The sequence below is a fragment of the Leucoraja erinacea genome, chromosome 13, assembly GCF_028641065.1.
Source record: "Leucoraja erinacea ecotype New England chromosome 13, Leri_hhj_1, whole genome shotgun sequence".
In the NCBI taxonomy this organism is placed as follows: Eukaryota; Metazoa; Chordata; class Chondrichthyes; order Rajiformes; family Rajidae; genus Leucoraja; species Leucoraja erinaceus.
Window position 1 is genome coordinate 2566633 of NC_073389.1, and position 72089 is coordinate 2638721.

A 72089-nucleotide genomic window follows, 5' to 3' on the forward strand; every position below is an offset into this window, starting at 1 on the left:
TAGCTCAGCGGGACAGGCGGCATAGCAGAGGTGAGAATGACCATTTGACAATTAATTAAACCGTTCACTTGATGCGGGCGGCGGCGCCTCGAGCGGCCCCAGGGCGCGCTCCCGCGGGCGGGAACAACTGCACGTGCGGGGACCACTGTGGGTGCGCGCGGATGCGGGAAGGTCCACTGCGCGTGCGCGCGGCGCGAGGGTGAGCGCGAGCGCGAGCAAAGATCCGCTCTGTGATCTTTGAGCGCGAGACCGCGCTGCCGCCGCCGTGGAAGCTCTCGGTGCCCGGCTCATCATCGCCATCGCCATCGGCGGCTGCCTCCTCACTGCGCTGATAACGGGCGCTCCCGACCGCCAGGACGGAGAACAGTGCCCCTCCAGACACCGCCTGCGGGTAGGTGAGACGTCGTCTGAATTTGGCGACCATCCGATGCGCTGCCCCCCCAGACCAGACACCCCCCTTCTCCAGATTAGACATCCCCCTCACCCCCATTCCAGACACCCCCCGGCTCTTCCCCATTCCAGATACACCTTCCCCAGACCAGACGCCCCCCACCCCCCATTACAGACATCCCCTTTCCAGACACTCTCCTTCCCCAGACCAGGCACCCCCCTTCCCCCCCAGACTAGACAGCCCCTCCACCCCAGACGAGACACCTTCCCAGATCAGACACCACCTTCCAGATCAGACACTGCCCCCCCCCCCCCAGACTAGACATCGCCTTCTACCCCAGACCAGACAACCCCGTCCCAGACCAGACACCTCCTTCCCCCCTATTCCAGAAATCTTAGCCAAAATAGCATTGTTTAAGAGGGAACTGCAGATGCTGGAGAATCGAAGGTTACACAAAAAAGCTGGAGAAACTCAGCGGGTGCAGCAGCATCTATGGAGCGAAGGAAATAGGCAACGTTTCGGGCCGAAACCCTTCTTCAGACTGATCAGGGGCGGGGGTGGGTGGGGACAAGAAAGGGAAAAGGAGGAGTAGCCAGAAGGCTGGGGGGTGGGAGGAGACAGCAGGGGGGCTGAGGAAGGGGAGGAGACAGCAAGGACTAACAAAATTGGGAGAATTCGATGTTCATGCCCCCGGGGTGCAGACTCCCCAAACGGAATATGAGGTGCTGTTCCTCCAATTTCCGGTGCTGCTCGCTGTGGCCATGGAGGAGACCCAGGAGACTGTCTCCGCCTGTTCGTGAATCCACAAACCTGATTGTCCCGGAAGACCCATTGTCTCCGCCTGTTCGTGCCCCACCGAACTCATTTCTAAATACCTTGACTCCATCCTATCACCCTTGGTTAAATCCCTCCCTACCTATGTTCAAGACACCTCAGACACTCTCCGTCGTCTCCGCGCATTCAATTCTCTAGGCCCTCACCCCCTCATCTTCACCATGGACGTCCAATCACTATACACCTCCATCCCCCACCACGATGGTCTCACAGCCCTCCGGTTCTTCCTCGACCAGAGAAGCAACCCATACCCAGCCACTGACACTCTCCTCCGCCTAGCGGAGCTGGTCCTTACCCTCAATAACTTCACGTTCGACTCCTCCCACTTCCTCCAAATACAAGGCGTAGCTATGGGCACACGCATGGGCCCCAGCTATGCCTGCCTATTTGTAGGTTACGTCGAGCAATCCTTGTTCAATACATACCAGGGCCCCATCCCCGACCTCTACCTCCGCTACATCGACGACTGCTTTGGTGCCACCTCCTGCACCCGCACACAACTGACTGACTTCATCCACTTCACCGCTAACTTCCATCCGGCACTCAAATACACCTGGACCATTTCCGACACTTCCCTACCATTCCTTGACCTCACTATCTCCATTGCAGGTGATAGACTTCTAACCGACATACACTATAAGCCCACTGACTCCCATGGCTATCTGGACTACACTTCTTCCCACCCTGCTTCCTGTAAGGACTCCATCCCCTACTCCCAATTCCTCCGTCTACGCCGCATCTGCTCCACGGATGAGGCGTTCCACACCAGGACATCTGAAATGTCCTCACTATTCAGGGAACGGGGGTTCCCCTCCTCCACCATAAATGAGGCTCGCACCAGGGTCTCTTCCATACCCCGCAACACTGCTCTCTCTCCCCATCCCCGCACTCGCAACAAGGGCCGAGTCCCCCTAGTCCTCACCTTTCACCCCACCAGCCGTCACATACAAAAAGTAATCCTCCGTCAGTTTCGCCACCTCCAACGTGACCCCACTACTCACCACATCTTCCCATCTCCCCCCATATCTGCCTTCCGCAAAGACCGCTCCCTCCATAACTCCCTTGTCAATTCTTCCCTCCCCTCTCGGTCCACCCCCTCCCCGGGCACTTTCCCTTGCAACCGCAAGAGATGCAACACTTGTCCCTTTACCTCCCCCCTCGACTCTGTTCAAGGACCCAAGCAATCGTTCCAGGTGCGACAGAGGTTTACCTGCATCTCTTCCAACCTCATCTATTGCGTCCGCTGCTCTAGATGCCAGCAGATCTATATCGGTGAGACCAAGCGGAGGTTGGGCAATCGTTTCGCCGAACACCTCCGCTCGGTCCGCAATAACCAAGCTGACCTCCCGGTGGCTCAGCACTTCAACTCCCCCTCCCACTCCGTCTCCGACCTCTCTGTCCTGGGTCTCCTCCATGGCCACAGCGAGCAGCACCGGAAATTGGAGGAACAGCACCTCATATTCCGTTTGGGGAGTCTGCACCCCGGGGGCATGAACATCGAATTCTCCCAATTTTGTTAGTCCTTGCTGTCTCCTCCCCTTCTTCAGCCCCCCTGCTGTCTCCTCCCACCCCCCAGCCTTCTGGCTACTCCTCCTTTTCCCTTTCTTGTCCCCACCCCCCCCCGCCCCCGATCAGTCTGAAGAAGGGTTTCGGCCCGAAACGTTGCCTATTTCCTTCGCTCCATAGATGCTGCTGCACCCGCTGAGTTTCTCCAGCTTTTTTGTGTAACCCAAAATAGCATTGTTTTTCTCTCTTCACAACATTCTTGTAGCTTACGACTGTAAGTTAATTCCAATCCTAATGGACCTCGTGAGAAGATCCTGCATACTGGGAACTAGTAGCGGCCTCATTATGGTTGCCGTGAATTTTTCACCATGTTGAAAAATTAGTGGCGACTAGAATGAAGCCGTCATAAAGATTAGCGAGAAATCTCGAGCCGAAAGTGGGTTGTCAGGAGGTCGAAGGTTCTCGTAAGTTGTAGCCAGTGCTGAATTTCATTGGCTCATTGGGAAAAAAGGTGAGCAGTAGTTTTAAGAATTAAGGATAGCCGACCGGCAATGTTAAATGTCAGCCGAGCTTCACAACCGTGTATCTCTGGCTTCTTAAAAGTTGTCTCTGCTCCTTTCCCCCCTCCCCCCCCCTTTTAAAGGACTTACTGTGCTTTAGCCGTCTTTTTACAGCACTGACATTCCTGCTCACCGCGGTGTGTGCCTATATCACCTTGGCTTTACACTGTGTGAAATATTTAGATAGGTCAAGCAGGGGGAGCGCTGTCAAAAAAATTCACACGGTCTGGTGAAGGAATCTGGTGATGTGTTTGTGTTCCACTCTGACAGTCGCCATTACAGTTCCCGATTTTTCAGGCGACTGCTGAAAAATCGCCTAAGTGGGACAGGCCCATAAAAGTAATGCTTGCTGGGCAATCTTCATAAGAAAGAAAATTCGTAAAGCGAAACGCTTTGTAGTTATAGTCGATACTGAGACATATGAGAGCAGGTAGAAAAAATGAAGGGAACGAAAACCGTGGGAGCAAGCGCATGCGTTTGCGCGTGCACAACTGATCTGGCCTGCATGAAGTTGTAGTTTGCCCAATCCAGCCAGTGACCTAAAATGAGTTTGACACCCCTGCATTAAAGGGAAGTATAATTGGGTCAATAATTTATTTTTAAAAATGGGGGCAGATTTGTAGGTTAATAGGCCCTCTGTAAATTGCCCCCAGTGTGTACAGAGTGGGTGAGAAAGTGGGATAACACTTTAACTATGCTAAACGTTAATCACATTATTCCCTTTATCATGTATCTGTACACTGCGGAAGGGTCGAATGTAATCATGTATTGTCTTTCCGCTAGCTGGTTAGCACGCAACCAAACTCAACTCAAATGAGAAGTGAGTATAGGTGGGGAGGGCCCACTATGAAGAGTCTAGCATCAGGTTGGGTCCAGAATGTTCATGCCCATAGTGTTAGTTTTATATATAGTATTATTTATCTTATTATATTACTAAAAGTCTGTTCTTGACCGGTTTTGGCGATCTGTGCTGCGATTTCCGAGAGTACGCCGCCACCTACGGCCGTCATTTTTGGCCACCCCGCTCAGAGCCCCCCTCCGCCGCATGTATGCCGAGGATTTTTCCAGTCGATGAAAAATGACAGAGATATTAATGATTTTACAAAATTCCCCATTCTCTCTGGGGGGGGGGGGGGGGGGGATGGACTATAAAAACCAGGAAGTGGTGTGCCTCAATTAGTCTGCAAGCAGGAGGAAGGCAGAGGGTCACGTTTCTCTGAGCTGTGAATAACACTGAACACATGTCCACGCAACTGTGAGTAAGTACCCTTAATGTGGTTTGAAAATGAAAATATGGTTAAAGTAAAAAAGCACTGCCTGCAAATGGTTGTTTGGGTTGAAATAAAAAAGGCACTCTCCCCCCCTTCTCCTCTCCTCCCCCCCTCCTCTCCCCCCCCCCCCTCCTCTCCCCCCCTCCTCTCTCTCCCCCAATCTCCTCTCCCCCCCTCTCCTTTTTTCCACCTCCTCTCCACTCCCCCCTCTCCCTCTCCCCCCTCTTTTTCCTCCCGCTCCTCCCCTCCATCCCCTCCCCGCCGTCCCCCCCCCCCCCCCCCCCTCCCCCTCCACACACCCCTACCCCCTTCCCTCACCTACCCTCACCCCCCCCCTTCCTCACACACACCCCCCTCACTCCCCCCTCTCCCCCCCCTCTCCCCCGCCTCTCCCCCCCCTCTCCTCCCTCCCCCCCTCTCCTCTCCCCCCCGTCCTCAACCCCCTCTCCTCCCCCCCCCCCCCCCTCCTCCCCCTGTCCTCAACCCCCCTCTCCTCTCCCCCCCTCCTCTCCCCCTCTCACCTCGCCCCCCACTCTCTCTCTCTTTCTCCCCTCTTTTTCTCCCACTCCTCCCCTCCATCCCCTCCCCCACCGTCCCTCCCCTAAACCCCCCCTAAAACCCCCTCCAAACACCCCTACCCCATTCCCTCCACCCTCCCTGCTCCCCACCTCTCCCCCCCCCTCTCTCACCCTCTCTCCCTCCTCCCCTCCACCCCACCTTTCCCCTCACCCACCCTCCCTCTTCTCCTCGCCACCCCCTCTCACTCTAGCCCCTCTCTCTGTGTCTCTGCCCCTTCTCTCTCTGCCCTCACTCTCTACACCCCCTCCCCCCCTCTCTAGATGTGACTGCGTTAGGGGCTATGCGTCAGTAGATAGGGTGGTTATGGGGTAAAAGGAGCAAATTAATAATATTAATATAGTATCAAGGGGGGTAATTAGCGTGAGTGCGGGGGGGGGGGGGGTAGTTAGTGTGTGTGACGCTGCATGCACCTCCCCCCCCCACAACCGCACGTTGGGGGAACAGACCCAACGGGTCTAGTAGTATTATAAAGACCAGGAGGTTGGACAGTTGCAGGAGTGACATAAACCATATAAACAACCTTGAAATTTTGCAGAAAAATACTCCTGCTCAAAAACTGTCCTGATTTTGATTACAAAACAGATTAACATCAGTGTTTAGGAAGGAACTGCAGATGATGGTATAAACTAAAGATAGACACAAAAAGCTGAAGTAACTCAGCTGGTCAGGCAGCCTCTCTGGAAAAAGGAATGTGACGTTTCGCGTTCTGTCTGAAGAAGGGTCTTGACCCGAAACGTCACCTACTTCTTTCCTCCAGAGATGCTGCCTGGTGCGTTGAGTTCCTCTATCTTCAAACATTGCTTTACGAGGTAGACGTCCAGCAGTGTTGCTGCTACTCGGCTGCTTTGTACAAACAGACCTTTCCTCGTGCAAACACCATCCACAGTACGGGTCCTGTGCCAACAAACAATCTTCACACGAACTGTACTGGCTACAGTTTGCCACCTTCAGCCGTCTCACCTGCAGAGCCAAGGGAAAAGAAATGTTTTAGGAATCTCCTAACACACACAAGTTCAGATGTTCATAAGTGATAGGAGCAGAATTAGGCCATTTGGCCCATCAAGTCTGCTCCGCCAGTCAATCATGGCTGCTCTATCTTTCCCTTTCGGGATGATTCCCCACGGGAGATTCCTTTTTGCACCGTGTGTGTGGTGTGTGTATGTATGTGTGTGCACATATATGAATGTATGTATATGTGTGCATGTGTATATGTGTGCATGTGTGTGTATATGCAATTTTTTGTATGTGTGTGTATGTATATTTGTGTGTGTGTATTTGTGTATGTGTGTGTGTGTGCGCGCGTGTCTGTGTTCAATGGTTCAATGGTCCTTTATTGTCACGTGTATTATTTAGGGTACAGTGACGTTTGATTTGGCATACAGTCATTATAGAAAAAAAGAAACAAGACACACAACTACATAAAAGTCAACATAAACATTCCCACACGGACATTGACTCTTATAAATCCTCTGTTTTGGACTTTATCAACTCCACCATCAACAGTGTCACCTCCCTCAAACGGATTACCACATTCTTGAATCAGAAGCCATGGATGAACAGCGAGGTCAGGCTACTGCTGAAAGCACGGGACACCGCTTTCAGGTCAGGCGATGCTCGAGCCTACAGTTCATCCAGGTCTAACCTGAAGAGGGGCATCAAGAAGGCCAAGCATAGCTACAAGCTAAGGATTGAGGAGCACTTCAATAACAACTCCGACCTCCGAAGCATGTGGCAAGGCATCCAGGCCATCACGGACTATAGATCCACCAACACCACCCCCACATCCAGCGACGCCTCCTTCCTTGAGGTGCTTAACCACTTTTATGGCTGCTTTGACAGGGACAATCAAGAGATGGCCATCAAGGCTGTGCTCCCTGCTGATCACCAGCTCCTCACACTCACCCCCTACGACGTGTTTGTGGCACTGAGCAGGATTAATGCACGTAAGGCTGCTGGCCCTGATGGCATCCCCGGGCGCGTCCTCAGGGCCTGTGCTACGCAGCTGACAGACGTCTGGACTGTCATCTTCAACCTGTCACTTGCCCAAGCAGTTGTCCCCACGTGCCTTAAAACCACCTCCATTGTGCCGGTGCCAAAACACTCCACTGCGGCGAACCTCAACGACTTCCGCCCAGTTGCACTTACTCCCATCATCACTAAGTGCTTCGAGAGGCTGGTCCTGGCACACCTCAAAGGCTGCCTACCTCCCACACTGGACCCCTATCAGTTTGCCTACCACAAGAACAGGAGTATGGAGGATACCATCTCAACGGCACTTCACTTCGCCCTCTCCCACCTCGACAACAGAGACACTTACGTAAGAATGCTGTTCATCGATTACAGCTCAGCATTCAACACCATTATCCCCTCAAAACTGATCACCAAACTCAGAGACCTGGGCATCGACCCCTCCCTCTGCAACTGGATACTGGACTTTCTAACTGACAGACCCCAGTCTGTGAGGTTAGACAACCACACCTCTTCAACCCCCACCCTGAACACCGGCGTTCCACAGGGCTGTCTGCTGAGCCTCCTCCACTACTCTTCACCTTAGACTGCACACCTGTATATGGTACTAACACCATCATCAAGTATGCAGTTGATACAAGGGTGATTGGCCTCATCAGCGACAGCGATGAGTCGGCCTATAGGGAGAAGGTCCAGCTCCTAGCAGCATGGTGCGCTGACAACAACCTGGCCCATAACTCCAAGAAGACCAAGGAGTTCATTGTGGACTTCAGAAGGTCTAGGGGCAGCACGCACACCCCCATCCATATTAACAGGACGGAGGTGGAACGTGTTTCCAGCTTCAGGTTTCTGGGGGTCAACATCTCTGATGACCTCTCTTGCACCCACAACACCTCAACATTGGTCAAGAAGGCTCACCAGCGTCTTCTTCCTGAGCGGTCCATCTGTCTCCTCAGATTCTGGTGAACTTCTACCGCTGCACTATCGAGAGCATCCTTACCAACTGTATCACAGTACGGTATGGCAACTACTCTGTCTCCGACCAGAAAGCACTGCAGAGAGTGGTGGAAATTGCACAACGCATCACCGTTCCTCACTCCCCTCCATTGAGTCTGTCCAAAGCAAGCAATGTCTGCGAAGGGCGCGCAGCATCGTCAAGGACTGCTCTCACCCCAGCCACAGACTGTTTACCCTCCTCGCATCCGGGAGGCGCTACAGGTCTCTGCGTTGCCGGACCAGCAGGTTCAGGAACAGCTTCTTCCCTGCGGCTGTTATACTACTTAACTCTGCACCTTGGAGATTGCCAGTGCCGCCCCCCCCCCCCCCCCCCCCCACACACTCCTTCCCCCAGAAAAATTGCACTACTACTACTACTGTACATATATGAGATGCTAACTGCATTTCGTTGTCTCTGTACTGTACACTGCACATTGACAATAAAGATTGAAACTGAATCTGAATTTCTCCCCCACACTGTGATGGAAGCAATAAAGTCTTATCTTCTTTCCTGCTTATTCTCCCGTAGTCCAGGGAATTGAACCATCCGCACTCGGGGGATCAAAGCTCCCGCAGCCGGCAGTCGAAGCCTTCGCATCGGGGCGATCTAAGCTCCTGCGGTCGGGGTGGTCGAAGCTCCTGCGACTTGGAGCTCCCAAAGTCAGGCCCTAACCAAGGGACGCAAGCTCTCCGATGTCCGCAGGCTCCCATAGTTGGAGTTCCCAAAGTCGATCCCCAGCAAGAGGCCGCCAGCTCCTCGATGTTAAGCCGCAGGGTAGACAGGGATACGGTACGGAAAAAGTGGCATCTCCGTCGAGCAAAGAAAATAAAAAAAGATTCCCCCAACCCCCCCCCCCCCCCCCCCCATCACCCACATAACCAAAGCTAAAGATACACTAAAAGATACATTTAACAACATACTAAAAACAACAAAGAAAGAAAAGGATGAGACACGGTTGGTGAGGCTGCCATTGTACGGCGCCATGTATATGTGTGTGTGTGCGCGTGCATGCGTAATGAATGCCCACAATTAAGAATAAAGAGACAACAGTTTTCACCCAAACCTTAAAACTAATGAGCAGGGTACATGATAACACACGCTAATAATGTTTGCAGATGTGAGCTAAAACTAAACTGCTGCCTGTACTCAGGGCCGGCCTTAGGAGGTGCGGGGCCCAATTGGGAAAATTTGTCGTTGAAATATAAATAAATAATTATCAATGAGTCACGTGTTGTCAGTAACAGGACAATTCAGTGGAGAATTCCTTTCACAGCGTGTGGGGAGTCTAGCCAGGGTTAAAGTTGCGAGGAGGGAATGAGCGTTGAGAAAAAGGGGGTCGGGTCGGGTTCATGCCAGTAACACTGACTCACCGCTGCGGACGCCACCGCATTGTGGCCGCTTCCCATCAGCTGCTAGCAATGAGGGATAGACTTGGCTATACCTCAGTACAGCAACATCGTTCTTGATGTTGCTGTACTGAGGGATAACGAAGTCTATCCTTCTTGGCTAACAATCTAACCTTCAGCCTCCAAGATGCAGGTACATTTTCCAGCAATGTTACAAAATTTTGAGATTCTAAAAATCAAGTTTGCAATTTTATCTAACTCGGAAATTGAAGATAGACAAAAGCTGGAGTAGCTCAGCAGGACAGGCAGCGCAAGGACTCTGGAGCGAAGACCCTTCATCAGACTGAACTGAACTCTCGTCGGTGAGAGTACTTGTGATTGTCTGCAGAAGGGTCTCGACCAGAAATGCAAACCTCTCCCCAGAGCCCCTGCCCACCCCGCTGAGCCACCACAGACAGGGAGTTGAAGATAGACACAGGGGGGTCCACCTTCAACTTCAGAGCCAAACAAAAAACACAGAGTGCTAGAGAAACTCAGGGAACATATCATTTATCAGGAGCCACCACAGACCAGGACTCTCTCTCTCTCCTCTCTCCCCCCCCCCCCCCCCCCCCAACAGAAAGGAACAGCAGATGCAGCCATCATCGCAAAACGTCAAAGAAAGAACTGTAGATGCTGGAAAATCGGTAGACAAAAATGCTGGAGAAACTCAGCGGGTGTAAGGCAGCGTCTATGGAGCGAAGGAAATAGCCGGGTCTGAAGAAGGGTTTCGACCCGAAACGTTACATATTTCCTTCGCTACATAGATGCTAAGTTTCTCCAGCATTTCTGTATACCGCCAAACGTCAATGATTCCGGGAATGCCGAGAGAGCAAGAGAGAGAGGTGGGGAACGGGAGAGAGAGAGAGAGAGAGCGCACGGGAGAGAGAGGGAGGGAGAGAGCGAGACAGAGAGACACAATGTGGGCCGGTAGGTAAATTGAATGACTAATCTGCTGCAGACCAAGAAGAAGTTCTCACTCATGATCAAAGATCCTATAGCGGAGCTATAAGATCTTTGCTCATGATGGTGAGTTTTAAGAAATTCAATGTGTCATTAATGCATCAATCTACATTCCTCAGTAAGATGTCCCATCAGGCAAAAGGTATAGAAGTGTGAAAACGCACACTACCAGATTCAGGGACAGTCTTTCCAGCTGTTATCAGGCATCTGAATCATCCTACCACAACCAGAGAGCAGTGAAGAAGGGTTTCGGCGCGAAACATTGCCTATTTCCTTCGCTCTGTAGATGCTGCTGCACCCGCTGAGTTTCTCAAGCACTTTTGTCTACCTTCCAGCATATGCAATTCCTTCTTAAACAGCAGTGCTGAACTACTATCTACCTCTTTGATGTCTCTTGGACTATCCTTGACCGGACTTTGCTGGCTTTATCTTGTGAAGCTGCTCTAGATGGAAGGTAGTGACGAGCCTGTGATGTACTGGGCTGTGCTCACCACACTCTGCAAGATCAGGCAGTCAAGAGCAGAGCAGTTGCCACACCAGACGGAGATGCACCCTACCAGAATACATTCTGTAGCACATCTGTTGAAGTAGACAATAGTGAATAGGTGCAGGAGTAGGCCATTTGGCCCTTCGAGCCAGCACCGCTATTCAATGTGATCAAGGCTGATCATCCACAATCAGTACCTCATTCTTGCCTTCTCCCCATGATCTTTAAGAGCTCTATCGAACTCTCTTGAAAGCATCCAGAGAACCGGCCTCCACTGCCCTCTGAGGCAGAGAATTCCACAGATTCACAACTTTGTGCGAAAAAGTATTTCCTCATCTCCGGCTTACCCCTTATTCTTAAACTGTGGCCCCTGGTTCTGGCCTCCCCCAACATCGGGAACATGTTTCATGCCTCCAGCATGTCCAAACCCTGAATAATCTTATATGTTTCAATAAGATCCCCTCTCATCCTAAATTCCAGAGTGTACAAGCCCAGCTGCTCCATTTGATCAACATATGACAGTCCCGCCATCCCAGGAATCAACCTTGTGAACCTACGCTGCACTCCCTCAATAGCAAGAATGTCCTTCCTCAATCACAAGATCATAATTGCACACAATACACGAGGTGTGGTCTCACTAGAGCCCTGTACAATACCAGTACGATCTCCAAGCTCCTAAACTGAACTCTCTGTGAAGGCCAACATTCCATTAGCTTTCTTCACTGCCTACTCTACCTGCATGCTTACTTTCAGTGACTGATGAACAAGGACCCCCGCATCCCGTTGTACTTCCCCTTTTCCCAACTTGACACCATTTAGATCAGTGGTTCCCAACGTGGGGCGTACGCCCCACAGGGGGGCAATTTGATTTTTAAGGGGGGCAATTTCCACCTAATGTTTTTTTCTTTTTTTTTTTTACAATTTTTTTTGTAATTTCTTGCTCAGAACTTTAACTGTCTTTTGTTTATTTCATTTTTCTTTTTCATGGATGCCATGTTCTTTTGAAGCTTGTTTAAACCAAGGTATTGGCATTTTAAGCTTCTTCAGCTGAAACGGAGTTCACTTTTTAAATGATAAGAATTATATATCACCACATGGGGGGGGGGGGCGGCATCAGGATTTTAGAGGTGATTAGGTGGGGCATGGCCAAAAAAAGGTTGGGAACCACTGATTTAGATAATAATCTTCCTTCCTGTTTTTGCCACCAAAGTGGATAAACTTGCATTTATCCACATTAAACTGCATCTGCCATGCATCTGCCCACTCACCAAACCTGTCCAAGTCAACCTGCATCCTCAAAGCATCCTCCTCACAGTTCACACTGCCACCCAGCTTTGTGTCATCTGCAAGTTTGCTAATGTTACTTTTAATCCCTTCATCTAAATCAGGGTTCGATCCTGACTACGGGTGCTGTCTGTATGGAGTTTGTACGTTCTCCCCGTGACCAGCGTGGGTTTTCTCGGGGATCTCCGGTTTCCTCCCACACTCCAAAGCCGTACAGGTTTATAGGTCAATTGGCTTTGGTACAATTGTAAATTGTCCCTAGTGTGCATAGGATAATGTTAGTGTGCGGGAATTACTGGTTGGTGCGGGCTCGGTGAGCCGAAGGGCTTTATTTTATCTGCGCTAATTCTCTAAACTAAACTAAACATCATTATGAAGCGATGAGGTGACAGGGTGGAGCCATCAGAGGCAGTCAAAATTAAAAACCTTTCAAAACAAATCTATCACCTGGAATAAGTATTTTGTTCACTCATTAAAATCCACATTGCACAAACCCCTGTCACACAGCATGTGCCTTGTCTTCCCTTTCTACCACCAAGTCTAGAACCACTGGTTTAGTTTGGTGTAGAGATACAGCGCTAAACAGGCCCTTCTGCCCACCAACTCCATGCCAACCAGCGATCCACGCACACTAACACACTGATCGATGGGACAATTTACAATTAAACCAAACCAATTAACCTACAAACCTGTATGTCTTTGGAGCAGTTTGTCAGTGGAAGCAAACCGGAGATCCTGGAGAAAACCCACACGGTCACGGTGAGAACGTACATATTCCATACAAACAGCACCTGTAGTCAGGATCGAACCTGGGTCTCTGGCGCTGTAAGGCAGCAACTCTACCGCTGTGCTTAGTTTAGTTATTATTTATCTGTATTGCTAGATTTTTTAGCTTCTACACTGCATTTAGTAACTTTCCTTATTCCTCAAGCCACGATTAACCACTCAGACGTTGATCCATGGGATTTACTTTGCCATCCACCCTCCTTCATGTAATCCTTTCTATTCCTCCCCTTGTTTGTGCTGTTGGCCACATACCCCACCAACTCCTCCACCCTATATTTCCTCTGGATCTCACCAAATACATTGTGGTGAGTACAACAACGGCAAATTAATCTTCGTAAATGCGCACAAAGCATATACCTGGCAATGATGTCATTGCAAGTTCCTCACGATACTTCTCAGTTTAAAAATACTCTAGACCGAAACCAGAATAAGCTTTAGAAATACAGCTACATCCTCAATATAAAGCACACTTCCCAGTGACAAGGGGAAATGCCTCTGGATTTGGTGGCTTCTAAATTTCTCATTAAAACGGCAGAGCAAAATCTTGCAGGTTTGTCAGACTGCAGCATGCACCATGGTGCAGATCTCTTCCGTGGCGTCGACGTTCACTCCAGGGGGAGGAGGGGGCGACGGATGTGGGGGGGGGGCGATGAGAATTCCCACCCGATTGCCCTCCCCACTCTCAGCCTTGTGCCCAAACATCAGGATCTTGGGACCAAAATGCAACTAGAACTTGATGAGCAGCCCCTTCAGATATTGGTAGAGGGGCAGCAACCACGTTACCATTGGCAATGTCCCATTGTAATGTCATTGTAGCAGTCGGCAACCAGCTTGAGAACCCATTGTGATTGGTGGTGCTGTCCGTGAGAAGATGGTTTTGGCTGTTTTTAAAATTTCAAAAATTAATAACTTTGGAAATATAGGTGGAAATGCGACGGGAAGATGTTTATCGCCACCGCGGGAAAAATGTGAGTAGGAAGTGTGAAAATGAGAAGGCTGTGGTCTAGCGTTTGGAAGAAGATAGGAATTAACCATTGACACAGAGGCACATCGTGGGCGCAAACCGAAGACTTTTAGTTATATAGACATTGGGGGTTGTAAATAGCTGAGCGTAATAACAACACACTCTGCTGAAAAGCAGGCTTCCTTATCTATTGAGGGGGGATAGTTGTTCGCAGTTCTGCTTATGTTCTTATCCATTGCAACCCTGAGATTACAGCTGCTCCTTGTCACTGTGTTTGGCGGGCAAGTCCCCAGAGGTTAACGAATGGTCCTTTTCAATAAGTGGACCCCATCTATTCTCCCTACAGGGATATTGACATGTATAGTATTTGTAGATATATTGGAGGAAAATGTTCAAGGTAACATGAAGTGTAGGGTTAAAGATAGTTCTGTGAAAAGACAAAGATGGAAGGTCACAGAGACATCGATCTATGATGACATATTTCAAATCTATAAGAAACCATTGTGTCATGAGAATATAAAATGCTGTATGTATTGTGAATCTTTGAAACACTTTGGGATATATGAGAGTGTTTTACAGTATGCAATGTTAAGGCCTTCAATAAATCGACTTGTTTGATACACTCACCACTGATCTACACGCTGTTTTATTTTGTGTCTGTGCCTATCTAGATACAGGGCATGGGTAGAGCACAAAATAGCACAAAAGTCCCCCTACAACCTTATACTTCAGGATCAGCAATGGTAGCCTTTCCTGGTAATTCTTGGATGTCTTGAGACTATGTTGGTAGGTCTTTCTCATGAAACTACTTCCACTGGTTTACCAATGTGCTTCAGGAAAGGAATCCCCCCATCCTTACTCAGCGTAAAAATGACTGCAGACCGACTGAAATGTTTGGTCATTTACTGCTCTTTAAAATGGACCAGAATCAGTTTGGTTCAAAGGTGTAAGTCTTGGCTGAAGCTGGTAGGGATGTGTACATGCTGTGAATGAGTGGGTAAAACCCCCCGTGGTGGAAGAATTCCCACGTTACTGCTGGTCAAGGGATCTCAGGACCTTCATCTCGCTATAAAAGTAATGACACCAGGATGGTGTGTAACATGATGGAAACACAGAGCACAGTCACTGGGCGGCACGGTGGCACAGTAGTAGAATTGTTGCCTTACAGCGTCAGAGATTCGGGTTTGATCCTGACTATGGGTGCTGTCTCTACGGAGTTTGTACATTCTCCCCATGATCATGTATGTTTTCTCCGGGTGCACCAGTTTCCTCCCACAATTCAAAGATGTACAGGTTTTGTAGGTTAATTGTCTTGGTATAATTATAAATTGTCCCTCTTGTGTGTAGGATAGTGCTAACGTGCAGGGGTCGCTGGTCGGTGCTGTCTCGGTAAATTGTCCCCAGTGTATAGGATAATGCTAGTGTATGGGTTGATCGCTGGTTGGTGCGGACTCGGTGGGCCGAATGGCCTGTTTCTGGCTGTATCTCTAAAGTCTAAAGTATCTAATAAATTTGTATTTCCCTTTGTAATTAACTCTTCTTGTAATCACTTTGACTGATTTCAGAACCATGAAGTAAAATTCCATCACCCCAGATTTATTTATTTTGGAGCCAATTGCTTTGAGAGTTTCAACATGTGAAATTGTAATCTGATGACTTTTGGACTTTAAAGTAAAGCCTGGCTGTATCTCTAAAGTCTAAAGTATTTAGAGATACAGCCAGGCTTTACTTTAAAGTCCAAAGTCTTTAAATGTCCTGCAAAATCGTTGAGCCCATCACTCATGTTCATATGTTACAGCAGCAGAATTAGGCCATTCAGCCCATCAAGTCTACACCACCATTCAATCATGGCTGATATAGCTTTCCCTCTCAACCCCATTCTCCAGCCTTCTCCCCATAAACCCTGACACCCGTACTAATCAAGAATCTATCCATCTCCGCCTTAAAAATATCCAATGATATGGACTCAACAGCTTTCTGCGGCAATGAATTCCACTGACTAAAGAAATTCCTCCTCGTCTCCTATAGCAAGCAGTAGATCCAAGGACCACCTAGTAACCACCTTCTCAGGCCAACTGCAGATAGTTACAAACATCAGCTTTGCCATAATGTCACATGCCAGGAATGAAAGGCATTAATTAAATGATAGAACTGTGAACAAAAATCAGCTTACCATCCTCTCAGTTAACAGGTAGAAGTAATGTGGATCTATTTTATCAAACATTATGCTGTGCTTAATTGGAGAGTCATCTTGTAGTTCAATCAGAATACTCGGCCGAAGTACTTTCATGTTTTCATCCAGAACCAGCTGCAATAAAAGTCATGCAGTTAATAATCTAACAAATAGTATGATAGAGACATTGTTTCCCCAGTCTGAGGTAGAATCTGTCCTTAACTAACATCAGCTAAAACTGCTACTCCCCATACGATCGGCACGGTGGCGCAGCAGTAGAGTTGCTGCCCTGAAAGCTCCAGAGACCCAGGTTCGATCCTGACTCTGGGAACTGTCTGTATGGAGTTTGCACATTCTCCCTGTGACCGTGTAGGTTTTCTCCGGGTGCTTTGGCTTCCTCCCATATCCCAAAAACATGCTGGTTTGTAGATTAAATGGGCTCTGTAAATTGTCCCTAAAGTGTAGGATAAAATTAGGGTACAGGGCGACTGCTAGGGCCTGTTTCCACGCTGTATCTCATATATTTATTTAAATAAATATCAATTTTCCTCATTGTTTGTAAGAACTTGCCGTACTCAGATTGACCACTGCATTTCCCAACCTTACAGTAACAATTGATTCCACGTCTAAAGTATTGGACAGTCTATGGCAGTGCTGAAAAGCAAGTCACTAAAAGCAGACTGCAGGAGGAACACTGCAGGTTAAGCAGCATCACTATAGGCAAAGGAATAGTCAACATGGACTTTGTGTTCAGGACTTGTTATTCTTTATCTGTTTTACAGAAAGTAAAATTATGCATAAAAGTGCAACATGAACCAAGGACACTCAGTGAGGATCATTGTAAAATATCACAAAGCATGATCAAAAACTGACCCAATAGTAATTTAGACCATTTTGTGCAAGTGATGCTGCAAATTAATTGACTGCAGTACCTGGAAATCCGATTAATATTCTGCACCATGTATTAGTTTGAGATATAGCACGGAAACAGGCCCTTTGACCTACTGAGTCCGTCCTGACCAGCGATCATCCGTGCTCTAGCACTATCTTACCCACGAGGAACAACTTACATTTTTTACCAAAGATACCAAATGCATGGAATGGGATGCGATTGCAACTGCTTCTCATTACATGACAACATCCCACCAATGCATCTGCTGCGTTAATGCATCACACACACTAATGTAATGCCCATACAATACCATTTCTCAGCTGCTGAGTTTAGTTCAGAGATACAGCCTCCGCGGAAACAGACCCTTTGGCCCAATGAGTCTGCACTGACCAGTGATCCGCGTGCATTAACACCACGCTACACACACTAGGGACAATTTATGTTTATACCAAGCCAATTAACTTACAAACCTGTACGTCTTTGGAGTTTGGGAGGAAACCGAAGATCTCAGAGAAAACCCATGCAGGCACAGGGAGAACGTACAAACTCCGTACAGACAGCACCCATGGTCAGGATCAAACCGAGGTCTCTGGCGCTGTAAAGAAGCAACTCTACTGCTGCGCCACATGCTGCCCTATGCTACTGCCAGCATTGATTGCAGCTCTGAGCACCAAGGCAATGGCAGAGCTCTGACAGTCACAGACAGACTAAGATCCATGGTACCATGTGCTCAAAGTAACAGCACTTAAAGGGCACTCACAACAGGAGGTTTCCGCAAGTAACTGCAGACCTCTACTGAGGATGTCAAGAGTGTTTTATTGTCATGTGTCTAAGACAGAACAATGACATTCTTGCAGCAGCACAACAGAATATGTAAACATGGTACTCTGTAAATAATATAATAAACAAGAAAAATAAGTCTGCACGGTTGTGCAGCGGTAGAGTTGCTGCCTTACAGACGTGGGTTCCATCCTGACTACGGGTGCTGTCTGTATGAAGTTTGCACATTCTCCCTCCGACAGCGTGGGTTTTCTCTGGGTGCTCCAGTTCCCTCCCACACTCCAAAAACATACAAGTTTGTAGGTTCATTGGCTTGGGTAAAAATGGTAAATTGTCCCTAGTGTGTAGGATAGTGTTCATGTACGGGGATTGCTGGTCAGCGCGGATTAACGTGCTTGCATCACATGACACTACTGTCAATCCCCACTTAAAAACTGGCACTTGGCAAGTACAAGTACTAGAGTATAAGGCCAAGACAAACTCTTAACTGTCTGCACACGATCCATATCCCTCCATGTCACCCCTTTTATCTAGCAAGGTAACTCACATCACGGTCTACATACCAGAAATCATCAGAACAAATGCAACCAAAGTGGAGATGCTGGAAGACAGAGCGATAGTCAAGATAGTGGTAGGAGTTGGAGGGCCTGCAATGGATATTGGTTCATGAGTAATGGAGAAGTCAGGAAAGGGAAGGAAATTGTCAGAGACAGACCACGTGGCAGAGAGCAGGGTGAAAGTTGGCAGCAAAGATGCTGAAATATTCAAGCTCAGTTCAAGTGCAGGATGCAGCACCAATAGTTATCAGTTTAACAGGGACAGAGGAGGAATTAATTTACGCAAAGAAAGGTGATGTTGCTTACAAAATCACGGGCGGCACGGTGATGCAGCGGTAGAGCTACTGCCTCACAACGCCAGAGACCGGGTTCAATCCTGACTACGGGTGCTGTCTGTACGGGGTTTGTACATTCTCCCGGTGACCTGCGTGCGTTTTCCTCCGAGTGCTACGGTTATAATTGTAAATTGTCCCCAGTGTGTGTGTGTGTGTGTGATATTGTACGGGGATCAGTGGTCAGCACGCTCGGTGGGCTGAAAGGCCTGTTTCAACACTGTATCTCTAAACTAAAAAAAAAGTACCCAGCTCAGAATTACCTGAACAGAGGTGTATGGAGCAGGCAGAAGCAAGTAAAGAAGGCGGAAGATGCATCATTGCCTCAGAGGATACCAATCATTAATAATTACAAGAATCAAATAGAAAATAAGAAATGGCTGATTATAGAGTCATAGAGTGAAATAGCATAAACATGGGCCCATCGATTTAACTTGCCCACAACAGGTCCTATCTGCACTAGTCCCACCTGCCTGCGTTTGCCCATATCCCTCTAAACCTGTCCTATCCATGTACCTATCTAACTGTTTCTTAAACTTTGCGAAAGTCCCTGCCTCAACTACCTCCTCTGGCAGCTGGTTCCATACACCCGCCATCCTTTGTGTAAAAAAGTTACCCCTCAGGTTCCCATTAAATCTGTTCCCCTCCCTCACCTTAAACCTATGTTCTCTGGTTCTCCATTCACCTATTCTGGGCAAGAGACTTTGTGATCCCGAACTATTCCTCTAATGACTTTGTACACTTCTATAAGATTACCCCTCATCCTCCTGCGCTCCAAGGAACAGAGTCCTAGCCAGCCTGCTCAGGCCCTCAACTCCTGGCAACATCTTCGTAAATCTTCTCTCCACTTTTTCCAGCTCAACAACATCTTTCCACTAACGGTGTCAAAATCTGAGCACAATACTCTAAATGCAGCCTCACCTACGTCTTATATAACAGCAACATGACCTCCCAACTTGCTCTGTACTCAATACTCTGACTGATGAAGGCCAATGTGCCAAAAGCCTTTTTCACCACCCTATTTACCTATGACGCATCTTTCAAGGAACCATGCACCTGCACTCCTAGATCCTTCTGCTCTACAACACACCCCAGTGCCATCCCATCCACTGTAAAGGCCCTGCCCATGTTGAGCTTCCCAAAATCCAACACCTCACATTTCTCTTTATTAAATTCCAACAACTATTCCTCAGCTCACCTGCCCATCCGATCAAGATCCTGCTGCAATTTTTGATAACTATCTTCACTCTCTGCAATGCCACCCACATTAGTATCATCTGCAAGCTTGATTATCGCGCTGGTGAGGCAGGCAGTGCTTCTGAAACATGGACCTTCATCTTGAGGATGAAGCAGTAGCTGTGAACATTGCAGATGAACTACGACCAGGCCATTCCTGTCAAGCTATTGCAGGCCAGTTTAGCCAGCAATTCTACATTGCAGAATAATATCTGGGATTGAGTTAAAATTAACAAAATGAACACAAAATTACTCCCTGTTACTGCTTGGACGACTGCAAGGACAAGACAATATGCTCTCTGAGGATCTGTTACACAAGGTGGTTAATAACTGGAACTTACTACCTAATGTGATGGTGAAATCAGAGGCAAATGCTGTCTGATGAAAAACGTTGTGCCTACTTGAGGTGAACTCGTTGGTTTGAAAATTGTAGTGGCTCCCAGAGGGTAAGGTTTAATTGGTCTCCATATCAATCAGTGTAATCTAATCAAAATTGACATTTTTCAGAGGAAGATGTGATAACCAATATTCTAGGCCAATGTATGTGCCTTGGGAAACTCAGTTCCCACTGCTGTGGAGCAGCACTTTGTTGGCCGTGGTTTCCCTAACCTGACCTCACAGGACTATGTCAATGCTGGTGCTTTGTTCCTGTCCAGGAACGATGCAGTGCACGTGGACCATCGCACTGACGAAGTTGTGGTGGGAGCGTTGCCAGGGCAACGCAGTCCCTCACACCACAGCACTCGACATGAAGGCTTGATGGGGAAGTGAAGACCTACATACACTCTGGAGCCCTCCCCCCAACACCTGGCCCCACTGACACAGTTACTTTCTATGGCAAGGTGGCACCGAGCAATTGCCACCAGCAACAACAAGGCTTCAGATGGTGGAAACTAACGTCCCATACACAGGTCTGAAGAAGGGTCTCGACCCAAAACATCACCCATTCCTTCTCTCCAGAGATGCTGCCTGTCCCGCTGAGTTACTCCAGCTTTTGTGTCTATCTTCGGTTAAAACCAGCATCTGCTGTTCCTTCCTACACATCCCATACACGGTTATATTAATGAGAATCATAGTCATAGCGTCTTTCAGTGTGGAAACAGGCCCTTCAGCCCAACTTGCCCACACTGGCCAACATGTCCCAGCTACACTAGTCCCACCTGCCTGCGTTTGGCCCATAACCCTCTCAACCTGAGCTATCCATGTACCTGTCTGTTTCTTAAATGTTGCGACCGTACCTGCTTCAACTACCTCTTCCATCAGCTCGTTCCACACACCCACCACCCTTTGCATGAGAAGGTTACCACTCAGGTTCCTATTAAATCTTTCCCCCCTCACCTTAAACCTCTGTATTGAAATAAAAGAGTAAAAACAAAACCACTTAACTTCCCTTACTTCACCCATCATTTGAAAAGTTTAGTTTAGTTTAGAGATACAGAGCAGAAACAGGACTTTCAGCTTACCAAGTCCGCACTGCCCAGCGATCCCCGCACACTAACACTATCCTACACACACTAGCGACAATTGTTTTTACATTTACCAAGCCAATTAACCTACAAACCTGTACGTCTTTGGAGTGTGGGAGGAAACCGAAGATCTTGAAAAAAATCCCACGCAGGTCACGGGGAGAACGTACAAGTTCCATACAGACAGCACCCCTAGTCGGGATCGAACCCAGGTCTCCGCCACTGTAGGCGTTGTAAGGCAGCAACTCTACTGCTGTGCCACTGTGCAGCACACTCCCTCTCTGTCCTTCCACCACCCTAGTTCTCGGTGGGCTGAAGGGCCTGTTTCTGCGCTGTATCTCTAAACTAAACTGAGATGCTGCCTGACATGCTGAGTTGCTCCAGCACTCTGTGTCTATCGTGGGAGGGAGTTGGGTCACGGGAGGACACATGTACAGGCATCTGACCTCCAGTGCGTTCTGTCCTGCTATGGTAGAGTGGCCAACTGCTTCCTTGTACAAACACCAGCACAATCCAGACTTTCTTTTATTCTAGGTAGACAAAAATGCTGGAGAAACTCAGCGGGTGAGGCAGCATCTATGGAGTGAAGGACATAGGCAATGTTTCGGGCCGAAACCCTTCAGACTTTCCAACATCTGCAGTTCCTTCTTAAAATTTATTTTATCCTGTCTTTTCGATGTTCCAAGCAAATTATTGACATTTGGAGGAATTGTGAATGTGCATCCTTGATGGGATGGACAGGTTTGGAGGGATATGGACCAAACGCAGGCAGATGGGACTAGTGTAGCTGGGACATGTTTGCCGGTGAGTGCAGGTTGGGCTGAAGGGCCTGTTTCCACACTGTATCACTCTATCGCTTGGGCTTGGGTGCATGGCCAATCACAAGCTGCATAGGCGTGATGGGCTGTACATCTGAAGACAACTTATTTCCGTGTTTCCGGAGGATGTCTGGACAAAGATAGATTGTTTTTGGAAATGGAAGGGTGGGCTACTGGGCAAAGCGTGCTTTTTCCGAGAATTTGTTAGTACAGCAGTCCACTTTCAAGCATGTGTCAAGACAGTTGGGCGGTAAATCACAAAGTGGAACGTACAGCGGAAAGGTTGGTTGAACACTAACTCTCTGGAGCGGTTAGCTTAAGCATTTTGACTCAGTGACACCCTATAGTGTGAAAACCTATTGTCTTGGTGCCCACACTGAGGTCTTGATGTTCTTCCTCAGTGTGATGCCCAGAACTTACATTTCCTGTTACAGGTGGTTCAGCCTGGGGACTTTCTCGTTTGCACATACAATTCCCCTATTTATAAAACCACCGACCAGCATCCGCAGTTCCTCCCTACACATTTTGCAAAATCTCCTCAAGGTACCCTTACTTCTCCTCCTCGCTCCGACAAGTTCTGCAATACCCCCTCTCTTGCTGCACTCCCTCTGTGATTCCTCCTGCTCTCGTAAGTCCTGTCAATATCTCTCATTCCCCTTTCCCCTGACTCTCAGTCTGAAAAAGGGTGTCGACCTAAGACGTCACCCATTCCTTCTCTCCAGAGATGCTGCCTGTCCTGCTGAGTTACTCTGGCTTTCTGTTTCTGTCTTCAGTTTAAACCATCATCTACAGTTCCTTCCTACACAAGTGACTCTCCAACATTTTTCCACCACCACCTTGGCATTTCTATACACTTAGCACTTAATCTGGGATTGTGTTTATGTATGGCAATAATTTCCTGAACAGTATACAAAAAAGAATTTCACTGTACCTCAGAATCATTTAGACAAGTACATGGATAGGACAGGTTTAGAGGGATATGGGCCCAATGCAGGCAGGTGGGACTAGTGTAGATGGAGCATATTGGTCGGCATGGGCAAGTTGGGCCTGTGTCTGTGTTGTATGACTTCAGCATGCATATTGAGAAGATGCATCTTGCAATCACAGTCACGCAGCACAAGAGTAAAGAAGCAACAAATTTGTGCGACACGATAATTAGGTGACAGTTCAATTATGTTCATAAGTTATAGGAATGGAATTAGGCCATTTGGCCCATCAAGTCTACTCCGCCATTCATCATGGCTGATCTATCCCTCCCTCGTAACCCCATTCTCCTGCATATTATTTGAGCATGATACATTTGAGCAGACTCCAAGCCAAATAATTTGATGCGACACATTCATTGCCAAAATATCAGTCATGCTAGAGTCATATATCAGCCCAACTTCGCCATGCTGACCAACATGCCCCATCACACTAGTCCCACCTGCCTGCATTGGGCCCATATCCCTATAAACCTGTCCTATCCATATACATAGAAACATAGAAAATAGGTGCAGGAGGAGGCCATTCGGCCCTTCGAGCCAGCACCGCCATTCATTGTGATCATGGCTGATCGTCCCCTATCAATAACCCGTGCCTGCCTTCTCCCCATATCCCTTGACTCCACTAGCCCCTAGAGCTCTAACTCTCTTATATCTGTCTAATACCTGTCTTATACCTCTCTTATACCTGTCCAAATGTCTTTTAAATCATCTTACAGTGTACAGTGTTCTTTATTATCACATGTACAGATGTACAGTGACATTTTATATTCCCCATACAGTACAGAAAATTATTACCATACATAAGCACAATCACAGATTAAGTACAAAGTGTATAGAAAGAGCTCACTGAGACATGCAAGAATCGCCAGGTTTTGGCGCCATTTTCTAAATCCAAGCTACAGCTGTCCATAAAGGCCCATGGCAGCCGTTCCCTCCGTCTGGATCGTCCAGTAAACTGTCGTCGCTCTCCTCGCCTGGCCATCTTCAGCCGTTGTGGTCCAGGGATGCCTCCCACAGCTAACCTTGAGTGTAAGACCCTGGTTCTTCTTAACGGCCGTTGGTTGTTGTATCCACCATCGCCGACTCCCTCCACCTTCCTCTCCGGTCCTCAGGGATAAGCAGGGGCTGTTCGGCGGTTCCCTCTCCAGGCATGTTTCCCGGTTCCGCAGCGGGTGAGCTAGGCCTGTTGCCGAGTCCCCAACGGTCCAGCCTCAACTATCTCATTTACTTTTAGACATTTAGAGATACAACCGGAAACAGGCTCTTCGGCCCACCGAGTCCAAGCAGACCAGTGATCACCCCGTATACGAACATTATCCTACACACCAGGAACAATTTACAATTTTTACGAAAGCCAATTAACATACAAACCTGTAGACCTTTACAGCGTGGAAGGAAACTGGAGATCCCAGAGAAAACCCACATGATCACAGGGAGAACGTACAAACTCCGTGCAGACAGCACCCATAGTCAGGATCAAACCCGGGTCTCTGGTGCAGTAAGGCGCCAACTCGACCCAACTGGCAGCTCGTTCCATTTACACACCACCCTGCGTGAAAAAGTTGCTCCTCAGATTCCTGTTAAATCTTTCCCCTATCATGTTAAAACAATGTCCTCTGGTTCTTGATTCTTCTACGCTGGTGACTGCGCATTCACCCTATTTATTCCCGTGAGCAGGTACAGCAAGCACAGTACCTGGAAACAAAGGGGAAGCCTCCATTGTGTCCGGAAACGTGGCTGATGGGCAGGACTTCAGGTCAGAATAAAGCGCAGGGGACTTCGGCCCCCTCTCCCTACTATCCTACTGGCCAACGTACAGTCCCTTGAAAACAAAGTGGAGGACTTAAGGGCAAGGCTGCTTTATATCAAAGGGAGCTGAGGGAATGCTCTGTGTTCTGTTTCACAGAGACATGGCTCACCCCCAGCTCCCCAGACTCAGCGGTCCAGCCTGAAGGGTTCTCCATCCACCGCATGGACCGTACGCAGGCATCTGGGAAAGAGAGGCAACTCCAGGACTGTTTGGAGTCTGTACACTGGGCAATGTTCAAGGACTCAGCAGCGGACTTGAACGAATATGCCACAGTCGTTACAGACTTCGTAAAGAAATGTGTGGAGGACTGCATCCCTACAAAAACCTTCCGGTTGTTTCCCAATCAGAAACTTTGGATGAACTTTGAGATCCGCACTCTTCTGAAGTCCAGACACAGGGCATTCACGTCCGATGATACAGTGGCCTACACGAAGTCCATCAAAAAGGCCAAAAGGGACTTCTGCTCCAAACTGGAAGATGAGACAGATGTTTTTGCAGCTGAGGCAGGGCCTGAATGCAATCACCTCCTACAAGGTGAAACCAGGAGGCAGCTCGAATGTCGGCGAAACATCACTCCCAGACGAGCTCAATGCGTTTTACGCATGCTTTGACAGGGAGAATACTGATGTGCCTTCCCGATCCCCCATTCGCTGTGATGGCATTTCAGTCTCAGTCAGAGGCCGACGTCAGGAAATCCTTCAGAGGGGTGAACCCCCAAAAAGCACCTGGACCTGATGGTATACCCGGTCGTGTTCTAAAAACCTGTGCGGACCAACTGGCTGGAGTTTTTATGGACATTTTCAACCTCTCACTTCTGAGGTCTGAGGTTCCCACCTGCTTTAAAAGGGCATCAATTATACCAGTGCCCAAAAAGAGTGAGGTGATGTGCCTCAATGACTCGACCAGTGGCACTAACGCCGGTGGTGATGAAGTGCTTTGAGAGGTTGATCACGGAGCAAATCAACTACTACCTCGACAAAAACCTGGACCCACTGCAGTTCGCTTACCGCCACAACAAATCAACGGTGGATGCGATCTCGCTGGCCCTCCACACCGCTCTGGACCACTTGGACAACAAAAACTCATATGTCAGGCTGTTATTCATCGATTACAGCTCGGCATTTAACACAATCATCCCCTCCAAACTGGTTACTAAACTCGCAGAACTGGGTCTCTGCGCATCCCTCTGCAACTGAATCCTCGACTTCCTCATTCACAGATCACAGTCTGTTCGTATTGGTGGAAATGTGTCAGCCTCGATAACAATCAGCACGGGAGCACCTCAAGGCTGCGTGCTCAGCCCCCTGCAGTACTCACTCTATACTCATGACTGCGTAGCCAGTCACATTGCGAACTCCATCATCAAGTTCGCTGACGACACCACTATTGTGGGATGTATCACTGATGGGGATGAGTCAGAGTATAGAAGAGAGATCGAGCAACTGTCCATATGGTGCCAGCGCAATAACCTGGCCCTCAACATCAGCAAAATCAAGGAACTGATTGTGTACTTTGGAAGGAGTAGGAGGGGGACCCACAGCCCCATTTATATCAACGGGTCGATTGTTGAAAGGGTCAAGAGCTTCAAATTCCTGGGCGTGCACATCTCTGAAGATCTTTCCTGGTCCAAGAACTAATGCAATTATCAAGAAAGCTCGTCAGCGTCTCTACTTCCTGAGAAGATTACGGAGAGTCGGTTTGTCAAGGAAGAATCTCTCTAACTTCTACAGGTGCACAGTGGAGAGCATGCTGACTGGATGCATCGTGCCTTGGTTCGGCAATTTGAGCGCCGTGGAGAGGAAAAGACTACAAAAAGTAGTAAACATTGCCCAGTCCATCATCAGCTCTGACCTTCCTTCCATCAAGGGGATTTATCGCAGTCGCTGCCTCAAAAAGGCTGGCAGTATCATCAAAGACCCACACCATCCTGGCCACACACTCATCTCCCTGCTACCTTCAGGTAGAAGGTACAGGAGCCTGAAGACTGCAACAACCAGGTTCAGGAATAGCTACTTCCCCACAGCCATCAGGCTATTAAACCTGGCTCGGACAAAACTCTGATTATTAATAACCCATTTTCTGTTATTTGCACTTTATCAGATTATTTTTTCATGTGTGTATATATTTATATTATGGTATATGGACACACTTATCTGTTTTGTAGTAAATGCCTACTATGTTCTGTGTGCTGAAGAAAAGCAAGAATTTCATTGTCCTATACAGAGACACATGACAATAAATTCACTTGATCTTGAACTTGAGAACTTATGCACCTCGATAAGATCACTCGTCCTGCTCTCCAAGGAATAAAATCGGCACTTAAACATTTTCCCTTTATGTTCCATGACCAGAATGGCACAGAATACTCAGAAAACAGAAGTATGCGACAATGTTCTGTTCTGTGAAGGATGATGTCAACAGGGGAAACATGGAGCACAAAATTGACCCATACTGGGTTATGGGGAGAAGGCAGGAGAATGGGGTTAGGAGGGAGAGATAGATCAGCCATGACTGAATGGCAAAGTAGACTTGATTGGCTGAATGGCCTAATTCTGCTCCTATCACTTATGAAATGAGATAATAACATGAAAACAAAAAACCCCGTGCCAACTAATCAGTAATGCGTGAAGGATGAAATCATGTTCAAAGCAAGGTCTGGCATAAAGCAGGAAGGAAGTGGAGGATGGAAGGGTAGCTCAGTAGATGGCAATGGGCCAAATGAGGGTACTGCCAGAGATAAGAAGACATTAGAGGCCAAAGCCAAGGAGTGACGAGATGGGATCAAAAGAGGCCAAGAAAATACTTCAACAGGGTGGCACAGCGGTGGAGTTGCTGCCTTACAGCGCCAGAGGCGTGGGTTCAATCCTGACGACAGGCGCTGTACGTTCTACCCGTGACTGCGTGGGCTTTCTCCGTGATCACCAGTTTCCGCCCACACTCCAAAGACGTACAGGTTTGCAGGTTAAATTGTAAATTGGCCCTAGTGTGTAGGATAGTGTTGATGTGCGGGGATCGCTGGTTGGTGTGGACTCGTTGGGCTGAAGGGTCTGTTTTCACACTCTCCAAAGGATGTTGGAAGGTTTAAATTGGAGGTGTTGGGATGTCAGGAGCCAGTTACCAATTTTTGAAAAACATGATATTGAGCCCAAAAGTAAGAGGAAGATGAAATTCACACTGCAAACATATGCCCAAACATGGAAGTGTTGTTCAATCACGTTTGTGTGTCTGCACCATATCAGTAAGATTGTGGTCATTTTCAACAGACTCCTCTGCGCAGTACAAGTTAAACACATCCTATAGAACTAACAACAAACCTAACGAGATTCTCAGCACAGTTTTCCCAATTCCAACATCTTTCAATAGCCAATATTAAAATGCCCATCTAAGCTGCTACCTTTTATTTTATTAACTTACCCATTTTGGCAAAGGCATATTTATGGAGGAGGATTTGTATATATTTTGGAAGAGGTGGTAAGAAACAGAGAGAAACGGAGGGTACGTTATACTTGATGTGAAGCTTTGATAGATGATGCACAATGTTACAACTAAGTGGTGATGCTGGTAGAGCTGCTGTCTCACTGCGCACGGGACCCAGGGTTTCATCCTGACATTGATGGCTGTCTGTGTGGAGTTTACACGTTCTCCCTGTTTCCTCCTCCAGATGGTCTGGTTTCTTCCCGTATCCAAAATCTGTGCAGGTTTGTAAGTCAATTGACCTCTGTAAATTACCCCAAGTGTGTAGGGAGTGGATGCAAAAATGAAATAACATAGACCGATGTGTGAACGGGTGATGTACACTCCATGGGCTGAAGGGCCTGTTTCCATGTTGCATTGGAGTTTTAGAATGGTGGCTGCCATTCAGCAACGCAGATCAATATCGCAAAACATCAGAGAGGTAAAACAGTCTGTTTTAGTAACATTGGATAAAGAACACATGTGGGCCAAGACAATAAGGTAAATTCCCACAGTCTTTAAGAGGTCTTGAGATCTTGTATGGGCTATTTAGCTGATAGGGAAGACTGGGACATAAGTTAATCAGTTATAGGAACTGAATTAGGCCATTCAGCCCTTCAAGTCTACACCGCCATTCAATCATGGCTGATCTATCTTTCCCTCTCAAACCCCATTCTCCCGCCTTCTCCGCATAACCCCTCACACCCGTACGAATCAAGAATCTAGCAATCCTTAATATCTTAAAAATATCCATTGATGGCCTCCACAACTGTCTGTGGCAAAGAATTCCTCAGATTCACCAACCTCTGACTAAAGAAATTCCTCCTCATCTCCTTACTAAAGGAGATTAATTCTGAGGCCATGACCTCTGGTCTTAGACTCTCCCACTAGTGGAAACATCCTCTCCACATCCACTCTGTCCAGGCCGTTCACTATTCGGTAAGTTTCAATGAGGTGACCCCTCATCCTTCTAAACTCTAGTGATTATAGGCCCGATGCCGACAAATGCTCATCAGATGTTAACCCAATGATCCCTGGACCTGGTATAAAGTTTCATCAGAGCAACAGTGATGATGCAACATTTTCTCATACTGATATGGCGACACGATGGCGCAGCGGTAGAGTTGCTGCCTTACAGTGTCAGAGACCTGGGTTCGATCCTGACTACGTGCAGTCTGTACCGAGTTTTTCCTTCTCCCCGTGACCTGCGTGGGTTTTCTACAAGATCTTTGATTTACTCCCACACTCCAAAGACGTACAAGTTTGTAGGGTAATTGGTTTGGTATTCATGTAAAATTGTCCCTAGCCTGTGTTTGTGTAAGGTAGTATAAATGTGCAGGAATCGCTGGTCATTGCGGACTCGGTGGGCCGAAGGGCCTGGATTTGCGCTGTATCCGTAAACTAAACTAAATTAAACTAAACTAAACCGATACCATAGTTCATCTTGGATCATGTGCTCGAGGCTGTAAAGTGTGGCTTGTACTTACAACCCTCTGTAACACTGGTCAGCATTGTGCAATAGGACTGGATCCTCAGCCATCGGCCTGTGAACCGCCATCTACTACAATGGTTTTATCAGTAAGATACCTTTGGTGGATTGCACCACACAAGGTCTGCTCTCTGTACTCAGGACCAGTGCCAAGCCTAGCCCTAATCCAGGGTCTCAACACAAAACGTCAATTTATAGCTTTTTGCCTCTACAGATGCTGCTTAACCTGCTGAGTCCTCCCAGCTATCAGTCAGCTGATCCAGTGCCAAGTCAGGTCAAATCCAAATAAACCAGGAAACTGGCAAATGGCAGGTGTGGGGCAGAGCTGGGGTGCATTACACCAGAAAGCAGTATGCGGCACAATTGGTGCAGTGGTAGAACCTTGTTAGGAGGGAGGTTCATGTGCTAGGAAAGATTCTGTCAAAGAATCGCTGCCCTCTCAGTTACTTGGTTAACATTAGCGAGAAAATCACAAACACTAACACATCATGGCAGCACAGTGGCGCAACAGCTAAGTTGCTGCCTCACAGTAGGTATGTTGCAAAACGTACCTGAAGCGTCGCTGAAAATCTGTCCCAGCCCGTGTGCGCGATTTTGGCGCCGTTTAGAGGGGGGCGGGTTTAAAACGCGATTTTCACTAGGCTGTTCCAATCGAAGATGTTCAGCCTAGTAAATCATTAACGAAAAATCGCTGGAAGACCTCGTCGCAAAAGGTATTATTAGTTTTTATGGCCTTGTATAATAGTTTAAAAATCACTCTCTAAACCCGCGACCTCACGCAACCACAGGGCCGCATGGAGCTGTATACAGAAGGTATGTAGCTTATTTTTACATTAATAAGGGCTTCTTAAGAACCCTTTATACAAAGTTTAATTTTGCGAGTAGCTAATTTTGGGCTCTTTATATCCCGCAGTATTTTTCTGGGCATTTGAGGGCACAAATCTACCGCAATGTGAACATTCTAAACCAGCGCGTTCACAGGATCCCACTAGAAAGCTGATTTAAATGGACTTTAATTTACAGCAATTGAACACTAAATTCCTTCCATTTGGCCTATAAATTAATGTAAATGAGATTTCAAAGTCATGTTTTATTGTGAATTATTTATGAATATTAATTGGACACTTGGGCTATTTAAAAATGTTAATTATTTATTAAGAAATGGATAGATGTTTAGATCTAGTACAGGTGCACAACCTTTTTTCCAAAGTTCCAAATAACAAAAAGCTCCGAATAGCGGACATTTTTTAGGTCCTTGAAGAAAGGTCCTTGAAGACGTTCACCGAGGGCGGCCCGCAGAGGTGACAGCGGAACTTCCGGTCAGTCCTCGAAGAAAGGGGAACTAAATCCCCATTCATAAAAGAGAAGGTGAGGGTATATTGCGCGGGAGGGTTAATAATTGACAATCTGCTGCTGCCTGCCCGCTGAGTTAAAAAGTTCCCACGGTAGACTCATGATACACAGTGTATCGTGAGTCTTGCGTGGGAACTTTTTAACTCAGCGGGCAGGTAGCAGCAGATTGTCGTTCCCTTCAGTTTAACCCCACCTACACCCCTCTGCTTCCCGGCCATGTGTGTAACCCCTTCCCTCCCCTCTCCAGCTCCCTGCCCATCGCACCGGCGCGAGGCTTTGCACTGTCTTCACGTCGGAGCCAGTGTCAGTCACCGGAGACGTCAGGACCAACGGGACACCGGCCCTCAGGCCCACTGCAAGCACGGAAATCCCAGAGGCCCACAGCCAGCAGCAGCCCAGCCCCGTTCCAATTCCAGAGGAACACGCTCCCCGTAGTGACAGAAGCTGATGGTGTGCAAGGTACGTTTTGGTCTTGGGGTTGCGGATGAGGGGGTGCAGCTCGGGCTGTGACGTCTCCGGCCACCCCCCCTGCACAGGAGCTGAGACTGGGAACTGTGGGGTTGTTTGCAGTTGCAGAGGGAGGGGGCAAGGGCGGTACAGTTCCCAGTCTCAGCTCCATTCCAGGGGGGTGACCGGAGACGTCAGGACCAACGGGACACCGACTGCAAGCACGGAGATCCCAGAGACTCACAGCCAGCAGCAACTCTAGCCCAGCCCCGCTCCAACTCCAGAGGAACCCGGGTTGCGGATGAGGGGGCGCAGCTCGGGCTGTGGGCGAACTGCCACTTGTCGCCGTAGCGGCCCATCAGGGAGCGGATTCCTCTGGAGTTGGAGGGACAGGGAGACACAGTGGCTTTTGAGAATGGTGGGCAATCACTTCCAAAGTTCTGCCCACACAGTCAGTACACCTCTCCTACACTTGTCTCCCGCACTAAGATCATCTCGCAGAGAATGATCCCAGCCTAACCCTCCCTATTCTCTCCTATTCTGCAAGAAAAAACTACACTGAAGACTCAAACTCGCGATCGAGTAACTGCCGGGATCGAGGCGCAAACTCGAGACCTTGCGGATATGAGCCGAGCACTCTACCACTGCGCCAGCCGTTAAAATCTACGCTAAAAATCTTCCATTCCGAAGGCCGAAAAATTCTGAATTACGAAAAGTGTCTGGTCCCAAGGCTTTCGGATAAAAGGTTGTGCACCTGTAATTGAAGTTTAAAATTAGCTACACTTGAACAACTAACTAATTATATGTTTTAATTTCAGGTCATCCAAGTAAGATTATTTTATATTTGTTTCAGAATGGTTCAATCTATAATAACTGAAAATTTCATTCAGTTCTCTTAATTTTTAAGAAGGTTATGGCCTTTTGACTGCACACGATCACAGCTTTTTTGGCTTGTCCATAGAAAATCAATAGGGAACAAGATACTAATTTCCGAGTATGAAAATGGCCATAACTGTTTAAATACTTGAGATATGAAAGTGAAATAGGTGTCAAATTAAACTTATTTTTATGCTTTATCAGATGGGATAAATTACAGACATGATTTTTTAAATCTCAAAATTTTGTAACATTGCTACTCACAGCGCCAGAGACCTGGGTTCAATCCTGACTACGGGAACTGTCTGTATGGAGTTTGTACGTTCTCCCCATGACCTGCGTGGGTTTTTTCCGGGTGCTCCGGTTTCCTCCCACGCTCCAAAGATGTGCAGGTTTGTAAGTTAATTAGGCTTTGGTAAAGATTGTAAGTTACCCCTAGCGTGTGTAGGATAGTGCTAGTGTGCGGGGTGATTGTTGGTCGGCACTGACTCGGTGGACTAAAGGCCTGTTGCCACGCTGTATCTCTAAACTGAACTAAAAAAGCAGTACATGCCAAACATGATCTGCTTGCTTTCTGATGGGACCAGGCTGAATTCAGTGCCGTTTCCCAAACTCGGCTGTATGGCAAATCAGAAAAGAGTACTGGTCCCTTAGAGGCACACACCCCATGGCAGCCCCCACAGGATGCATTGGAGAAGAGAGAGACTGCAAGAGACCAGGAACGCCACAATCTACAGAGAGGGATCATACGTCACATCCGTAGCTGGTGGCCATCGATGTGATGCACAAGAGTCTCTGACCTCTCAATTACATGATTAACATTAGTGAGAAAATCACAAATACTAACAGATCATGGCAGCATGATGGTGCAGCGGTAGAATTGCAGCTTTACAGTGCCAGAGACCCAGGTTCAATCCTGACTCCAGGTGCTGGCTGTGCAGAGTTTGTACGTTTGTCCTGTGGCCCACTCCAAAGACGTGCAGGTTTTTAGGTTAATTGGCTCCGGTAAAATTGTAAATTGTCCCTAGTGTGTAGGATAGAGTTAGTGTACGAGGGGATCAGCACGGTCTCGGTGGGCCGAAGGGCCTGTTTCTGCACTGCATCCCTAAAGTTTAAAAGTCTAATCAATTTATACTAAAGAAGCTTTTCTGCACATCTGACAAGGTGGCTTCAGCAGCCAACATCATTATTGGCCTCACTCTGTACAGTATCATCAAATCCAACAGTTTTTCCAGGAACATCACGTGCTGATATGATAACTCCAATAAACTTTCTCCGTGGACTGTTCATTAGTGGGGCAAAAACAGCAGACTTTAAACTCCAGAGATCGGCCTATCTTATAGAAACTTACAAAATTCTTAAGGGGTTGGACAGGCTAGATGCAGGAAGATTGTTCCCGATGTTGGGGAAGTCCAGAACAAGGGGTCACAGTTTAAGGATAAGGAGGAAATCTTTTAGGACCGAGATGAGGAAAACATTTTTCACCCAGAGAGTGGTGAATCTCTGGAATTCTCTGCCACAGAAGGTAGTTGAAGCCAGTTCATTGGCTATATTTAAGACGGAGTTAGATGTGACCCTTGTGACTATAGGGATCAGGGGGTATAGAGAGAAGGCAGGTACAGGATACTGAGCTGGATGACCAGCCATGATTATATTGAATGGCGGTGCAGGCTCGAAGGGCCGAATGGCCTACTCCTGCACCTATTTTCTATGTTTCTATCCCAGTAGATAGCCATAAGAAACTAACCCTTGCACCCTTTCCCTGTCCGTCCCTCCCTCACCCCAGTTGTCATACTTGTTTGACTGTCATCCTGTTGAGTTCCACTGCCTGTAACTCGTTATCACCTAGCCCACAGCCAACAATGGATCCTTGTTGGCTCCACTTTTCCTTGATCATCGTTGCTTTATGCATATCTTTCATTTGTTTGTTCTATGCCCCTTCTATGTCTCTCATTTCCCTTTCGCTTAAATCTCGGTCTGAAGAGAGGTCCTGACCCAAAACGTCACCTGTTCCTTCTCTCCAGAGACGCTGCCTGTCCCACTGAGTTAATCCAGATTTTTGTGTCTATCTTCGGTGCAAACCAGCATCTGCGGTTCCTCCCTACACAATTTGCCAGCAGACACTACTCCACTGACAACAGTAACCCAGCTGGGCAATGCATATCTACACATCCGACACCTGAGATCAGCTCATTATTTCCAAGTAACATGTACACGTTTGATCTGATAATATTCAAACTGATCCTCGTCAGAACAGCAGATAAGTGGCAGCATTTTTGAAAACAAAGTGTACGTCCATCTAAAAAGAGTAGTGAGCAACTTTAAGAAGGGCTTTTATGGCCAGATGTAGTTTTTCTGACCTTAATCAATCGTCCATCTTCTGCTCCAAGGAATATGACAGCCCAGTTCCTCACCAACGTAGCTGACACAGATAACAATCCAGAGTAACTAAATAACGGCGTACTGTCTATTGTGTCCGAAGCAATGGCTATTTTGCGCCCATCCATAAGAACCTAAAAGGTAGACAAAAAAATGTTTTAAAGGCTGTGAAAGGCCAATAAAATGTATTCATGCTCACACTATTGATGTAGTCAAAAGAGAATTAGATATAGCTCTCAAGGCTAACGGTATCAAGGGACATGGGCAGAATGTAGGAACGGGGTACTGATTTTGGATGATCAGCCAGGATCATATTGAATGGCGGTGCTGACTCGAAGAGCTGAATGGCCTACTCCTGCAGCTAGTTTCTATGTTTCTATTCACATTTTAATAAATGCGGGTACAAACGTCCACCCTACACCTATGTCAGGGGAAAACAAAGCTTCTGCCAGGCTGTTTGTCGCTGACACGTGGATTTTAAATTTTAAAATATAGGTAAATATATTTTTTAAATAATTAAAACAATTAAAGATAGACACAAAATGCTGGAGTAACCCAGAGGGTCGGGCAGCACCGCTGGAGAAATAGGATAGGAGACGTTCCAGGTCGAGACCCTTATTAAGACTGAGCCCCCAGTCTGAAATAGGGTTTCCTGTTCCTTCTCTCCACAGATGCTGCCTGTCCCGCTGAGTTACTCCAGCATTTGGTGTCTATCTTCGGTATAAACCAGCATCTGCAGTTCGTTCTTCTACGATTGAAACAATGACACAATGTAATATGAGAACCATTTACATAAAACTCAATACTTTAATATAATTACTACAAACGGCATGGTGGCGCAGCGGCAGACTTGCTGCCTTACAGTGCCAGAGACTCAGGTTTAATCCTGACTACGGGTGCAGTCTGTACGGAGTTTGTACGTTCTCCCTGTGAACGTGCGGGGTTTTCTCCGGGTGCTCTGGTTTCATCCCACACTCCAAAGACATACAGATTTTTAGGTTAATTGGCTTCAGTGTGTGGAAGATAGTGCTGGTGTACGGGGATTGCTAGTCTGCACAGACTCGGTGGGCCGAGTCTGTGCACTGTATCTCTAAACTAACAAAGTTAAACTAAACTATTTGCTTCCTTTACCACTGATTGCCCTCTGAAATCAATGGTATGATTGATGGGATCTCAGCCCTATTGCCCAGCCGAATGGTGTGGATATCACATGAAGAATGACCACCACAGTCAGGCTCAACAGTGGGTCCTGCAGCAGAGAGTTGTGACACAAATAGAAGCATTGAAACAGAAAGTAGGTGCAGGATTGGCCATTCGGCCCTTTGAGCCAACACCGCCATTCAATATGATCATGGCTGATCATCCAGAATCATCCTGTTCTTGCTTTCCCCCCATATCCCTTGATTCCTTTAGCTCCAAGAGCTATATCTAACTCTCTCTTGAATACATCCAATGAATTGGCCTCCACTGCCTTCTGTGGCAGAGAATTCCACAGATTCACAACTCTCGGGGTGAAAAAGTTGTTGTTTCCGCATCTCAGTCCTAAATGGTCTACCACTTACACTTTGATCTTTGGTTCGGGACTCCCCCAACATCAGGAACATTTTTCCTGCATCTAGCCTGTCTAAACACTTAAGAATTTTATATTTTTCTTTTAGATCCCATTTCATCCTAAATTCCAGTGAATATAAGCCCAGTCGATCCATTCTTTCATCATGTCAGTCCCGCCATCCCGGGAATTAAGCTAGTGAACCTACGCTGCATTCCCTCAATAGCAAGAATATCCTTCCTCAAATTAAGAAACCAAAACTGCACACAATACTCCAGGTGTGGTCTCACCAGGCCCCTATACAAGTGCAGTAAGACCTCCTTGCTCCTATACTAAAATCCTCTCACTATGAAGGTCGACATGCCATTTGCTTTCTTCACTGCCTGCTGTACCAGCATGCTTACTTTCAGAAACTGCCTACCTGGAATTGTTGACAGTTCTCAGATTCACCAAATGAACTGCCGGTGAGGGAGGAGAAACAACCCCAGTGAATAAAGACAGAACAAAACATTGATCACTACCTATGGTAAAACTCTTAAGAGTCATAGAATCATACAGCATGGAAACAGGCCCTTCGGCCCAACTTGCCCACACCGGTCAACATGTCCCATTTACACTTGCCCCACCCACCCTGTGTTTGGCCCATATCCCTCTAAACCTGTCCTAACCATGTACCTGTCTAAATGTTTCTTAAACGTTGTGATAGTCCCTGGCTCAACTACCTCCTCCAGCAGCCTGTTCCATACACCCACCACCTTTTGTGTAAAAAGATTATCCCTCAGGTTCATATTAAATCTTTGCCCCCTGACCTTCAACCTATGTCCTCTGGTTCTTGATTCTTCTACTCTGGGCAAGAGACTCTGTGCGTCTACCCGACCATGTTCCTCTCGTGATTTTGTATTGTCATGATCTTATTACCCATAGGTCAAGATTAAATGAGCAAATCATAAGAAACGCAGATGTTTCAAACTCAAATAAAAATAGAAAATGCTTAAAGTACTCAGCAGATCAGGCTGGAGATGGAGAGAGAAACACAGTTAATGTTTCAGGTGTCAATTCTATGGTTACCACATTCCCCCCATTATAGAGCTGTCCTTTTTTCCACATATTATCCTCTCCCCACCTCCTCTGCTATTTAGACCTTGTTTTCTCTCTTGTGTTGCAAGGAACCGCAGATGCTGGTTGATACCAAAGATTGATACAAGTGCTGGAGTAACTCAGCGGTCAGGAAGCATCTCTGGAGGAAAGGAATAGGTGACGTTTTAGATCAGAACCCTTCTTCAGACTGCGGTTTAAATGTGGAGCTAGAGAGCAATAGGAATCACAGAGGCGGGCAGCGAGAGAGAGGGTGTTGCAGAATTCTCGGAGCAAAGAACAAATAGAAGCAGTCTGAAGAAGGGTCTCAACCTGAACGTCATCCATTCCTTCTCTACAAAGATGCTGCCTGACCCGCTGAGTTACTCCAGCTTTTAGTTTCTATCTTTGATAGAAAGGCTGGGTTTGTTTTATTTTTAATGTAAGGTGTTGAGACGATAACTTCTAAAGGTTTATAAAATCAAGAAGGACATAGATAAGGTAAATAACCACAATCTTTTCTGCAGGGTAGGGAAGTCTAAAACTATAGGGAATAGATTTAAGGTGAGAAGGGAATCTTTGTTCTACACATAGAGGGTGGTGTGTATTTGGAATGAGTTGCCAGAGCAACTGTAGATACAGGTACAATTACAATATCTGCATTGATGGATACAGCATGGAAAAAGGCCCTTCAGGCCACTGGGTCCACGCCGACCATTGATCGCCCGTTCACACTAGCGTTATGTTATCCCACTTTTGCATCCACTCCCTACCCACCAGGGGCAATTAACCTACAAACAGGCATGCCTTTTGTATGTGGGAGGAAACCGGAGCATCCGGAGGAAACCAATGCGTTCACATGGAGAACATCCACAAAATCCAGGTAGACAGCACTCAAGATCAAGATCAAAACCCCGGGTATCTGGCACTGTGACATACTTGGACACAAAATGTACATGGATAGGAAAGGTTTGGAGAGATATGAACAAGGGATTAGGAGGGAGAGATAGATCATCCATGATTGAATGGCGTAGTAGACTTGATGGTCCGCATACCTAATTCTACTATTATTCCTTATGCCCTTAGGCTCTTCGGCCCACCAAGTCCGTGCAGACCAGCGATCCCTGCACACGAACACTATCCTACACATACCAGGGACAATTTCCAATGTTACCTGTATCTACCAATAAACCTACAAACCTGTGCTGCTTTTGAGTGTTGGAGGAAACCGGAGCCCCCGGAGAAAACAGGCGCAGGTCTCGGGGAAAACGTACAAACTCCGTGCAGACAGCACCCACAGTCAGGATCAAATCCAGGTCTCTGGTGCTTTAAGGCAGCAACTCTACCGCTGCACCACCATGCCGCCCTTATACTCCAAAGTGCTACCATGCCACCCCTATAACCCACACTCCAAAGACGTAAAGGTTTGTAGGCTAATTGACTTGGCAACATTGTATATCAGGTGTATTCCCAGTATACACTTCTGTAACCTTCATTGAACCAGATTTGATGCCCTGACTTGGCCCTGGTGGAGTGAGGTTACAGATTGTGGTGGTGCACATTTCTAATCTACTGATGGTCCTCACTGATGCTGACATTTCAGTTGTCAGATCTACCCTATGTGGCACATCTGTACGACCACACATTACATTGAGGGTTTCCTTGGTGTAGAGACGGGATCTTGTCTCCACAGCAACTGTATGGTGTTCACTCCTACCAATTCTGACTAGTTTATTTTAGAGATACAGCTCTGAAACAGGCCCTTCGGCCCACTGAGTCCATGATGACCAGTGATCCCCGCACACTATGGAGAAAACCCACGCAGTCACAGAGAGAATGTACAAACTCCGTACAGACAGTACCCATGGTCAGGATCAAACCTGGGTCTCTGGCGCTGTAAGGCAGCAACTCTACCGCTGTACCGCCTCTACCTCTGCACCACCTTGAACTGAACAGTGGTCCAATTCTAAAATGGATACAAGAACAGAGAGACACGAGGCTATTTGTGCATAAAAACATTAAAAGTGATTGGGGCCCTTGAGCAAATGGGTAAATAAATCATGTGGCTTTATTTACAAGAACAAGGAAGTCAAATGACTGCTTCACCGTGGTTCAGCAACAGCCGGAGTTTTGCTTCCAGCTCTGAGCACGCACACTTACACTACCTAATCTGTAGACTTAGGTCAGAATGCAGAAAAGATCTACAAAAACAATTCCTGGGATAAGGAAGTGGGTGAATTGGTGGGTAGGGAGGGGAGAGGAGGGAGGGGGTGGGGGTTGCAAAGCAGGGGGAAGGTTGTGAAGGGATCTGATTGAGGCATCTCAAATCGGAACATGTGCAGACCGGGCTGATAAAAAGGAACTGGAAACTGTTCTGTCAGTAGAGAGGTCAAGAACTAAAGAATGGAATGTTGATGATGTGCAAAAAATCCAAAAAGCACAAACATTTAAAAAATATTTCACACAGCAAGCGCTGGGGGTAGTAATGGATGCAGAGACTTCCTTGGAGGTGGTTTAACAGGTAGATAGGATGGCCAAAAGGTTTTTGGCACATTGGCCTTCATCAGTCAAAGTATTGAGTATAGAAGTTGGGATGTCACGTTGCATTTATATAAGATGTTGGTGGGACCGCATTTAGAGTATTGTGTTCAGTTTTGGGCACCATGTATTGGAAAGGGTACAGAGAAGATTTACAAGGATGTTGCCTGGACTTAAGGGCCTGAGCAATTGGAAGAGATTGCTTAGGCTGGGACTGTATTCCTTGGAGCACAGGAGGACAAGGGGTGATCTTATTGAGTATCAAATAATTAGAGGAATAGACCACGTAGACGCACAGACTCTCTTGCCAAGAGTAGGGGAATCGGGAACCAGAGGACATAGGTTTAAGGTGAAACGGGAAAGATTTTATAAGAATCTGAGGGGTAACCTTTTCACAGAAAAGGTGGTGGGTGTTTGGAATGAGCTGCCAGTCGAGGTGGTTGTGGGAGGTACTAACACAACTTTTAAGAAACAATTAGGTGCATGGAGAGAGGGATATGGGCCAAACGCAGGCAGGTGGGACTAGAGATGGGACATGTTGGGCGGTGTGGGAAAGTTGGGCCGAAGGGCCTGTGCTAATGTTGGATGATTGCTTGACTATGATTCCAACCTGGCACTCAAAGAGGCAGCATAGAGACACAAAGGAAAACCATGCAGATCTATGGTGAGAGGAGAGAGAGGAGACCAGGTGAAGTGCTTTAGTACAGAGTTGGAATGGACTTCATGGGTAGTATATTCATAAGATGCTCTTCCATTCTATGATTTACAAATCCTCATCTCTTGCAAAGACAAATCTTGACCAGTACTGGAGATTATTTCCTATCATTTCTGCACATTATCTGAGCACAAATAAGCATTTGTAGTTGCTATGAAATGGGTGACCAAACGGGCACTTGATTACGTTGATGGTCTTCGGTATCTCTCCCTAATAAAACTCTGAACCAAAGCAAAGCAGCTCTGGGTCATTTAGACTTTAGATATACAGTGTGGACACAGGCTCTTTAGCCCATAGTCCACGATTACCCCATACAATAGCAGTGGACTACCCATTAGGGACAACTTAACCAAAACCAATTAGCCTACAAACCTGTACGTCTTTGGAGTGCGGGAGGAAACCAGATAACCCAGAGAAAATCCACGCAGGTCACATGGAGAACGTACAAACTCCGTACAGACAGCATCCGTAGTAAGGATCAAACCTGGGTCTCTGGCGCTGTGAGGCAGCAACTACCGCTGTGCCACTGTACTGCTCGCATCTGTAAATACTAGGAGATACATACTAGCTGCATTTAATTATGGGGTGCAATCTAATGCATCACTAAGGGTGCAGCTGAATCATCAGCGTAGTGTCACCTGAGAAAAAATATCCCTGCAGAGATTTCCATCTCTGCCCTTTGTCTCTCTCAGTCTTTTGCCTTCTTCCAATCTCTGGCCTTCTTTCACCCATCTGACAATCAAAATCCCTCTTACCTGTATCTACCTATCACTTGCCAGACTTTGTCCTGGCCCTGCCTCTCTCCTAAGTTCTTGGAGCAGAATTAGGCCATTTGACCCAATTAAGTCCACTGTGCCATTCAATCATGGCTGATCTATCTATCCCTCTCAACCCCATTTTCCTGTCTTCTCAATATAACCCCTTCTTACTCACTCCACTGGACCCCACAGTCCTGCAAGTTTTCCTTCCAGATCTACATTGGAACCTTCTACATAAACATAGAACAGCATAGCACAGGAGCAGGCCCTTCAGCTGAAAATGTCTGTGCTGGACCTGATGCCAGATATACTGTTAGAGAAGGAACTGCAGATGCTGGTTTAAACCGAAGATAGACACAAAAAGCTGGAGTAACTCAGCGGGACAGGCAGCATCTCTGGAGAGAAGGAATGGGTAACATTTCAGGTCGAGACCCTTCTTCAGATTGGTTAGGGATAAGGGAAGTGAGATATGTAGACGGTGGAGGGATAAAGAACAATGAATGAAAGATATGCAAAATAGTCATTCTGATAGAGGAAACGGGCCGTTGTTGGCTTTGTGGAGTGAAAATGAGAAGTTAGTGTGATTGGGTGGGGGAGGAATAGAGAGAGAGGTGGAATGCCGGGCTACCTGAAGTGAGAGAAATCAATATGCATACCACTGGGCTGTAAGCTGCCAAAGTGAAATATGAGATTCTATTCTTCCAATTTGCGTTTGGCATCAATCTGACAATGGAGGAGACCGAAGGTTCCGTGTGGGAATGGGGAAAATTAAAGTGTCCAGCAATCGGGAGACCAGGTTGGTTTACGCGGGCTGAGTGAAGGTGTTCCGCGAAACGATCGCCCAGTTTACGTTAGGTCTCGCCAATTTTTAAGAGTCCACATGTTGAACAACGGACACAGTAGGTGAGTTGGAGGAGGTGCAAGTGAACCTCTGCCTAACCTGAAAGGACTGTCGGGGTCCCTGGACAGAGTTGAGGGAGGAGGTATAACGACAGGTGTTGCATCTTGTGCGGTTGCAGGGAAAGTACCTGGGGAGGCGGTGGTTTGGGTGGGAAGGGATGAGTTAACCAGGGAGTTGCGGAGGGAAGGGTCTCTGCAAAAGGCGGAAAGGGATAAAGATGGGAAAATGAGGCTAATGGGGGATCTCGTTGGAGGTAGCGGAAATTTCGGAGGATTAGGTGTTGTATGCGACAGCTGATGAGGTGGAAGATAAGGACTAGGGGGACTCAGTCTCTGTTGCGACGAGGGGGAGCAAGGGCGGAGCTGCAGAGTACCGGGGAGACACGGGGAGACAGATGTCCTAGTATGGAACACCACATCTTGGGCGCAGTTTGGGAGTAGGGGATAGAGTATTTGCAGGAAGCAGCGTGGGAAGAAGTGCAGTCGATATAGTTGTGGGAGTCAGTGAGTTTGCAATAGTCTATTTCCTATGATGGAGACTATGAGATTGAGAAAGGGGAGGGAGGTGTCAGAGATGGTCCAAGTAAATTTGAGTGCAGGATGAAAATTGATGGTGAAGTTGATGAAGTCCATGAGTTCTACATGGGTGCAGGAGCACCGATGCAGTCATCAATGTAATGGAGATAGAGTTTGGGGAAAGGGCCAGTGTACGCCTGGAACAGTGATTGTTCAACGTACCCTACAAAGAGGCAGGCATAACTGGGGCCCATGTGGGTGCCCATAGCTATGCCTTGGACTTTGAGGAAGTGGGAGGAGTCAAAGGAGAAGTTGCTGAGGGTGGCATTAGAGAGCAGTGAGCTGGATAAGTCTGCAGAGCCCCATCAAGCAAAGGTCCTATAGCTCTCTATACGATCTTTGCCATCAAGTACATCCTTGGACCTTGTGGAAAGCTGGGTCAAACAAACTGCAGTGGCTATTGCAGAGATGGTCCAATCACTGATCCTTATCCATCCATTCCCTGCATATATCCATGTGCCCATCGAAAAGCCCCTTAAATGTCACCATCATATCTGCCCGCACTACCACCCCTGGCAGCACGTTCCAAGCACCCACCACTCTCTGTGTACAAAACCCGCCCACCACATCTCATGTACACCTCAATAAGGCCACTTCTCAGTCTCCTACAATCCAAAGAAAACAGTTGCAGTCTAAACTTTCTTTACAACTCAATCCTGAAAATCCAGGGAGCATCTGGGTGAATCTTATCTGCACCCTTTCCTGCCTATAGCTGGGCGATTAGAAATGCACACAATACAACTAGACTGGTCTTGCTAACAACTTTACACTCAATACTCTTTCCAATGCAGGCGAGCGTGCCAAATACCTTCTACCCCACCTTGTCCTACTGATTCACCACCTTCTGAGTCTGAAGAAGGGTTTCGACCCGAAGCATCATCCATTCTTTCTCTCCAGAGATGTTGCCTGTTCCGCTGAGTTACTCCAGTATTTTGTGTCCATCTTCAGTGTAAACCAGCATCTGCAATTTCTTCCTACACATTCAGTGAACCTTGTGCCCAAAGATCCTATAGCGGAGGATCTATGCTTGTGCCTCCATTTCCAGACCACCCGCTCACAGCTCAGAGATTGGATGACCCCTTACCCCCCCCCCACCAACTGGGCTCTGTGATTGAACCTCCCCTCTCCTCACTGGGCTCAGTGATTGGACCACACCCCTCCCCCCCCCACAGGACTCAGTGATTGGTCCAGCCCCAACCGGACTTAGTGATTTGACCACCCACCCCTCCCTCCCACTGGGCTCAGTGATTGGACCATCTCTGCTAGAGCTACTGCAGGATCTTTGCTTGATGGGGCTTTGCAGACTTATCCAGCTCACTGCTCTAATGCCACCAATGCCCACTATTTGGTAATCCATATACGACCCAAGACATCACAACTCCTATGCCTCAATTCCTTAACTTCTGTAATCTAGCTATCGGTAAAAACGGATGAGAAATACTAAACACAAAGATGACTATCCTCCAGTTCCTTCTCTAAAGATGTTTGCAAAATCAAATCAGCACTTATCTCTCCTTCCATTCTTTAAGAGTCTGGAAAGGATTTTACCTCTCCCTAGTGATATGTCCACTTGAACAGATAAAACATAGAACAGTATAGCACCAGAACAGGCCCTTCAGCCCACAATGTCTGTGCTGATCATGATGCCAAGACCAACTCTCACCTGCCTGCATATGACCCATATCCCTCCATTCCCTGCACATCCCTGTGCCGATCCAAAAGCCTCTTAAACATCACTATCGTATCTGCCTCCACCACTACCTCTGGCAGTGTTACAGGCACTCACCACTCTGTGTAAAAACCTTGCTCCACAAACTTCCTTTAAACATTGTCCTTCTCACCTTAAATGTATGCCCTCTGATATTTGATATTTCCATCCTTAGAAGGGTGATGGGCTGATTAATATGTTTTCAGCGCAGCGGTAGAGTTGCTGCCTTACAGCGCTTATAGCGCCAGAGACCCGGGTTCGATCCTGGCTACGGGTGCTGTCAGTATGGAGTTTTACATTCAGCCCATGACTGCGTGGGTTTTCTTGAGAACTTTAGTTTCCTCCCACACTCCAAAAATCGTACAGGTTTGTAGGTTAATTGGCTTTGGTATATATATGTAAAATTGTCCTTAGCGTAGGATAGTGTTAATGTGTGGGGATTGCTGGTCAGTGCGGACTCAGTGGGCTGAAGAGCCTGTTTCTGCACTGTTTCTCTAAACTAAACTAAGGCTGCCATTTGGTCTCGACCAGTACCACTGTCTCCTGGACCTCTTTCCCTCTGGAAGATCTTATACCTTCTGCCAACATTTTTCCATGCACGATCTCAAGTGGGAACTAAGGAATTTAGGTTTAGGTTTGTTATTGTCAGGTGTATTGAGGTACAGTGAAAAGCATTGCACCCCCCTCCCCCCATCGGGCTCAGTGTTTGGAGTAAAAGGCTTCAACCCTCCTGCAGGCTTCCTGCTACATCACACTCTGCATATTGGTCATCAACTTCCTTATTTTGCAAGTTTAGCAATGTCAACTTCCTCTTTTATCTATCATGGCGAATTTGAGTAAATCTGGGGAAATCACAGAGCCACAGTGGATGTGAATGTTGACTGAGCTAAGAGCTCTAATCATTATCCTTCCATCCATCCCATTTCTATTCCACATGGGATTCAATAATTTAAATTAAATTGAGAATTATATTCTGCATTCTATATGTTCCCCTTTGTTCTATCTGTTGTACTCCAGTTTTAACTGATTCAAGGTTTCAAGGTCAGTTTATTGTATTTTATATCTATGTATGGTATATATATATATATATATATGCGTAGGAAGGAACTGCAGATGCTGGTTTAAACCGAAGATAGACACAAATTGCTGGAATAACTCAGCGGGACAGGCAGCATCTCTGGAGAGAAGGAATGGGTGACGTTTCGGGTCAGAACCCTTCTTCAGATACTGAAGGTAGTGAATCAGTAGGACAAGGTGTTGAAGACCCGAAACCTCGCCCATTCCTTCTCTCCAGAGATGCTGCCTGTCCCGCTGAGTTACTCCAGCTTTTATGGTATATATATGGCATTTAATAGGATCCCGATAGGTAACATTTTTTACACAAAGGGTGGTGGGTGGATGGATCAAGCTGCCAGAGGAGGTAGGACTAGTGCAGATGAGACATGTTGGTCAGTGTGGGCAAGTTGGGTTGAAGGGCATGTTTCCACGCTGCTTCTTCTTGCATAAGGCGTGCACAGCCTAAAGTTGTAGGACAACTTGTTCTATTTGATCTTATTTGATTGTGCACGCTGGGTTGATTGCATTTGTCGAAACAGGGCGGACCACGTGAAGGTTGCAATCTCCCACCCCTCAAGTCACAAGACTCTATGACTCTTGTTTATACCAGATTTATACTTGACCAACTGCTTCTGGTCTGACTGCCCGAATGAACAATCTTTATTTAACCAATGTTGGCAAATCTCCCCCCATGCAATACTCCATGTCATAGAGTCATGCAGCGTGGATACAGGCCTTTTGGCCCAACTTGCCTGCACCGACCAACATGCCCCATCTACACTAGCTCCACCTGCCCGTGTGTTTGGCCCATACCCCTCTAAACCTGTTCTATCCATGCACTGTCTAAATGTTTCTTAAACGTTGCGTTAGTCCCTGCGTCAACTACATTCTCTGGCAGCTCATTCCATACACCCACCCACAAGAGTCACCCTTCAGATTCCCATGAACCCCCCCCCCCCCCGTATTAACTGAAATCGACGACCCCGAAACCCTGACTCAGTCTGAAGAGGGGTCTCGACCCAAAACGTCACCCATTCCTTCCCCCCAGAGAAGCTGCCCGTCCCGCTGAGTCACTGCAGCATTTTGTGTCTATCTTCCAAGCAAAACGTACCTTTTTGACGGTGTTGAAGCGCCCCAACTCGAAGAGGCAGAGCGCATTGTGTTGCGGCTGTTCCTGGCGAGAGAGCACAGCGGCCAGGAAGGACTGGGAGCCGGCGGTGCTGACCAGGGCAGACGACAAGACCTGGAGGGGCCCACTCCCAGCTAAGCTGCAGGAGACGTTGACCAGAACGCCTTGCCTGACGTTAGAATCAAGGACGAAGACGACTTTGGCGTTGGCTGCATTGACTGAGATGTAGATTGCGCCGTTAAGGTGGAAACCCTGCACGAATTGGTGCTCCTCGGAGGTTGGCAGGACTACGGACGGCTCTGGATATTCGGAATTGTAGTTGAGGAAGAGGCTCCCGTTCACTGGCCCCTCCAGAGACCTTAATAAGATGCGGGTTTCCTTGATCTCGTAGTAGCTACTATCGCCCTTGCAGTCGGCGGGGATGAACCTGCTGTCCTCGCCCGTGGAGGTGACGGCGGTCAGCATGTGGGTCGAATTGTCGATAAGCAACGGGAACGCCAGGGTGGAGGCCCTCAAGTCCAGTGTGGCCACTCGGCCCTTCGCGTTCTGCTGGGAATCGCTGATGTTGCTGAGCTGGCGCACCTCGCAGGCGCCACCCCTCACGGTGCCGCAGGTGATGAGATATCCGTGGTCCTCGTCCACCACCAAGATGCGGTTGACATTGGTGGTGTTGGTCCAGCGCTGGCAGCAGCCCTGGCTCTTCTCACATGGTCCGTCCAGACGCGGGCCGGTGCGGACCCAGCGCTCCAGCACCAGTCCCCGGGTGAACTGGTGCAAGGAGTTGTTACTGGCCACGAACACCCTGCCGCCCCCCCGGCTGCTCATGGCCATGTTGTTGGTGCTGCTCTCGAAGCGGTAGCTGATCTCCGCGGCCCGGGCGAGCAGGAGGCTGGAGAGCAGGAGGCAGATCCGCAGAGCCTGTGCAGGATGCATGAATGCGAGATGTGTCCAACACCAGGGCTACAAGCGCCCCGCTTCCATACTGTGTGCGCTCACAACTCACACTGTGCAATGGCAACAACTTGCACGACGCGAGCGCCCGCTTCCTTTTCCGTTTGAATTTCCTGCTGGTATTTTTTTTTCACTATCTTCAGAAATAAGCTATAGGGTGATTTCACGAATGGTCACTGGGTTATTGATCTTCACCCACAGAGCCGTAAAATCCAATTGGGGTACAAACGTCACTTCCAGTACATGTTATTAATGCTAGAAACGCGAACTTTCAAACCTGTTAAAAACGGCCCGTTTTTGCGCTGTAAATAACTGTGCCAGTCGGGGTGACCGTGAGACACAGTTATCTTACTTTAGAGTCCAGAAGATAAAGAAAAACGAAGGTAAAGACAAGAGGGAGCTGAAGGGAAAATAACAGCGGAAGTTGTTGGCCGTGCAGATATAAAGATCGAAAATATCGGGAATTCGTTTCCTCACTGCATTTCATCAAGACAAAGGCATTATTGACGTTTTGATGAAACGCGATATAAGTATATCATAATAATACTTTATTAGCCAAGTATGTTTTGCAACATACGAGGAATTTGATTTGCCATACAGTCATACCAATAAAAAGCAACAGAACACACTAAATACATTTTAACATAAACATCCACCACAGTGAAGGGCCTGTCCCACGAGCATGCAACACCATGCGGCAAGTGCGACTTAACGTGGTCGCTTGAGCCGTACGGCCTCGCGGGGCCGGTCCCACTTTGATCGCCGGAGCCGTATGGAGTTGTGCGGAGCTAGTCCTGACATCGCTCCGAAAAACTGACCGTGTTCAAAAATTACGCGTGGCAACGGCCTGCCGGCCCGCAGCCGCCTTGACGCCATACGCACCGCTTCGACAGGCGTGCGCACCGTCTAGACGCGGTACACAGCGTCTTGACGCCGCACCTCACGCACGAACGTCCCGTGGACTTCGCTTGAACTTCACGTCATTCGCGCGGCCCCCGCTTCCGGTTTGGGCACACTTGCCGCATGCAGGTCGCATGCTCGTGGGACGGGCCCTTTACTCCTCCACATTCCTCACTGTGATGGACGGCGGACAAAAGTTCAATCTCTCGCTTCTTTGACCTCCAGCGGTCGGGCCTCTAACTTTCTGTTGATGGGACAATCTTACTCCCGTAGCAGGCGGCGGGCCTCCTCGTCGGGGCGATCAAGCTCCTGCATCAGCGGAAAATCTCAGCTCCCCCGCACCAGGTGATCTACCACGGGTCGGGGCTGGTCGAATGTCATGCGGTTTTGAAGCATCCCGACGTGGGTCTTAACCCGAGACTTCGAGCTTCTTAATGTTAAAGTCCGCAGGCCGCAGTTGGAGTGTCGATCCCAGGCAAGGAATCGGCTCCGATGGTAAGTCCACACCCCACGGTGGGGCTCAAAGTCAGTCCAGAGCAAGACCTCCAGCTCCACGATGTTAGGCCGTAGAGCGACCGGAGATACGATCCAGAAAATAATCGCATCTCTGGCAAGGTCAGAGATGGAAAAAGAGTTTCCCCCGACTCCCTCACCCACCCCCCTCATAAAACAAATCAGAGAACATTAACACAAACTTTTAACTCACTAAAAATAACAAAAAAAGATGAAACAGACAGACAGACTGTAGGTGTGGATGCCATCGGCGCCACCCAGTGGAATTACACACACACATCTATCTATCTATCTATCTATCTATCTATCTATCTATCTATCTATCTATCTATCTATCTATCTATCTGTCTATCTGTCTATCTGTCTATCTGTCTATCTGTCGTCTATCTATATCGTCCATCTTCTATCTATACTATTACTAAAACGCTCATCTTGACCACTTCCAGCTTTGCTTCCTTCCGGCACCCGCTGGAGAATAAAGCCCTGGAGGCGGAGCTGAGTCCACAAGTGCTGATTGAGTCCGCAAGTGTGGAGTCGGGAAAGTCGCAGTGTGGAGTCGGGAAAGTCGCTGGGGTGCCACGGCCGGTGGCCGTTGAGTGGAGTCCCTCCCTCCCTCACACCCCACGTTCACCCCTACCCCTCCTCCCAACACACACCCCCTTCCCCCATCCCCCCGCCTCCCCCTCCTCCCCACACACCCCTCTCACTCCCACACACCCACACCCCTTTACCCCTCCCCACACCATCCCACCCCTCCCCACACCACCCCATCCCCCACACCACCCTACCCCCACACAACCCCACTTCTCTCACACCACCTCACCCCTCCCACACCACCTCACCCCCCACACCACCCCACCCCTCTCAAACCACCCCACCCCCGCACAGCACCCCACCCCTCTCACACCCTCCCACACCACCCTACCCCCCCCACACCACCGCACCCCTCCACAGCAGCCCACCAAAAACCACCCCAACCCCCACACCACCTCACACCCCCACCCCATCTCCCCCACACCATCCACCCCCCCCACACCACCAACCAAAGCCACCCCTCCCTCCCATGCCATCCCCTCCCCCCCACACCAACCCCTCCCCCACTACCCCCTCCACCACATCACCCGCACCACCCCCGTCCCCCACGCAACCTCCCTCTCCCACACACACCCCCCCTCCCTCCTCCACCATGCCAACCCCCCCCCCCCCCCACACCACCTCCCTCTCCCACACACCCCCCTCCCTCCCTCCTCCACCATGCCAACTCCCCCCCCCCCCCCCCCCACACCACTCCCCCCCACACCATGGTGCAATATTGCATTGCATGTGACTGGGACCCAACGGGTCCCACTTAGTCTAGTACATAACTAAAACTCTGATCTTGTGCTCTTCCTGTTTGCGTTTTTTGCCATTTTCCTGTGCTCAAGTGCACTAACGTTTGTTCCAATCGATGGTATAGTTTCAGTTATTAAGGTTTGAAAATCTTAAAAACTGTGCATGCGCAGATTCATCTCGTCTCCTGTCAGTGACCGGCAGGCAGATTGGTCTCCTGTCCTGTCATTCACCAGCGGTGCCTGCCTCGCCCACCATTGCATGGCCACAGCCACACAGCCAGTTGGGCAGAAGCAGCCGGAGGGGACGGCCACAGCCACAGCGGGCTGCAGTTGCCGCGGCTACGGGGGAAGAGAGCGGCAACCTTGAGATACTGGGGAGGTGAGGAGGGAGAGCAGGGGGATTGAGGGAAAAGGGGGTAGGGAGGGACAGGGTGGAAAGTGAGGGAGTTCAGGAGGAAGAGTGGGGGAGGGGTGGGAATTGAGGGAGAGGAGTGCGGGAGGTAGGGATTGGGGAATAGAGGGATAGAAGGGGGATAGGGAGAGGAGAGGAGTTGAGGGAAGGAGGGAGTGACTGAGAATAGGGGAAAGGAGAGTGAGGGAGAGGTGAGAGGCATTGAGGGGGAGGAGGAGTGGGGAAAGAAGAGGAAGGATGAAGAGGAGGAGAGGGGGTTCTGGGGGATGAGGGGAAATGAACTGCCCACGCAGTTGGGGGCTATGGGTGAGTTGTGGAATATTGCGTTGGGAGGACGGTTTGCGCTGGGGAACAAGTTGCGTTGGGGGACCAGGCCTCCAGTGTGACAGTGTCCCACTTAGTCTAGCATATACACATATAAATATGTCCAATGTTCCCTCTATCTTTCAATCTGATATATGTATATATATATACTAGACTAAGTGGGACCCGTTGGGTCCCATGTTCACACGGGAGGGCTGGTCCCCCAACGCAATATTCCACCTCTCCACCAATTCCAATATTGGTGGCTAGTGGGGAAGGGGTGGCTTTCTGGAGCGCTAGTATGGGTGGTGTGGGCTGAAGTGACTGGTTTCCAGAGGGCTAGTATGGACACTGTGGGCCAAATGGATTCTTGGGGTGGCAGCTCAGTCACTCAAACCTGATGTGATGGCAGCTCACTCACGGCTGGTGGGCTGGCAGTTTTCTCATGGCTATTCCTTGAAATTCCATTTCAAGCAGGGTGCAAGGCCACCAAATTCAGGTGCAGTTTCCTACCACTTCAAGCAGGGTGCAAGGACACCAAATTCAAGTGCCGTTTCATACCATTTCATGCAGGGTTCAAGGCCACCGAATTCAAATGCAGTTTCATACCATTTCATGCAGGGTGCAAGGCCACCACATTCAAATGCAGTTTCATACCTTTTCAAGCAGGGTGAAACCACCATAAAACCACACAAAACACCACATAAATACCACACTCACAGTCCAGTAGAAATTCAGTGTGTTCAGTTGATTCACAGCTCAGACAGAATCATGACCTCTCCCCCATCTTGCAGAGACTGAGCCACACCCACACTTATAGGTTTTATAATCCCTCCCCCCTCCCACTGGAAGGGGTGTAGCCTTCATGGCGTGATTAACTGGAGAGAGATTCTCAACATTTTTAAACACTAATAACAATTTTATTTTTCATTGATGGAATGAATCCCCTGCACCTGATGAACGGAGGGGGACTGAGTAAGATGGCCAAAAATCACAGCCATAAGTGGTAGCGTTTTATATGAAATCAATATACTGTGCAAACAGGAAGTTGGCATGTTTAGACTTTTAATCATTTGCCATTTTAAACCAACCACCACCAACTATTTGCTGTGCTTTATTTCAAATCAACCACCACCAACCATTTGTTGTGCTTTATTTCAAACCAACCACATTTTCATTTTCAAACCACATCAAGTGCACTGACAGGTCAGTTAAACCACTCACAGTTTAGTAGACATGTGTTCAGTGTTATTCACAGCTCAGACTGAGAGACGTGACCCTCTCGCTCCCCCATCTTACAGAGACTGACTGAGGCACTCAACACTTCCGGGTTTTATAGTCCCTCCGGAAGGGGCGTGGTCTTCAGGAGAGAGAATCTGGCCTCAACTACCTTCTGTGGCAGAGAGTTCCAGAGACTCACCACTCTGTGTAAAAAATGTTTTCCTCATCTCAGTACTAAAGGATTTCCCCTTTATCCTTAAACTGTGGCCTGCTTGTCCTGGACTTCCCCAACATCGGGAACAATCTTCCTGCATCATACAAATGCAATTCAGGACTTTTCTCTTCACAAGCAAAGTCAGAATGACGGTTAGTGAAGAATTTGAATAATCGCTGAGCGTTCAGATGCTGCGCGCGCCTCCTGCACCAAAGGGGGGGGGGGGGGGAAGCGTGTGTTGTCACGCAAAAAGATTTTGTAGCGGGGAGCTCCGCTATAAGATCTTTGGTCACACACTAAGCACGCGCCTCCACAAACAGATGAGCGTCTTCTTGAATGGAGAGCGCGTGGCCGCCTCCACAAACAGTCACACACACTGTGGACCCGCCCCCACAAAAAATATTGTGTGAGGAAGGAGGGTGGAGAGGGGAGAAGAGGGGGAGGAGAGGATGGGGGAGAGAGGTGAAGGACGAGCGTGAATGAGAAGAGAGAAGGGCAGAGAGAGAGGCTGGTACAACAACAAAAAAGCTGGATAAACTCAGCGGGTGCAGCAGCATCTATGGACCGAAGGAAAAGTGCAACATTTTTGGCTGGGTGTCTTCCTTCGGGCTTCGGTCAAAAACGTTCAACATTCAACTCGCTCCATAGATGCGGCCGCACTAGCTGAGTTTATCCAGCTTTTTTAAATGTCTACCTTCGATTTCCAGCATCTGTAGTTCCTTCTTAAAGACAGAGACTGTGCACAGGGAATGAGGAGGAAGAGGGGGAAGAGTGTGGAGGGAGGGGGAGAGAGTGGGATGGGAGGGGGAGAGGGGTGGGGGGGGGGAGAGGGAAAGAGTGTGTGGGAGGAGGGGGGAGAGAAGTGGAAGAGTGGGGTGGGAGGGAGGGAGGGGGAGAGGGGTAGCAGGAATGGTGGAAGAGGGACAGGGGGAGTGGTGGAAGAGGGACAGAGGGGTAAGGGAAGGGGTGGGGAGAGAGGGGAAGGGAGGGGGAGACAGGGGTGTAGGAGGGAGAGGGGTGGGGGTAAGGGGAGAGAAGTGTGGGAGAGGGAGGGGTAGGGGGAGTGGTGGAAGAGGGGCAGAGGGAAAGGGGCGGGGTAGAGAGGGAAGGGGTGGGGGAGAGAGGGATGGGAGAGAGGGGAGGAGAGAAGGAGGAGAGAAGTGGAAGAGTGGGGAGTGAGGGAGGGATAGAGGGAGTGGTGAAAGAGGGACGGGGGAGTGGTGGAAGAGGGACAGAGGGGGAAGGAGTGTGACAGGGAGGGGAAAGAAAGAGGGGTGAGGGACGGAGAGGGGTGGGGGGTAAGGGGAGAGAAGTGGAAGAGTGGGGAGGGAGGGGTAGAGGGACTGGTGGAAGAGGGACAGAGTGTTAGGGGAAGGGAAGCAGGGGGAGAGAGGGAAGAGGGTGGGGTATAGAGGGAAGGGGGGTGGGGGAGAGAGGAATGGGTGGGAGAGGGAGAGGGGTGAGGAGATGGAAACATAGAAACAGAAATTAAATGCAGGAGTAGGCCATTCGGCCCTTCTAGCCTGCACCACCATTCAATATGATCATGGCTGATCATCCAACTCAGTATCCTGTACCTGCCTTCTCTCCATACCCCCTGATCCCTTTAGCCACAAAGGCCACATCTAACTCCCTCTTAAATATAGCCAATGAACTGACCTCAACTACCTTCTGTGGCAGAGAATTCCATAGATTCACCACTCTCTGTGTGAAAAAATGTTTTTCTCATCTCTGTCCTAAAGGATTTCCCCCTTATCCTTAAACTGTGACCCCTTGTTCTGGTCTTCCCCAACATCCGGAACAATCTTCCTGCATCTAGCCTGTCCAACCCCTTAAGAATTTTATACGTTTCTATAAGATACCCCTCAATCTTCTAAAATCTAGCGAGTACAAGGCGAGTCTATACAGTCTTTCTTCATTTGAAAGTCCTGACATCCCAGGAATCAGTCTGGTGAACCTTCTCTGTACTCCCTCTATGGCAACAATGTCTTTGAACATTGGACATTGTGACATCACACGATGGAACGTTCACCAGGGGCTGGGGCTCCTGCAAAGGCATATGTAAATGAATCCATTCCGATTGGACATCTGTGAGCATCAGGCATTGTGACATCACACGATGGAACGTTCACCTGGGGCTGGTGCTGATTCTATAGGTGAGAAGCCAGTTTATTTTGAAATACTTGGGTGGGGGGGGGGGGGGGGGGGGGGGGGGGGGGGGGTGAAGGATTTAATTAAAAACGTGTACTTAAACACGACGAAATGTAATGAGGAGCGGATACTTAGAAAGAAAAGTGAAATCTCTACCGAAATGGAAAAGATGTCGGCGATTCTGCGTCTGGTTTCGGAGTTGCAGGGAATCAAAGGAAGAAATGCGGCCGGAAGCCGTACATGTAAATGGATCCATTCCGATTGGACGTCTGCGAGCGTCGGGCATCGCGATTGGACGTCTGCGAGCATCGGGCATTGTGACATCGCACGGCGGAAACGAATCGAAAGGTAGGAAGGGCGCCGGACGGCAGGCGGTGGGATGGGACGAGAGTTTTATATATATATAGAAGATAGATAGATAGATAGATAGATAGATAGATAGATAGATAGATAGATAGATAGATAGATAGATAGATAGATAGATAGATAGATAGATAGATAGATAGCCATTTCTATACTTGGAAATTAGCATATTGTTCCCTATTGCTTTTCCATTGACTTAACTCAAAAGCTGTGATCGAGGACAGTCAAAAGCCCAAAACTTTCTTAAAAATTATGAGAACTGAAAGAAATGTTCAGTTCTTATAGATTGAAGCATTCTGAAACAAAATGAAACAATCTAACTTGGATAACTTGAAATTAAAGCATATAATTAGTTAGTTACCTAATTGTAGCTAATTACAAAATTCTATGACTAGATCTAAACATCTATCAATTTCTTAAGAATAGATTAATATTTTTAAATAGCCTAAGTGTCCAAATAACATGCACACAAGAATTCACAATATAACATCATTTTCTAATCTCATTGTCATGGATTTATAGGCCAAATGGAAGGAATTTAATGTTTAATACCTGTAAATTAATGGCCATTTAAATCATCTTGCGAGTGGGTTTTTCTGGAACGTGATAATTTGGATCGTTGTGGTTGCGGTGAATTTAAATCCCATATCGGCAGGAAAAATACTGCCGGTTCATATGTGGAAATCACCGTTTCGCAACGTAAAATGTGAATTAAAGGCATCTTAAGGAGCACTTTTAGACATAAAATAAACGGCTTTCCTTTACCTGCCCCGTACCTGAAATCTGTCCCCGTTGTCGGCGTTGACGGCTTTAGAAGCTGATTTTAAAATAACTCCAGCGCTGAACTTGTCGTGCGATTAAAAAAAAATACATAGAACGGCCGTCGGAACAATTCTACAGCAAAAGCTTGTACTCCGAGAAAATATAATCCAGGACAAGGTAGGAAAAAACATGTTTTAACCCACCCCCGCCCCCTCCCCCCCTCCACAACGGTGCCAAAATCGTGCACACGGCCAGTGGAAGTATTGCAGCGCCGCTGAAGGTATGTATTCTAACATACCTAACCAACGTATCCATGATTTCTAGAGCCACCTCCTTGAGTAGCCTGGGATGCAGACCATCAGGCCCTGGGGATTTATCAGCCTTCAGTCCCATCAGTCTACCCAATACTATTTCTCGCCTAATGCAAATTTCTTTCAGTTCCTCCGTCTCCCTAGATCCTCTGTCGTCGAGTACATCTGGGAAATTGTTTGTGGCTTCTTTAGTGAAGACAGAACCAAAGTACCTGTTCAACTCTTCTGCCATTTCCTTGTTCCCCATAATAATTTCACCTGTTTCTGCCTTCAAGGGACCCGCATTTGTCTTTAATAATCTTTTTCTGTTAACATACCTAAAGAAGCTTTTACTATCCTTCTTTATATTCTTGGCGAGCTTACCTTCGTACTTCATCTTTTCACCCCGTATTACCCTTTTTGTTACCTGCTGATGTCCTTTGAAAGTTTCCCGATCCTCTCGCTTCCCACTACTCTTTGCTATGTTATACACCTTTTCTTTAACTTTTATACCGTCCCTAACTTCCCTTGTCAGCCACAGTTTCCTCTTACTCCCCTTAGAATCTTTCTTCCTCTGTGGAATGGAATGCTTCTGCATTTCTGGATTATGCCCAGAAATTCCTGCCATTGCTGTTCCACTGTCATTCCTGCTGGGATCCTTTCCAGTCGACCTTGGCCAACTCCTCTCTCATGCCTTCATAGTCCCCTTTGTTCAACTGACACTTCTGATTTAACCTTCTCCCTCTCAAATTGAAGATTAAAACTTATCATGTTATGATCACTACCTCCTAGCGGTTCCTTTACCCTGAGTTCCCCTATTAGACAATATTAGACTGGTTCATTAGACAACAATAAATCCAGAATTACCTTCTTTCTGGTAGGTTCCTGTAAAGGAGACTAATCTGACACACTGTAACCTTTACTAGAGTCTTTAATATAGCACATGGCACACACGTCCCAGTACTGGCTGCACCCAGCCTTCAGGCGTACCAGGACAAAATGGGAGGAGGAGAAGGGAGGAGATCATAGTTATACTGATATGAGAGGGCGTGTTAATGGTGATGAGGTAGCTACATTATAGGTTGCATGCATAAACCATCTACATTCTTTCCCATACAATTTAAACAAAGTTGCAAGAACAGCAGGTTGATTATACAGGACCTGCAAAGCTAAGCGAAGTCTCCGTAGCGATCCGGAGCTTTGACGATCCGACCCGAGCGAGTGCGCACAGCACCCTCACCCTCCCCACCCGAAAGAAGAGAGGGCAGAACGGGAACAGGAACAGGGGGGAAGGAGAAGGCCGGCGGGGACCCCGGCTGCAAGGGGGAACCGGCAGGAACTGGAGAACCAGGAGAGAGGGAAGGGGAGGAACGAGCGGCAGGCGGAGAGAGAGAGAGACGGGCAGGAGGCGAGCGGACCGGAGAGCGGAGACCGGGAAGGGCAGAGGGAGGAAGGCGAGGGACGCGAACCGACCAAGGCATGTTACGGGCAGGGGGCATGTCACTGGAGGGGGGCACCGCAGGCGGAGGAGAATAAGGAACAGCAGGAGGAGGTTTCGGCTCTCTGACCGCCAACAGGTGCTGGCGGCTGCGCCGGTAGACAGTGCCCTCATAGTCCACCAAGTAGGAACGCGGCGAATCGTCGACCCCCACCACGGTAGCGAGCTTGGAGAAACCGGTAGACGTCTGCAAACGGACGACCTGGCCTGGCAGTAGTGGGGAGAGAGGACGGCTGGACTTGTCGTGCGAGCGGCGTTGGATTTCGTGCTTCTGAGCAATGCGCTGCTGGACGGCAGAAGGCTGCAGGACCCTGGGCACCAGAGTTTGCTGGGCAATAGGCATCGGAGGGCGAATAACGCGGGACATGAGCCGTTGGGCAGGCGATTTAATGGTACAGTCTCTGGATATATTCCGAAGGTTCAATAACCCCTGGTAGAAATCACCATTAGAGAGATAGGACTGTTCAAGCAGGTGCTTTGCACTGCGCACAGCGCGCTCAGCCAGGCCATTGCTCTGCGGGTAATCTGGACTGCTGGTGTAATGATCGAAGTTCCACTTTGTAGCGAAGGCTTTGAACTCAGCGCTGGTGAACTGGCGGCCGTTGTCAGTCTGTAGCCGGACAGGAGATCCAAAAGTGGCGAAGTGGCGGCGGAGCTTGCTGATGACCATCTCCGAGGTGATGGCAGGGAGAAGGTCCACCTCGAACCAATTTGAGTAAGAATCCACCAAAACGAGGTAGTGCTTTCCACGCCATTCAAAAATGTCGGCAGCCAGCGAGGACCATGGCATGTCAGGGGCAGGCTGTTGTAGTAGCGGCTGACGCTGCTGATGCGGGGCAAGAGAGTTGCAGTCCGGACAGGAGGCCACACTGGCCTTGATGTACTTCGCCATGCCAGGCCAATAGTACTGTTCCTGGGCATGCGAGACGGTGGCGTCAGCCCCCGGATGCCCCATGTGGGCAGCATTGAAGTACAGGTCGTATAGGGAGGCGGGGACGACAATTTTGTGGCCTTTGATGATAATGCCATTGATGAGCACCAGCTCATCACGAACTAGGAAGAAGGGGTGAACGCCAGCAGGTAAAGAGGTGCGTTTGACAGGCCATCCACGCCTGATGACAGTGGCAAGCTGTTGAAGATCGGGGTCGTCGGCGGTGTGCGCAGCCAGGCATTGGAGCTGCTTGGAAGGGACGAAATTAACGTTCAGAACCTGTAGGTCATCCTGTTCGAAGGGGTGCTGGTCCTGCGTGGCTGGATCATTGCGTGGCTGCAGACAAGCAGCACCCAGACCAAAACGTGAGGCATCACACGTCACCACCACCGGACGCTGCAAATCAAAGAACCTCAGAGTGGGTGTGCTGATCAGCCTTTTCTTCAATAGGTCGAAAGCTTGCTGGTGGTGTGGGAACCAGGACCAGGCAATGTCTTTTTTAGTAAGCTGTCTCAGGGGTGCGCTTAACTTGCTGAGGTCAGGAATGAACTTTCCCAGGTAGTTGAGCATGCCCAGGAAGCGCTGCAGACCAGCAATATCAGTGGGGGCAGGCAGTTCAGAGATGGCGTTCGTCTTTTGCGTGTCGGGCTTCAACCCTTTGGCCATGAAAATGTGGCCAACGTACGGGACCTCAGGTACACGGAAACGGCATTTGGACTGGTTCAACTTGAGATTTACCTGCCGGGATTCTGCGGAGGTTGCGGTCATACTCAGCCACATCTCTGCCGTAGACCAGAATGTCGTCCACAATAATTGCACAGGGCAGACCTGCAAACAGTTGCTCCATGGAGCGCTGGAATACCTCACTAGCGGAGTTGATGCCGAACGGCATCCGTAAGAATTTAAACCTGCCGAAGGGTGTACCGAAGGTTGTTAAGTCAGAGGAGCGTTTGTCCAGGGGTATTTGCCAAAATGAACTCCTGGCGTCGAGGACGGAAAACACCGTTGCTTGTCCGACTTGGGCGGCGACGTCTTCAACGGTCCGCATTGGGTAGTGGGGCCGCTTGATTGCCAAGTTCAAGTCCTTGGGGTTGATGCACACCCGTATCTCATCCTTTCCTTTTTTCATCGTGGCGACCATGGTGGAGACCCACTCGGTAGGCTCGCTGACTGACGCCAGAACACCCATATCGACCATGTCCTTTAGCATAGCCTCCACCTTGCCCTTCATGGCGAATGACACTCTGTGCGGCGGGCAAATTACAGGCATCACGGAGGGGTCAGTTGCAATCTTGTACACTAGCGGCAGCTTCCCCAGCTTACCGTCAAAAAGGTCTGGATACTCGGATAGCGGATCCATCACAGCTTGAACCTCGTGAACTGTCCGGTCGAAAGACACTAGACCGAGATCCTGGCAGGTCTGGTTGCTCAGCAAGGTGACACAGTCGCAATCCAGAATAAAGAACGACAGGTCACAGGATGATTTCTGCAGCACACAGTAGAAAGTGGCCCTCCCCACAGGTGTTAGTTCCTCGCCCCCATAGGTGCGCAAAACAGAGCGATCGGCAGTCAACAGCTCATTATTTCTTATCTTGTTGAACAGTGATGTTGACATAACATTCACTTTTGCACCCGTATCCAGCTTCGCAGAGAATGACTTGTTATTCACCGTAATGAGCACAGAAGGATCGGGGAGGCTAGAATGGCTGTGAAGGAGAGTGTAAACACTTGACTCTCCCATGGAATATTCGATCGCAGAGTTGTGGGCAGTGTCTGCAGTAGACTGAGAGTCCATCTCACTATCAAGTTCCTGAAGGTTGTTCAGGATTTGCCTAGTAGCTGGTGGAACTTTCCCACGGGAATGGCATGCGGCAGCAAAATGATTCATTTTCTTACAGAAATTGCAGGATTTTCCGAAAGCCGGGCACTGAGACTGCACGGGGTGGACATAGTTACAATTGGGACACTTAGGTGCCCGCGGGTCCCGAGATGGACGGGCGGGTCGCAGTGTAGGGCGGGAACTGTCCTGCAAACATCGTGGCCCTGTAACACCAGTCAGATGGACAGCGCGGCTGTCAGATCCCCTCACCCCATGTGTAGGGGCTACCACCTCGGCGATGCGACACGCATGCATTGCCTGAGTCAGGGTCAGGTCAGGTCGTTGCAGCAAATCAGCACGTAACTTCTGGTCTAACATGCCAGTAACTAGAATGTCCCTGGTGAGCTGGTCACACATATTTTCGAAACGGCACAGCTGAGCAAGATAGCGCTAGTCAGCAATGAAACACTCGACAGGTTCTTCTGGCTGTTGCTTCCGCGAGAAAAACCTAGCCCGCTCCAATATGCGGTTGGAGGGCAGGTCGCAAATCTCGGAAAATTTACGTAAAAGACATACCGGGTCGGCGGCAGATTCAGCTGGCACGACGATCTGGCCGTTGACATCCAGGACCTCTGGATCATAAACGAAAGCCCGAGCTCGCTTCATGGCATCGGGACCTGCTAGATTAAGCAGGAGGGAGGCACGGACCGCAGCTGGGTCATTTCTGTGCGCAATATTGACGAAGTGAGTGTAGTCCATCACAAAAGTAGCCCATCGCTCCGCAATGTTCGCATCAAAGACAAGGAGAGAGGGTTTCCTGCACGAGGAGGCCATCAAAACTGATAGGGAATACCGGGCAAAATATAAAACAAAACCGGTAAACGGGAGGCGCGAGTCTAACTAACTATCTGACACCATGTAAAGGAGACTAGTCTGACACACTGTAACCCTTACTAGAGTCTTTAATATAGCACATGGCACACACATCCCAGTACTGGCTGCACCCAGCCTTCAGGCGTACCAAGACAAAATGGGAGGAGGAGAAGGGAGGAGATCATAGTTATACTGATATGAGAGGGCGTGTTAATGGTGATGAGGTGGCTACACTATAGGTTGCATGCATAAACCATCTACAGTTCCAATACAAGCTGTTCTAAGAATCCATCTTGGAGGCACTCGCCAAATTCCCCTTCTTGGGGTCGAGAACCAACCTGATTTTCCCAGTCTACCTGCATATGGAAATCTCCCATAACCACAGTGGCATTATCTTGAACCCTATATCCAGGCTACTGTTCGGGGGCCTGTAGATAACTCCCATTAGTGTCTTCTTACCTTTACAATTCCTCAATTCTATCCACAGCGACTCAACATCGTCAGTCCCTATGTCACCCCTCGCAAGGGACTGAATTCCATCCCTCACCAACAGAGCTACCCCACCTCCTCTGCCCACCTGCCTGTCCTTTCTATTGGATGTATATTCAGTTCCCATTCCCGATCCTCCTGCAGCATGTCTCTGTAATCCCCACAATGTCATATCTACCAATCTCTAACTGAGCCTCAAGCTCATCCACTTTACTTCTTATACTTTGCACATTCATATATAATACTTTTAAGCTATTACTCACCTTAATCACATTACTCACCCCCCCCCACTATTTAGTTTAAACCCACCCGTGCAGCAGTGGTAACATTTATCGAGAAGATAGACACAAAGTGCTGTTAACTTAGCGGGTCAACGAGGCATCTCTGGAGAAAAAGGGATGTGACCTTTAGGGTCCGGATCCTCCTTCAGATTGAAAGATAGAGGAGACATTGGGCATATTTATGGATTATAGCTCCGCTTTCAACACCCTAATCCCATCCTAACTCAGCTCCAAACATATGGATCTAGGATAGACACAAATTGCTGGCATAACTCAGCGGGTCAGGCAGCATCTCCAGAGACATAGGATGGGTGCTGTTTGGGTCTGAAGAAGGGTCCTGACCCAAAACTTCTCTCATCCTTTTTCTCCAGAGATGCTGCCTGACCCGCTGAGTCACGCCAGCACTTTGTGTCTATCTTCAGTGTCATACTCAATAGCGTTTTCGCCTGTCTTAGTCTACCCCGCCCCCCAAAACTGGGCTGTTCTCTCCCTGCACCTGGTGATATGTGATATGCGCCTCCAGCACTCAGAGACGCTGCTGCCGGCCCAGGCGGCGTGTGTCTGGATAGGATTGACAAGATGAGTCTGAAGAAGGGTCTCGACCCGAAACGTCAACCATTCCTTCTCTCCAGAGATGCTGCCTGTCCCGCTGAGTTGCTCCAGCATTTTATGTTATTAAATTCCATTGTGTATTGTGTGTTCTTTTTTTTAAGTATTGCTGCTGGCAAATTCATATCACTGCACCTTCGGGTGCATGTGACGAATACATTTGACTTTGACTTTGACTTATGTCTATCTTGAATTTAAACCAGCATCTGCAGTTCTTTCCTACATGGATGACAATTAACATGCTAACCAGAATGTGGTCTTCCTGCTGTAGGAATGAACTGCAGATGCTGGTTTACACCAAACATAGACACACAAAGCCGGAAAAACTCAGCGGGTCTGAAGAAGGGTCTCGACCCGAAAGTCACCTATTCTTTTTTCTCCAGAGGTTCTGCCTGACCCGCTGTGTTCCTCCAGCATTTTCTGTCTATCTTCTGTGGTCTTCCTGGCTTTGATGTTGCAAAGTTCCAGCCAGTGTTGGGAACAATCTACGGCCTCCAGCAGCCCGTAAATCCACCCCACTGGTCTCCTGAATGTTGTGCTTGGGGTTGTTGTGTGTAGGGCAATCATAAACTAGGGACAACCTGTAAATTGCACTTAACTATAGGCTTCAGACTGTAGACCTTAGAGATGCAGTGCGGAAACAGGCCCTTTGGCACCTACCAGCGATCCCCGCACACTAGCACTATCCTACACACACAAGGGACAATTTACAATCTTTACCAAAGCCAACTAACCTACTAACCTGTACATCTTTGGAGTGTGGGAGGAAACCGGAGCACCTGGCGAAAACCCACACAGTCACAGGGACAGACGGCACCCGTAATCAAGATTGAACCCAGGTCTCTGGTGCTGTTAGGCAGCAACTCTACCACTGTGCCACCGTGCCACCCCAAAATGTACTAGAATGTAGAATCTGAGCAGAGTTAGAGGGAACAGGGTGAAAATATAATGGGTTATGGTAAGTTTAAGTGTAAAAATGGGTACTTGATGAATGATCTGGACTCAGTGGACCCAAGAGCCTGGCTCCACCTTGTATCTCTCCATATAGTATCTCATGTGGTTCCTTCGCTAATTACTTAAATCTCTGATATTTGGAACTCCTTAACTAACTTCAGAGCGATGGTGGTTTTGCTACAGTGGATATAGAACCAGCTTCAAAAGGGACAGTGTGGTTTCTCACCTTCAATGTCAACAGTTTAGAAGAATGAGGGTGGACCCCATTGAAACACACAGAATAGTCAAAGGCTTGGATATAGTGGTCATGGAGAGGATGTTTCCACTAGTGGGAGAGTCTAGGGCTAGAGGTCGTAGCCTCAGAATTAAAGGACGTTCTTTTAGGAGGCATTTTTTTAGTCAGAGGGTGATGAATCTGTGGAATATTTGCTGCAGAAGAGTGTGGAGGCCAAGTCAATGGATATTTTTAAAGCAGAGATAGATAGATTTTTGATTAGTATGGATGTCAGGGGTTATGGGGAGAAGGCAGGAGAATGGGGTTGGGAGGGAGAGATTGAATGGTGGAGTAGACTTGATGGGCTGAATGGCTTAATTTTGCTCCTATCACTTATGCCCCAAGAATGGATGGAAATCTACTAAGGTTACCTAGTTTAGTTTAGCGATACAACGCAGAAACAAGCCCTTCGGCCCACCGTGCCTGCGCTGCCCAGCAATCCCTGCACACTAACACCATCCCACACACTAGGGACAATTTACAATCTTTACTGAAGCCAATCGACCTACAAACCTGTACGACGTCTTCAGGGTGTGGGAGGAAACTGGAGCACCCGGGGAAAACCCACGCAGGTCACAGGGTGAAGGTCAGAATCAAGCCCGGGGCTCTGGCGCTGTGAGGCAGAAACTGTATTGCTGTGTCACCTCGTAAACAGGAGATGCTGACCACAACACTGGAGCACAATTGCATTTGGGAAAGCCCCGAGCTCAAGGAGGGGTAACACATGAAACCACAGCAGGCATTGAACTCAGGCACATTTTCCATCTCTTATTTTAATGCCATTAAAACAGGACTCTTGAGTGTAACAAGCTAGTTGGTGAAGGAAGTTACATTGAAAGTTTCTTGATTAAATATTATTACAGAGACAGTTCATCAGCACCGTGGATACTGAACCTTGTCCACATACTACCATTCCATCCCCATCCACCACCCAACACCGATCGCCCCCTCTCCCCCATATTCCCCACCCAATTCCATCAACCTCGCCTCCCTTCACAACTCATCCAGTGACACTCTCCCCGCCAACCCACCCACCTCAACGCACCTCAAGCTCACTCACCCAACCCACCCACCTTTCCCCCTCTGCCCCTCCTGCACCCTATCCACATACCTCCCCTCCCACCAACACTTCCCCCTCTTCCCCCCTACCATGCCTGTCCCTTATTCCCCATCACCTCCCCTGCCCCCTTCCCCTCATTTTATTCATGTGATCCTTCAGAAACAGCATGGTCCACTGATTCTAGGGCTTTGATGGGAGGCACGATGGAGCAGCGGTAGAGTTGCTGCCTTACAGCGCTAGAGAAACAGGTTCGATCCTGACTACGGGGGCTGTCTGTACAGAATTTGTACCTTCTCCCTGTGACCTGGAGGGTTTTCTCCAGGTGCTCCGGTTTCCTCCCACACTCCAAAGACGTGCGGATTTGTCGGTTAATTGGCTTGGTATAATTGTAAATTGTCCCTAGTGAGTGTAGGATAGTATTAGTGAGTGGGGATCGCCGGCCGGTGCGGACTCGGTGGGCCGAGGGGCCTGTTTTCGCACTGTATCTCTAAACTAAACTAAAGCAAGGACAAAGTTAGTCTATTTAAATTGTTTATCTTAAAAGTCATATCCAGTTCGTTTTGTGGCTTTCAGTTGACATGGGAAACAAGTGACGTTGTGAGAAGGCTCTCACTTTAGTTTGAAGTCCGCTGCTGTCAGATGCCAGTCGACTGAGCTCAGAATACAGTTTCTAAAGCTCTGAGTGGTTTGAGCATAGTGATCAGGGCGATGATCTGATAACGTCATGTTACAATATGGTTGGTGAGTAGCTGCTGATTATGTTCTGGCAGGAACTGAGTTGAGGGCAGGTGTACGCAGTGCCATGTGGGAGCATCGAGTTCATGGGTTCTTGGAGCAGAATTTGACCACTCGGATCACCAAGTCTACTCTGCCATTAGAAACATAGAAACATAGAAAGTAGGTGCGAGAGTAGACCACCAGGTCCGTCGAGCCCGCACCGCCATTCGCTCATGGCTGAACACTAAACAGACACACTTACCCACAAACAGTAGACACAAGACACAGAACACAAGACACTACCCTCCCCCTTATACCGCTATCACCCCTCTCCACCCCAATAACCTTGTGGTCTCCTGGGGGAGGCAAAAAAACGGATAAAAACCCAGGTCCAATTCGGGAAAAAAATCCGGGAAATTCCTCTCCGACCCCAATCCAGGCGATCGACACTTGTCCAGGAGATCACTCAGTTCTTATTATACTAACCATACCTAGGTCCATATCCCTGCCCTCTCCCCGTAGCCCCTTATCCCCTTGGCAGCTAAAAAAACATCTATTTTAGTCTTAAATATATTTAAAGTTTCTGCTTCCACTGCTCCCTGGGGCAGTGAATTCCATAAATTAACCACCCTCTGGGTGAAGAAGTTCTTCCTCATCTCAGTTTTAAAAGAGCCCCCCCTTATTCTGCAGCTGTGTCCCCTAGTTCTAGTTTCCCCGATCATTGGGAACATCCTCGGTGCATCCACCCGATCAAGGCCCCTCACGATCTTATATGTTTCAATGAGATCGCCTCTCATTCTTCTAAACTCCAAAGAGTAGAGTTCCAGCCTACTTAACCTTTCCTCATATGTCAATCCCCTCATTGCAGGAATTAATCTTGTAAACCTTCACTGCACTGCCTCCAGGGCTAGTACATCCTTTCTTAAGTATGGACCCCAGAACTGTACACAGTATTCCAAATGTGGTCTCACTAATACTGTGTACAGCTGCAGCAAGACCTCCGTGTTTTTATACTCAATCCCCCTAGCAATAAAGGCCAAAACTCCATTGGCCTTCCTGATTGCTTGCTGCACCTGCATACTAACTTTCAGTGATTCATGTACTAATACCCCTAGATCCCTTTGCGTTGCATTACAACGCAGCTCCTCCTCATTTAGAAAATAACTTGCCCTATTATTTTTTTTCCCAAAGTGAATGACTTCACATTTATTAGTATTAAATTTCATCTGCCAAGTTGTTGCCCACTCACCTAGCTTATCTATATCCTTTTGCATACTCTTCCTATCCTCCTCATCCCCTACTTTTCCTCCCATTTTTGTATCGTCCGCAAATTTTGATATATTACACTTGGTTCCCTCCTCCAAATCATTTATATAAATTGTGAACAACTGGGGTCCCAGCACCGACCCTTGCGGAACTCCGCTAGTTACCGGTTGCCATCCCGAGTATGAACCATTTATCCCCACTCTCTGCTTCCTATTTGTTAGCCAATCCTCTACCCATGCTAATATATTACCCCCAATCCCATAATTTTTTATTTTTAGCAATAGTCTCTTATGTGGCACCTTGTCAAAAGCCTTTTGGAAGTCCAAGTATACCACATCCACCGGTTCCCCTTTATCCACCCGGGTTGTTACTTCCTCAAAGAATTCGAGCAGATTCGTTAAACAGGACTTCCCCTTCACAAAACCATGCTGGTTCTGTCCGATGAAGTCATGTTTATCCAAGTGCCCCGTTAGTGTTTCTTTAATAATTGTCTCTAACATTTTACCCACCACCGATGTTAGACTAACCGGTCTATAGTTACCCGCCTTCTGTTTACTTCCTTTTTTAAATATAGGTGTTACATTGGCCATTTTCCAATCCACTGGGACCGTTCCTGCCTCCAGGGAGTTTTGGAAAATTATCACCAATGCATCCACAATCCCCACCGCTATCTCCCTCAAGACCCTTGGATGTAATCCATCAGGCCCAGGGGATTTATCCTCCTTCAGTCTCATTAATTTCCCTAATACCACCTCCTTGGTGATCTTAATAGTATTTAGCTCCTCCATTCCTACCGCCCCCTGTTTATCCAGCGTTGGAATATTTTTTGTGTCTTCTATGGTGAAGACTGATACAAAATACTCGTTTAATGCCTTTGCCATTTCCATGTTCCCCACCAACAACTCTCCAGTCTCACCCTCCAATGGACCAACGTTCACCTTAGCCACCCTTTTTCTTTTTTTATAGCTATAAAAACTCTTACTATTAGTTTTTATGTTGTTCGCTAAATTCCTTTCATAGTCTATTTTCCCCGTCTTAATTAATCTCTTAGTTATTTTTTGCTGACCTTTAAATGCTTCCCAATCCTCTACCCTCCCACTATCTCTGGCTACCTTATATGCCCTTGCTTTCAGCCGAATACTATCCTTTATAGTTTTACTGAGCCATGGCTGACTGTTCTTACCCTTACCCCTTTTTTTCTTCATAGGAATAAATTTTTCTTGAAGATTATACAGTATACCCTTAAAGTTACACCACTGCTCATGTACCGTCTTATTCTTGAGTCTGCTATCCCAATCAACTTTGATCAGCTCAGTCCTCATACCTTCATAATCCCCCTTATTTAGACTAAGCACCCTAGCCTGAGTTTCAACCTGCTCCCCTTCTATTTGAATATGGAATTCGACCATATTGTGGTCACTTGTTCCCAACGAGTCCCTAACTATGACATTTTTAATTAATCCTGCTTCATTACACAGGACCAGATCCAAGATTGCCTCCCCCCTTGTCGGTTCTGTGACATACTGTTCTAGGAACCCGTCTCTAATACATTCTATAAACTCTTCCTCTAGTCTACCCTGCCCAGTTTGGTTTGCCCAATTAATATGAAAATTGAAGTCCCCCATGATTACAGCAGTTCCCTTTTTACATGCGTCAACTATTTGCCGATTTATGTTCTGACTAACAGCGTCACAGCTATTTGGAGGTCTATAAATTACACCCACTAGTGTTTTTTTCCCCTTATTATTCTCTATCTGTACCCAAGCTGTTTCACTATCCTGATCCTTCAACGCAATATCCTTCCTCTCTATTGCCGTTATTCCCTCCCTTATTAAAAGGGCCACCCCTCCTCCCTTTCTTTCCTGTCTATCTTTCCTAATTGTCGAGTACCCCTCTATATTTAACTCCCAGTCCTGATCCCCTTGCAGCCATGTCTCCGTAATGGCCACGATATCATATCTATATATACTAAATTACACCGTTAATTCATTTATCTTATTACGAATACTCCGTGCACTTAGATAAAGCACTTTCAGATGATTTTTACTACCCTTCCTTTCCGTTTTTGCCCCTTTTACATCTAAAGCTTTATCTTCACACATTCTGTCTCCTGTCACATTTTGACTTTCCGCTTCCCCACTGATACCCTGCTCTATTTCCTCTACCCCTGCCGTTATTACCCACCTTGATACCTCCCCCCTGCTACTTAGTTTAAAGACCTCTCTACTGCCCTAGTTATATGATTTGCCAGGACCCCAGTCCCAGCACCGTTCAGGTGAAGTCCGTCCTTACAGAACAGATCCCCCCTGTCCCAGTACTGGTGCCAGTGGCCCAAGAAACCAAACCCATTATTCCCACACCAGTCTTTGAGCCACGCATTTAGCTTTTTAATTTTACGTACCCTCGCCGATTTGGCCCGTGGCTCAGGTAGCAATCCGGAGATCAGTACCCTCGAGGTTCTGCTTTTTAATTTATTCCCTAACTGCTCAAACTCCTTCAGCAGATCCTCCTTCCTCGTCCTTCCTATGTCATTGGTCCCCACATGGACCACGACCACTGGATCCTCCCCCTCCCTCTGCAAATTTCTCTCCAGCATCGCAGAAATATCCTTAACCCTAGCACCGGGTAGGCAACACAGCCTTCGGGACATGTTCTGCTGGCCGCAGAGAACCTTATCTACCCCCCGAATAATACTATCCCCTATCACTACTGCATTTCTTCTAACTCCCCCCTCTTGAATGGCCTCCTGATCCACGGTGCTGCAGCCAGGTTGCTCATTCCTCCCACAGCCCCTGATCCCGTCCTTACATTGAGTAAGAGCCTCGGTCATGCTCGTCAGGGGCAAGGGCTGTGGCTCCTGCCGCATCTCCTCCTGGTTCCCCCTACCTGCCTCGCTTATGGCCACACCTTCCTTTCCTTGCTCACTGCCTACTGAATTAGTTAAACTGGTCGGTGTGACCATCCCCTGGCACAAAACATCCAGGTAATACTCCCCCTCCCTGATGTACCGCAGCGTATGAAGTTGGGTCTCCAGCTCATAAATGCGGAGCTGGAGTTCCTCTAGCCTCAAACACTTACTGCAGCTGTAGGGATCTTCTACATCAATGGTGTCGACAAATTCCCACATCTCGCAGTATTGGCACATCTCCTGACCACCCATCTTATATAAGTAATTAACTGGTCCTATTTAAGAATCCCCTACTGTATTGATACACCCCTTATTTATATAATCCTACCTCCTATAAATGGGAAAGTACTCACCCCAGCCGTAAATTACCTACTGGTTTGGCTGTCTAGTGGTAATTCCGTCCGCTCTTCCTGTCTGGTCCACTGCTCCCTTGCAGTGCGTGGCAAACCTCTTTGCCTCTGTTAGTCTCTGTTAGTCTCTCGAGCCGCGGCTCCGTCCGTCCTCCCTCGGCGACAGCACCTGGTCCGTCGCCGGGCCCGACCTCTCTCTCAATTCGCTTCGTCACTCCGTACCGCGGGCCGCTGCTTCCCCTCCCTCGATCGCTCTGGGTCCGAGCTCCTCTCACTCTCCCCCGGCGCGGCCTCTGCTGTTCCTGCTGCCGCCTCACTCTCCCCCGGCGCGGCCTCACGACGCTGCTGCTACTGCCACCTGTCTCGGCCTTTCCCCGGCGCGGCCTCTACTCGGCTCCGCCCTGCCAGCTGGTTCACTGTGTGTCCCCGGCGCTGCTACTGCTCCCAGTCCACGGCGCGGCCTCCCGGCGCTGCTGCTGCGGGCGGCTCTGTGACTGTCCCCGGCGCTGCTACTGCTCCCAGTCCACGGCGCGGCCTCCCGGCGCTGTTGTTGCTGCTGCTGCTGCTGCTGCTGTTGATCTTCAAGTTGGTGTCCCTCCCGCTCCGGGTTGTTGTTCTACCCAAGGTCTTATAAGATCTTTAAACGACAGATTCCATACAGCGACTCTGCAACTTCAATGAATGTGGAGCAGATGTTTCCGCTAGTAGGAGAGTCTAGGACCAGAGGCCATAGCATCAGAATACAACGATGTACCTCTAGAAAGGAAATGAGAAGGATTTTTTTTGGTCAGGGGGTGGTGAATCTGTGGAATTCATAACCTTTGATGGCCGTGGAGGCCAAATCAATGGGTATTTTTAAGGTGGAGATTGACTGATTCTTGATTAGTAGATCAGCCAAGATAGATCAGCCATGATTGAATGGCGGAGTAGACTTGATGGGCCAAATGGCCTAATTCTGCTCCTAGAACTTATGAACATGAACTAACATGGCTGATCTATCTTTCCCTCTCAACCCCATTCTCCTGCCTTCTCGCCACAACCCCTGGCACCTGTACTAATCAAGAATTTATTAATCTCTGCCTTAACAATGTCCATTGACTTGACCCCCGCAGCTGTCTGTGGCAATGAATTGCACAGGTTTTTGCTGTGAAAGTGATAGTGAAGGAGAGACAAAGAGGGAGCTGAGCCGAGGCCAGGTGTACGCAGTGCCATGTGGGAGCATCAACACTTCCAGTAAACCAGACAACAAGATGTATGAAGCAGCTTGAATTCCAGCTTTCACATCCCGTTTGGTGTCATAATCAGTAGTCACACTGCAGGGACCTTCGGCCCAACTCATCCATGCCAAGCTAGTTGCTTACCTTTACCATTCTACCAACTTTCTCTCCCCCAGCTATCATCAGTCTGAAGAAGGATCCCGACCTGAAACGCCATCCATTCCTTCTCTCCGGAGATGCTGCCTGGCCCGCTGAGTTACTCCAGCATGTTGTGTCCATTAAGAACAGGAGGACATGGGTTTAAGGTGAGAGGGAAAAGATTTAATAGGAACCCCAGGGACACTTTTTCACACCGAGGGTGGTAAGTATGTGGAACGAGCTGCCAGAGAAGGTAGTTGAGGAAGGTA

The 72089-nt window shown here is 48.2% G+C and overlaps 1 protein-coding gene across 1 annotated transcript; it reads right to left on the reverse strand.

Annotated features, from left to right (window-relative positions):
* Positions 1-5643: 5643 nt before the first annotated feature.
* On the reverse strand, positions 5644-35191 carry LOC129702533 (plexin-D1-like). The gene is made up of 3 exons (XM_055644279.1): positions 35004-35191; positions 16149-16283; positions 5644-6101 (listed from the first exon to the last, which is right to left on the reverse strand). The coding sequence occupies exons 1-3, from the start codon at positions 35148-35150 to the stop codon at positions 5691-5693; spliced, it is 693 nt and encodes a 230-aa protein (XP_055500254.1). The 5' UTR covers positions 35151-35191; the 3' UTR covers positions 5644-5690.
* Positions 35192-72089: the final 36898 nt, after the last annotated feature.

Coding starts and splice junctions, on each gene's coding strand:
- LOC129702533 (XM_055644279.1), bottom strand. CDS start 35,150: ATGGATGGGCGCAAAATAGCCATTGCTTCGGACACAATAGACAGTACG. Junction 16,284..35,003: donor AAGATGGACGATTGATTAAG/GTCAGAAAAACT, acceptor CTTTTATTGCAG/CTGGTTCTGGATGAAAACAT. Junction 6,102..16,148: donor ACCTGTTAACTGAGAGGATG/GTAAGCTGATTT, acceptor TTGGCTCTGCAG/GTGAGACGGCTGAAGGTGGC.